The following is a 72,089-nucleotide window of genomic DNA, read 5'->3' as shown; positions in this document are numbered from 1 at the left end:
TTGAGCTGTTTTTGGGACATGTCATTCATTTTTTCACATTTTTGCCTTACTATAGCCTTGCTTTTTGGGTCATGTTTTCCACATGCCGTTTTTTGTTCTTTTTGGCCATTTTTGCAACTTTCTTTGCTATGGCGTGTCTCAGCACGCTATTTTATGCAGTTTTCAACTGTTTTGAGCTGTTTTTGGGACATGCCATTTTTTCACATTTTTGCCTTACTATAGCCTTGCTTTTTTGGTCATTTTTTCCACATGCCGCTTTTTTGTTCTTTTTGGCCATTTTGCAACTTTCTTTGCTATGGCGTGTCTCAGCACGCTTATTTTATGCAGTTTTCAGCTGTTTTGAGCTGTTTTTGGGACATACCATTTTTTCACATTTTGCCTTACTATAGCCTTGCTTTTTGGGTCATTTTTCCACATGCCGTTTTATGGTGTTTTGGCCATTTTGCAACTTTCTTTGCTATGGCGTGTCTCAGCATCGCTATTTTATGCAGTTTTCAACTGTTTTGAGCTGTTTTTGGGACATGTCATTTTTCACATTTTTGCCTTACTATAGCCTTGCTTTTTTGGTCATTTTTTCCACATGCCGTTTTTGTTCTTTTTTGGCCATTTTTGCAACTTTCTTTGCTATATGGCGTGTCTCAGCACGCTTATTTTATGCAGTTTTCAGCTGTTTTGAGCTGTTTTTGGGACATGCCATTTTTTTGGCATTTTCGCCTTACTATAGCCTTGCTTTTTGGGTCACTTTTCCAAAGGACGTTTTATGGTGTTTTTGGCTATTTTTGCAACATTCTTTGCTATGGCGTGTCTCGGCACGCTATTTTATGCTGTTTTCAGCTGTTTAGAGCTGTTTTTGGACATGCCATTTTTTCACATTTTTGCCTTACTATAGCCTTGCTTTTTGGGTCATTTTTTCCACATGCCGCTTTATGGTGTTTTGGCCATTTTGCAACTTTCTTTGCTACTGCGTGTCTAAGCACGCTATTTTATGCAGTTTTCAGCTGTTTTGAGCTGTTTTTGGGACATGCCATTTTTTCACATTTTTGCCTTACTATAGCCTTGCTTTTTGGGTCATTTTTCCACATGCCGTTTTTGTTCTTTTTGGCCATTTTTGCAACTTTCTTTGCTATGGCGTGTCTCAGCACGCTATTTTATGCAGTTTTCAGCTGTTTTGAGCTGGTTTTGGGACATACCATTTTTTCACATTTTTGCCTTACTATAGCCTTGCTTTTTGGGTCATTTTTTCCACATGCCGTTTTATGGTGTTTTTGGCCATTTTTGCAACTTTCTTTGCTATGGCGTGTCTCAGCACGCTATTTTATGCAGTTTTCAACTGTTTTGAGCTGTTTTTGGGACGTGCCATTTTTTCACATTTTTGCCTTACTATAGCCTTGCTTTTTGGGTCATTTTTTCCACATGCCGCTTTTTTGTTCTTTTTTGGCCATTTTGCAACTTTCTTTGCTATGGCGTGTCTCAGCACGCTATTTTATGCAGTTTTCAGCTGTTTTGAGCTGTTTTTGGGACATGCCATTTTTTTCACATTTTGCCTTACTATAGCCTTGCTTTTTGGGTCATTTTTTCCACATGCCGTTTTTTTGTTCTTTTTGGCCATTTTGCAACTTTCTTTGCTATATGGCGTGGCTTAGCACGCTATTTTATGCAGTTTTCAGCTGTTTTGAGCTGTTTTTGGGACATGCCATTTTTCACATTTTTGCCTTACTATAGCCTTGCTTTTTGGGTCATTTTTTCCACATGCCGTTTTATGGTGTTTTGGCCCATTTTTGCAACTTTCTTTGCTATGGCGTGTCTCAGCACGCTATTTAATGCAGTTTTCAACTGTTTTGAGCTGTTTTTGGGACATGTCATTTTTTCACATTTTTGCCTTACTATAGCCTTGCTTTTTGGGTCATTTTTTCCACATGCCGTTTTTTGTTCTTTTTGGCCATTTTTGCAACTTTCTTTTGCTATATGGCGTGTCTCAGCACGCTTATTTTATGCAGTTTTCAGCTGTTTTGAGCTGTTTTTGGGACATGCCATTTTTCACATTTTGCCTTACTATAGCCTTGCTTTTTGGGTCATTTTTCCACATGCCGTTTTTGTTCTTTTTGGCCATTTTTGCAACTTTCTTTGCTATGGCGTGTCTCAGCACGCTTATTTTATGCAGTTTTCAACTGTTTTAAGCTGTTTTTGGGACATGCCATTTTTTCACATTTTTGCCTTACTATAGCCTTGCTTTTTGGGTCATTTTTTCCACATGCCGTTTTATGGTGTTTTGGGCCATTTTTGCAACTTTCTTTGCTATGGCGTGTCTCAGCACGCTATTTTATGCAGTTTTCAACTATTTTGAGCTGTTTTTGGGACATGCCATTTTTTCACATTTTTGCCTTACTATAGCCTTGCTTTTTGGGTCATTTTTTCCACATGCCGTTTTTTGTTCTTTTTGGCCATTTTTGCAACTTTCTTTGCTATGGCGTGTCTCAGCACGCTATTTTATGCAGTTTTCAGCTGTTTTGAGCTGTTTTTGGGACATGCCATTTTTTCACATTTTTGCCTTACTATAGCCTTGCTTTTTGGGTCATTTTTTCCACATGCCGTTTTATGGTGTTTTGGGCCATTTTTGCAACTTTCTTTGCTATGGCGTGTCTCAGCATCGCTATTTTATGCAGTTTTCAACTGTTTTGAGCTGTTTTGGGACATGCCATTTTTCACATTTTGCCTTACTATAGCCTTGCTTTTTGGGTCATTTTTTCCACATGCCGTTTTTGGTGTTTTTGGCCATTTTTGCAACTTTCTTTGCTATGGCGTGTCTCAGCACGCTATTTTATGCAGTTTTCAGCTGTTTTGAGCTGTTTTTGGGACATGTCATTTTTTCACATTTTTGCCTTACTATAGCCTTGCTTTTTGGGTCATTTTTTCCACATGCCGTTTTTTGTTCTTTTTGGCCATTTTTGCAACTTTCTTTGCTATGGCGTGTCTTAGCACGCTATTTTATGCAGTTTTCAGCTGTTTTGAGCTGTTTTTGGGACATGCCATTTTTTCACATTTTTGCCTTACTATAGCCTTGCTTTTTGGGTCATTTTTTCCACATGCCGTTTTATGGTGTTTTAGGTCCATTTTTGCAACTTTCTTTGCTATGGCGTGTCTCAGCACGCTATTTTATGCAGTTTTCAACTGTTTTAAGCTGTTTTTGGGACATGCCATTTTTTCACATTTTTGCCTTACTATAGCCTTGCTTTTTGGGTCATTTTTTCCACATGCCGCTTTTTTGTTCTTTTGGCCATTTTGCAACTTTCTTTGCTATGGCGTGTCTCAGCACGCTTATTTTATGCAGTTTTCAGCTGTTTTGAGCTGTTTTTGGGACATGCCATTTTTTCACATTTTGCCTTACTATAGCCTTGCTTTTTGGGTCATTTTTCCACATGCTGCTTTGTTCTTTTTGGCCATTTTGCAACTTTCTTTGCTATATGGCGTGTCTCATGCAGCTATTTTATGCAGTTTTCAGCTGTTTTGAGCTGTTTTTGGGACATACCATTTTTTCACATTTTTGCCTTACTATAGCCTTGCTTTTTGGGTCATTTTTTCCACATGCCGTTTTATGGTGTTTTGGCCCATTTTTGCAACATTCTTTGCTATGGCGTGTCTCAGCACGCTATTTTATGCAGTTTTCAACTATTTTGAGCTATTTTTGGGACATGTCATTTTTTGGCATTTTTGCCTTAGTATAGCCTTGCTTTGTGGGTCATTTTTTCCACATGCCGTTTGTTATTTTTGGCCATTTTTGCAACATTCTTTGCTATGGCGTGTCTTATGCCGCTTATTTTATGCAGTTTTCAGCTGTTTTGAGCTGTTTTTGGGACATGCCATTTTTTCACATTTTGCCTTACTATAGCCTTGCTTTTTTGGGTCATTTTTCCACATGCCGCTTTATGGTGTTTTGGGCCATTTTGCAACTTTCTTTGCTATGGCGTGTCTCAGCATCGCTATTTTATGCAGTTTTCAACTGTTTTAAGCTGTTTTGGGACATGCCATTTTTCACATTTTTGCCTTACTATAGCCTTGCTTTTTGGGTCATTTTTCCACATGCCGTTTTTTGTTCTTTTTGGCCATTTTTGCAACTTTCTTTGCTATGGCGTGTCTCAGCACGCTATTTTATGCAGTTTTCAGCTGTTTTGAGCTGTTTTTGGGACATGCCATTTTTTCACATTTTTGCCTTACTATAGCCTTGCTTTTTGGCTCATTTTTTCCACATGCCGTTTTATGGTGTTTTGGCCCATTTTTGCAACTTTCTTTGCTATGGCGTGTCTCAGCACGCTATTTAATGGAGTTTTTAACTGTTTTGAGCTGTTTTGGGACATGCCATTTTTCACATTTTTGCCTTACTATAGCCTTGCTTTTTGGGTCATTTTTTCCACATGCCGTTTTATGGTGTTTTTGGCCATTTTTGCAACTTTCTTTGCTATGGCGTGTCTCAGCACGCTATTTTATGCAGTTTTCAGCTGTTTTGAGCTGTTTTTGGGACATGCCATTTTTTCACATTTTTGCCTTACTATAGCCTTGCTTTTTTGGTCATTTTTTCCACATGCCGTTTTTTGTTCTTTTTGGCCATTTTTGCAACTTTCTTTGCTATGGCGTGTCTTATGCACGCTTATTTTATGCAGTTTTCAGCTGTTTTGAGCTGTTTTTGGGACATGCCATTTTTCACATTTTTGCCTTACTATAGCCTTGCTTTTTGGCTCATTTTTTCCACATGCCGTTTTATGGTGTTTTGGGCCATTTTTGCAACTTTCTTTGCTATGGCGTGTCTCAGCATGCTATTTTATGCAGTTTTCAACTGTTTTAAGCTGTTTTTGGGACATGTCATTTTTTCACATTTTTGCCTTACTATAGCCTTGCTTTTTGGGTCATTTTTTCCACATGCCGTTTTTTGTTCTTTTTGGCCATTTTTTCAACTTTTTTTGCTATGGCGTGTCTCAGCACGCTTATTTTATGCAGTTTTCAGCTGTTTTGAGCTGTTTTGGGACATGCCATTTTTCACATTTTTGCCTTACTATAGCCTTGCTTTTTGGGTCATTTTTTCCACATGCCGTTTTTTGTTCTTTTTGGCCATTTTTGCAACTTTCTTTGCTATGGCGTGTCTCAGCACGCTATTTTATGCAGTTTTCAGCTGTTTTGAGCTGTTTTTGGGACATACCATTTTTTCACATTTTTGCCTTACTATAGCCTTGCTTTTTGGCTCATTTTTTCCACATGCCGTTTTATGGTGTTTTGGCCATTTTGCAACTTTCTTTGCTATGGCGTGTCTCAGCATCGCTAGTTTTTGCAGTTTTCAACTGTTTTGAGCTGTTTTTGGGACATGTCATTTTTTCACATTTTTGCCTTACTATAGCCTTGCTTTTTGGGTCATTTTTTCCACATGCCGTTTTTTGTTCTTTTTGGCCATTTTTGCAACTTTCTTTGCTATGGCGTGTCTTAGCACGCTATTTTATGCAGTTTTCAGCTGTTTTGAGCTGTTTTTGGGACATGCCATTTTTTCACATTTTTGCCTTACTATAGCCTTGCTTTTTGGCTCATTTTTCCACATGCCGTTTTATGGTGTTTTTGGCCATTTTGCAACTTTCTTTTGCTATGGCGTGTCTCAGCATCGCTTATTTTATGCAGTTTTCAACTGTTTTGAGCTGTTTTTGGGACATGTCATTCATTTTTCACATTTTTGCCTTACTATAGCCTTTGCTTTTTGGGTCATTTTTTCCACATGCCGTTTTATGGTGTTTTTGGCCATTTTGCAACTTTCTTTGCTATGGCGTGTCTCAGCACGCTTATTTTATGCAGTTTTCAACTGTTTTGAGCTGTTTTTAGGACATGCCATTTTTTCACATTTTGCCTTACTATAGCCTTGCTTTTTGGTCATTTTTCCACATGCCGTTTTTGTTCTTTTTTGGCCATTTTGCAACTTTCTTTGCTATGGCGTGTCTCAGCACGCTATTTTATGCAGTTTTCAACTGTTTTGAGCTGTTTTTTGGGACATGCCATTCATTTTTTCACATTTTTGCCTTACTATAGCCTTGCTTTTTGGGTCATTTTTTCCACATGCTGTTTTTTGTTCTTTTTGGCCATTTTTGCAACTTTCTTTGCTATGGCGTGTCTCAGCACGCTATTTTATGCAGTTTTCAGCTGTTTTGAGCTGTTTTTGGGACATGCCATTTTTTCACATTTTTGCCTTACTATAGCCTTGCTTTTTGGCTCATTTTTTCCACATGCCGTTTTATGGTGTTTTTGGCCATTTTTGCAACTTTCTTTGCTATGGCGTGTCTCAGCACGCTATTTTATGCAGTTTTCAGCTGTTTTGAGCTGTTTTTGGGACATGCCATTTTTCACATTTTTGCCTTACTATAGCCTTGCTTTTTGGGTCATTTTTCCACATGCCGTTTTTTTGTTCTTTTTGGCCATTTTGCAACTTTCTTTGCTATGGCGTGTCTCAGCACGCTATTTTATGCAGTTTTCAGCTGTTTTGAGCTGTTTTGGGACATACCATTTTTTCACATTTTTGCCTTACTATAGCCTTTGCTTTTTGGGTCATTTTTTCCACATGCCGTTTATGGTGTTTTGGGCCATTTTGCAACTTTCTTTGCTATATGGCGTGTCTTATGCACGCTTATTTTATGCAGTTTTCAGCTGTTTTGAGCTGTTTTTGGGACATGCCTTTTTTCACATTTTTGCCTTACTATAGCCTTGCTTTTTGGCTCATTTTTTCCACATGCCGTTTTATGGTGTTTTGGGCCATTTTTGCAACTTTCTTTGCTATGGCGTGTCTCAGCACGCTATTTTATGCAGTTTTCAACTGTTTTGAGCTGTTTTTGGGACATGTCATTTTTTCGCATTTTGCCTTACTATAGCCTTGCTTTTTGGGTCATTTTTTCCACATGCCGTTTTTTGTTCTTTTTGGCCATTTTTGCAACTTTCTTTGCTACTGCGTGTCTAAGCACGCTATTTCATGCAGTTTTCAGCTGTTTTGAGCTGTTTTTGGGACATGCCATTTTTTCACATTTTTGCCTTACTATAGCCTTGCTTTTTGGGTCATTTTTTCCACATGCCGTTTTTTTTTCTTTTTGGCCATTTTGCAACTTTCTTTGCTATTATGTGTCTCAGCACGCTATTTTATGCAGTTTTCAGCTGTTTTGAGCTGTTTTTGGGACATGCCATTTTTTCACATTTTGCCTTACTATAGCCTTGCTTTTTGGGTCATTTTTTCCACATGCCGTTTTATGGTGTTTTGGGACATTTTTGCAACATTCTTTGCTATGGCGTGTCTCAGCACGCTAGTTTATGCAGTTTTCAACTGTTTTGAGCTGTTTTTGGGACATGTCATTTTTTCACATTTTTGCCTTACTATAGCCTTGCTTTTTTGGTCATTTTTTCCACATGCCGTTTTTTGTTCTTTTTGGCCATTTTTGCAACTTTCTTTGCTATGGCGTGTCTCAGCACGCTATTTCATGCAGTTTTCAGCTGTTTTAAGCTGTTTTTGGGACATGCCATTTTTTCACATTTTTGCCTTACTATAGCCTTGCTTTTTTGGGTCATTTTTTCCACATGCCGTTTTTTGTTCTTTTGGCCATTTTGCAACTTTCTTTGCTATTGTGTCTTAGCACGCTATTTTATGCAGTTTTCAGCTGTTTTGAGCTGTTTTTGGGACATGCCATTTTTTCACATTTTTGCCTTACTATAGCCTTGCTTTTTGGGTCATTTTTTCCACATGCCGTTTTATGGTGTTTTGGGCCATTTTGCAACATTCTTTGCTATGGCGTGTCTCAGCATCGCTTATTTTATGCAGTTTTCAACTGTTTTGAGCTGTTTTGGGACATGTCATTTTTTCACATTTTGCCTTACTATAGCCTTGCTTTTTGGGTCATTTTTTCCACATGCCGTTTTTTGTTCTTTTTGGCCATTTTTGCAACTTTCTTTGCTATTGCGTGTCTCAGCACGCTATTTTATGCAGTTTTCAGCTGTTTTGAGCTGTTTTTGGGACATGCCATTTTTTCACATTTTTGCCTTACTATAGCCTTGCTTTTTGGGTCATTTTTTCCACATGCCGTTTTTTGTTCTTTTTGGCCATTTTTGCAACTTTCTTTGCTATGGCGTGTCTCAGCACGCTATTTTATGCAGTTTTCAGCTGTTTTGAGCTGTTTTTGGGACATGCCATTTTTCACATTTTGCCTTACTATAGCCTTGCTTTTTGGGTCATTTTTTCCACATGCCGTTTTATGGTGTTTTGGGCCATTTTTGCAACATTCTTTGCTATGGCGTGTCTCAGCACGCTAGTTTATGCAGTTTTCAACTGTTTTGAGCTGTTTTTGGGACATGTCATTTTTTCACATTTTTGCCTTACTATAGCCTTGCTTTTTGGGTCATTTTTTCCACATGCCGTTTTTTGCTCTTTTTGGCCATTTTTGCAATTTTCTTTGCTATGGCGTGTCTTAGCACGCTATTTTATGCAGTTTTCAGCTGTTTTGAGCTATTTTTGGGACATGCCATTTTTTCACATTTTTGCCTTACTATAGCCTTGCTTTTTGGGTCATTTTTTCCACATGCCGTTTTTTGTTCTTTTTGGCCATTTTTGCAACTTTCTTTGCTATTGCGTGTCTTACCACGCTTATTTTATGCAGTTTTCAGCTGTTTTGAGCTGTTTTTGGGACATGCCATTTTTCACATTTTGCCTTACTATAGCCTTGCTTTTTGGCTCATTTTTTCCACATGCCGTTTTTATTCTTTTTTGGCTGTTTTTGCAACTTTCTTTGCTATGGCGTGTCTCAGCACGCTTATTTTATGCAGTTTTCTGCTGTTTTGTGCTGTTTTTGGGACACGCCTTTTTTCTCCACATTTTTGCCTTACTATAGCCTTGCTTTTTGGGTCATTTTTTCCACATGCCGTTTTTGTTCTTTTTGGCCATTTTGCAACTTTTCTTTGCTATGGCGTGTCTTATACGCTATTTTATGCAGTTTTCAGCTGTTTTGAGCTGTTTTTTGGGACATGCCTTTTTTCACATTTTTGCCTTACTATAGCCTTGCTTTTTGGCTCATTTTTTCCACATGCCGTTTTATGGTGTTTTGGGCCATTTTTGCAACATTCTTTGCTATGGCGTGTCTCAGCACGCTAGTCTATGCAGTTTTCAACTGTTTTGAGCTGTTTTTGGGACATGTCATTTTTTCACATTTTGCCTTACTATAGCCTTGCTTTTTGGGTCATTTTTTTCACATTCCGTTTTTTGTTCTTTTTGGCCATTTTGCAACTTTCTTTGCTATTATGCGTGTCTAACACGCTATTTCATGCAGTTTTCAGCTGTTTTGAGCTGTTTTTGGGACATGCCATTTTTTCACATTTTTGCCTTACTATAGCCTTGCTTTTTGGGTCATTTTTTCCACATGCCGTTTTTTGTTCTTTTTGGCCATTTTGCAACTTTCTTTGCTATGGCGTGTCTTAGCATGCTATTTTATGCAGTTTTCAGCTGTTTTGAGCTGTTTTTGGGACATGTCATTTTTCACATTTTTGCCTTACTATTGCCTTGCTTTTTGGGTCATTTTTCCACATGCCGTTTTATGGTGTTTTGGACATTTTGCAACTTTCTTTGCTATGGCGTGTCTCAGCATCGCTTATTTTATGCAGTTTTCAACTGTTTTGAGCTGTTTTTGGGACATGTCATTCATTTTCACATTTTTGCCTTACTATAGCCTTGCTTTTTGGGTCATTTTTCCACATGCCGTTTTTTGTTCTTTTTGGCCATTTTTGCAACTTTCTTTGCTATGGCGTGTCTTAGCACGCTATTTTATGCAGTTTTCAGCTGTTTTAGGCTGTTTTTGGGACATGCCATTTTTTCACATTTTTGCCTTACTATAGCCTTGCTTTTTGGGTCATTTTTTCCGCATGCCGTTTTATGGTGTTTTGGGCCATTTGTGCAACTTTCTTTGCTATGGCGTGTCTTAGCACACTATTTTATGCAGTTTTCAACTGTTTTGAGCTGTTTTTGGGACATGCCATTTTTTCACATTTTTGCCTTACTATAGCCTTGCTTTTTGGCTCATTTTTTCCGCATGCCGTTTTTATGGTGTTTTGGGCCATTTTTGCAACATTCTTTGCTATGGCGTGTCTCAGTACGCTATTTTATGCAGTTTTCAGCTGTTTTGAGCTGTTTTTGGGACATGTCATTCATTTTTTCACATTTTTGCCTTACTATAGCCTTGCTTTTTGGGTCATGTTTTCCACATGCCGTTTTTTGTTCTTTTGGCCATTTTGCAACTTTCTTTGCTATGGCGTGTCTCAGCACGCTTATTTTATGCAGTTTTCAGCGGTTTTGAGCTGTTTTTGGGACATGCCATTTTTTCACATTTTCGCCTTACTATAGCCTTGCTTTTTGGGTCATTTTTTCCACATGCCGTTTTTTGTTCTTTTTGGCCATTTTTGCAACATTCCTTGCTATGGTGTGTCTCAGCACGCTATTTTATGCAGTTTTCAGCTGTTTTGAGCTGTTTTTGGGACATGCCATTTTTTCACATTTTTGCCTTACTATAGCCTTGCTTTTTGGGTCATTTTTTCCACATGCCGTTTTTTGTTCTTTTGGGCCATTTTTGCAACTTTCTTTGCTATGGCGTGTCTTAGCACGCTATTTTATTCAGTTTTCAGCTGTTTTGAGCTGTTTTTGGGACATGCCATTTTTTCACATTTTTGCCTTACTATAGCCTTGCTTTTTGGCTCATTTTTTCCACATGCCGTTTTATGGTGTTTTGGGCCATTTTTGCAACATTCTTTGCTATGGCGTGTCTCAGCACGCTAGTCTATGCAGTTTTCAACTGTTTTGAGCTGTTTTTGGGACATGTCATTTTTTCGCATTTTGCCTTACTATAGCCTTGCTTTTTGGGTCATTTTTTCCACATGCCGTTTTTTGTTCTTTTTGGCCATTTTTGCAACTTTCTTTGCTATTGCGTGTCTAAGCACGCTATTTCATGCAGTTTTCAGCTGTTTTGAGCTGTTTTTGGGACATGCCATTTTTTCACATTTTTGCCTTACTATAGCCTTGCTTTTTGGGTCATTTTTTCCACATGCCGTTTTTTGTTCTTTTTGGCCATTTTTGCAACTTTCTTTGCTATTGCGTGTCTCAGCACGCTATTTAATGCAGTTTTCAGCTGTTTTGAGCTGTTTTTGGGACATGCCATTTTTTCACATTTTTGCCTTACTATAGCCTTGCTTTTTGGGTCATTTTTTCCACATGCCGTTTTATGGTGTTTTGGGTCATTTTTGCAACATTCTTTGCTATGGCGTGTCTCAGAACGCTAGTTTATGCAGTTTTCAACTGTTTTGAGCTGTTTTTGGGACATGTCATTTTTTCACATTTTTGCCTTACTATAGCCTTGCTTTTTGGGTCATTTTTTCCACATGCCGTTTTTTGCTCTTTTTGGCCATTTTTGCAATTTTCTTTGCTATGGCGTGTCTTAGCACGCTATTTTATGCAGTTTTCAGCTGTTTTGAGCTATTTTTGGGACATGCCATTTTTTCACATTTTTGCCTTACTATAGCCTTGCTTTTTGGGTCATTTTTTCCACATGCCGTTTTTTGTTCTTTTTGGCCATTTTTGCAACTTTCTTTGCTATGGCATGTCTTACCACGCTATTTTATGCAGTTTTCAGCGGTTTTGAGCTGTTTTTGGGACATGCCATTTTTTCACATTTTCGCCTTACTATAGCCTTGCTTTTTGGGTCATTTTTCCACATGCCGTTTTATGGTTCTTTTTGGGCCATTTTGCAACTTTCTTTTCTATGGCGTGTCTCAGCACGCTATTTTATGCAGTTTTCAGCTGTTTTGAGCTGTTTTTGGGACATGTCATTCATTTTTTCACATTTTTGCCTTACTATAGCCTTGCTTTTTGGGTCATTTTTTCCACATGCCGTTTTTTGTTATTTTTGGCCATTTTTGCAACATTCTTTGCTATGGCGTGTCTTAGCACGCTAGTTTATGCAGTTTTCAACTGTTTTGAGCTGTTTTTGGGACATGTCATTTTTTCACATTTTTGCCTTTATAGCCTTGCTTTTTGGGTCATTTTTTTCACATGCCGTTTTTTGTTCTTTTTGGCCATTTTTGCAGTTTTCTTTGCTATGGCGTGTCTTAGCACGCTATTTTATGCAGTTTTCAGCTGTTTTGAGCTGTTTTTGGGACATGCCATTTTTTCACATTTTTGCCTTACTATAGCCTTGCTTTTTGGGTCATTTTTTCCACATGCCGTTTTTTGTTCTTTTTGGCCATTTTTGCAACTTTCTTTGCTATGGCGTGTCTTAGCACGCTATTTTATGCAGTTTTCAGCTGTTTTAGGCTGTTTTTGGGACATGCCATTTTTTCACTTTTTTTCCTTACTATAGCCTTGCTTTTTGGGGCATTTTTCCACATGCCGCTTTTATGGTGTTTTTGGGCCATTTTTGCAACATTCTTTGCTATGGCGTGTCTCAGCACGCTAGTTTATGCAGTTTTCAACTGTTTTGAGCTGTTTTTGGGACATGTCATTTTTTCACATTTTTGCCTTACTATAGCCTTGCTTTTTGGGTCATTTTTTCCACATGCCGTTTTTTGTTCTTTTTGGCCATTTTTGCAACTTTCTTTGCTATGGCGTGTCTTAGCATGCTATTTTATGCAGTTTTCAGCTGTTTTGAGCTGTTTTTGGGACATGCCATTTTTTCACATTTTTGCCTTACTATTGCCTTGCTTTTTGGGTCATTTTTTCCACATGCCGTTTTATGGTGTTTTGGGACATTTTTGCAACTTTCTTTGCTATGGCGTGTCTCAGCACGCTATTTTATGCAGTTTTCAACTGTTTTGTGCTATTTTTGGGACATGCCATTCATTTTTTCACTTTTTTGCCTTACTACAGCCTTGCTTTTTGGGTCATTTTTTCCACATGCCATTTTATGGTGTTTTGGGCCATTTTTGCAACTTTCTTTGCTATGGCGTGTCTTAGCACCCTATTTTATGCAGTTTTCAGCTGTTTTGAGCTGTTTTTGGGACATGCCTTTTTTCTCCACATTTTTGCCTTACTATAGCCTTGCTTTTTGGGTCATTTTTTCCACATGCCGTTTTATGGTGTTTTGGGCCATTTTTGCAACTTTCTTTGCTATGGCGTGTCTTAGCACACTATTTTATGCAGTTTTCAGTTGTTTTGAGCTGTTTTTGGGACATGCCATTTTTTCACATTTTTGCCTTACTATAGCCTTGCTTTTTGGGTCATTTTTTTCACATGCCGTTTTATGGTGTTTTGGGCCATTTTTGCAACATTCTTTGCTATGGTGTGTCTTATCACGCTAGTTTATGCAGTTTTCAACTGTTTTGAGCTGTTTTTGGGACATGTCATTCATTTTTTCACATTTTTGCCTTACTATAGCCTTGCTTTTTGGGTCATGTTTTCCACATGCCGTTTTTTGTTCTTTTTGGCCATTTTTGCAACTTTCTTTGCTATGGCGTGTCTTAGCATGCTATTTTATGCAGTTTTCAACTGTTTTGAGCTGTTTTTGGGACATGTCATTTTTTCACATTTTTGCCTTACTATAGCCTTGCTTTTTTGGTCATTTTTTCCACATGCTGTTTTTTGTTCTTTTTGGCCATTTTTGCAACTTTCTTTGCTATGGCGTGTCTCAGCACGCTATTTTATGCAGTTTTCAACTGTTTTGTGCTATTTTTGGGACATGCCATTCATTTTTTCACTTTTTTGCCTTACTATAGCCTTGCTTTTTGGGTCATTTTTTCCACATGCCATTTTATGGTGTTTTGGGCCATTTTTGCAACTTTCTTTGCTATGGCGTGTCTTAGCACGCTATTTTATGCAGTTTTCAGCTGTTTTGAGCTGTTTTTGGGACATGCCTTTTTTCTCCACATTTTTGCCTTACTATAGCCTTGCTTTTTGGGTCATTTTTTTCACATGCCGTTTTATGGTGTTTTGGGCCATTTTTGCAACATTCTTTGCTATGGCGTGTCTTATCACGCTAGTTTATGCAGTTTTCAACTGTTTTGAGCTGTTTTTGGGACATGCCATTCATTTTTTCACATTTTTGCCTTACTATAGCCTTGCTTTTTGGGTCATTTTTTCCACATGCCGTTTTTTGTTCTTTTTGGCCATTTTTGTAACTTTCTTTGCTATGGCATGTCTTATCACGCTAGTTTATGCAGTTTTCAGCTGTTTTGAGCTGTTTTTGGGACATGCCATTCATTTTTTCACATTTTTGCCTTACTATAGCTTTGCTTTTTGGGTCATTTTTTCCACATGCCGTTTTTTGTGTTTTTTGGGCCATTTTTGCAACTTTCTTTGCTATGGCGTGTCTCAGCACGCTATTTTATGCAGTTTTCAACTGTTTTGAGCTGTTTTTGGGACATGTCATTCATTTTTTCACATTTTTGCCTTACTATAGCCTTGCTTTTTGGGTCATGTTTTCCACATGCCGTTTTTTGTTCTTTTTGGCCATTTTTGCAACTTTCTTTGCTATGGCGTGTCTCAGCATGCTATTTTATGCAGTTTTGAACTGTTTTGAGTTGTTTTTGGGACATGCCAATTTTTCACATTTTTGCCTTACTATAGCCTTGCTTTTTGGGTCATTTTTTCCACATGCCGTTTTTTGTTCTTTTTGGCCATTTTTGCAACATTCTTTGCTATGGTGTGTCTCAGCACGCTATTTTATGCAGTTTTCAGCTGTTTTGAGCTGTTTTTGGGACATGCCATTTTTTCACATTTTTGCCTTACTATAGCCTTGCTTTTTGGGTCATTTTTTCCACATGCCGTTTTTTGTTCTTTTTGGCCATTTTTGCAACTTTCTTTGCTATGGCGTGTCTTAGCACGCTATTTTATGCAGTTTTCAGCTGTTTTGAGCTGTTTTTGGGACATGTCATTCATGTTTTCACATTTTTGTCTCACTATAGCCTTGCTTTTTGAGTCTTTTTTTCCACATGCCGTTTTAAGGTGTTTTGGGCCATTTTTGCAACTTTCTTTGCTATGGCGTGTCTTAGCACGCTATTTTTTTGTAGTTTTCAGCTGTTTTGAGCTGTTGTTGTGACATGCCATTTTTTCGCATTTTTGCCTTACTATAGCCTTGCTTTTTGGGTCATTTTTTCCACATGCCGTTTTATGGTGTTTTGGGCCATTTTTGCAACAGTCTTTGCTATGGCGTGTCTCAGCACGCTATTTTATGCAGTCTTTAGCTGTTTTTGGGACATGTCATTTTTTCGCATTTTTGCCTTACTATAGCCTTGCTTTGTGGGTCATTTTTTCCACATGCCGTTTTATGGTGTTTTGGGCCATTTATGCAACAGTCTTTGCTATGGCATGTCTTATCACGCTAGTTTATGCAGTTTTCAACTGTTTTGAGCTGTTTTTGGGACGTCATTCATTTTTTCACATTTTTGCCTTACTATAGCCTTGCTTTTTGGGTCATGTTTTCCACATGCCGTTTTTTGTTCTTTTTGGCCATTTTTGCAACTTTCTTTGCTATGGCGTGTCTTAGCACGCTATTTTATGCAGTTTTCAGCTGTTTTGAGCTGTTTTTGGGACATGTCATTCATGTTTTCACATTTTTGCCTCACTATAGCCTTGCTTTTTGAGTCTTTTTTTTCCACATGCCGTTTTAAGGTGTTTTGGGCCATTTTTGCACCTTTCTTTGCTATGGCGTGTCTTAGCACGCTATTTTTTTGTAGTTTTCAGCTGTTTTGAGCTGTTGTTGGGACATGCCATTTTTTCACATTTTTGCCTTACTATAGCCTTGCTTTTTGGGTCATTTTTTCCACATGCCGTTTTTTGTTCTTTTTGGCTGTTTTTGCAACTTTCTTTGCTATGGCGTGTCTCAGCACAGTATTTCATGCAGTTTTTAACTGTTTTGAGCTGTTTTTGGGACATGTCATTTTTTCACATTTTCGTCTTACTATAGCCTTGCTTTTTGGGTCATTTTTTCCACATGCCGTTTTTTGTTCTTCTTGGCCATTTTTGCAACTTTCTTTTGCTATGGCGTATCTTAGCACGCTATTTTATGCAGTTTTCAGCTGTTTTGAGCTGTTTTTGGGACATGTCATTCATTTTTTCACATTTTCGCCTTACTATAGCCTTGCTTTTTGGGTCATTTTTTCCATATGCCGTTTTATGGTGTTTTGGGCCATTTTTGCAACTTTCTTTGCTATGGCGTGTCTTATCACGCTATTTTATGCAGTTTTCAACTGTTTTGAGCTGTTTTTGGGACATGTCATTCATTTTTTCACATTTTTGCCTTACTATAGCCTTGCTTTTTGGGTCATTTTTTCTACATGCCGTTTTTTGTTCTTTTTGGCCATTTTTGCAACTTTCTTTGCTATGGCGTGTCTTATCACGCTATTTTATGCAGTTTTCAACTGTTTTGAGCTGTTTTTGGGACATGTCATTCATTTTTTCACATTTTTGCCTTACTATAGCCTTGCTTTTTGGGTCATTTTTTCCACATGCCTTTTTCTGGTGTTTTTGGCCATTTTTTTCAACATTCTATGCGATTGCATGTCTCAGCACGCTATTTTTAGCAGTTTTCAGTTGTTTTTGGGACATTGTTTTTTACATTTTTCAGCATACTATAGCATGGCAATTTTGGGTCGTTTTTTTCGCCACAATATATTTAATCAATATCACACTCAAGGTCATGTGTTGTGCTGAACACAACACCTCAAGTGTGATATTGCTTTTATACAACAGTTCTATAAGCGTGTTTTATTTGTTTTTTGTAACAGGCAACAAAAGATTATGATTCGTTTGTTTAATTAATTCAATTTAATAATTATTTTTTCTGGCTGGAAGTGAAAGCCGTTGCCTAGCAACACATACACATTTTCCTGCATGCTGCTTGCTAATCAGTGTTAGCTAGGTCTTCATGTTATGCACAGACCAGCTGCTTATTAGCATGAACATTTGTCTCTGTTTGTTCAGTGAAATAAGAGTCTGTTAAGACACTTTGGCAGCCTGTGAGATTCAGATGAGTTAATTTGATCTGACAGTTTTTCGCTGCAGCGTGTGTCCACTCACTGCTGTGATCTCCGTCACATCGAGTCCCGTATCAGACAGCGTGTGTGTGTATCGGTGCCTCTCAGGCTGTGGATAGTGTCAGACAAGTGTGTCCCTGTCTCACTGCACATCTTTGTAACATCTGTGACAGCTGGTTTACTCCCTGTGAACGGCGGATTACCAAAACCCGTCCGTCACAGCTGCTCCCTCCTGGGTTCCCTCATAACGTTTGGTAACTCCAGTACAGTCAGCTCAAGACACACTTCAAAATTGCAGTCCTTGCTCGCCCCCACTCCTCTCGCTCTCCTGTCTTCTTCTCTCCTCCCTCAACCTGACCAACTGACAGCTACGTGAACAGCGCCAACTAGCTGTTTGAACCTATGCTTACACCATACCATAAACATATCCCACTTTCACTCTTACACTAATTAACGGATTCTGAACAACTGTGAAGCGGAGTGATACACACAGTGTTGAAAGTTAACAGCCCCAGTAATGTTGTAGTCATGGAATACCTCTCTACCAATCAAACTGCTTGGTTGGAACTAACTGTTGTATAATATAATTCTATGCTATCATGTGTCTCAGCACGCTATTTTTTGTGTTTTTCAGCAGTTTTTTTGAACATGACATATTTTGACATTTTTTCCATATGGCTTTTTCGGCCGTTATTTTGACATGCTGCATTATGATGTTTTTGGACGTTTGTTCAACATTTTATGCTATGATGTGTCTCGACTTGTTATTTTAATTGGTTTTCAGCTGTTTTTGGGTTATGTCATATTTTGACATTTTTTGCCATACTATAGTTTGGCATTTTTGGTCATTTTTTGGACATGCTACATTATGATGTTTTTGGACGTTTTTCATCATTCTATACAATGACGTGTCTTTGACATGCTATTTTAATTTGTTTTCAGCTGTTTTTAGACATTTTTCGACATACTATACTATGACTGTCACAAACACTGTACCACAGGCTTGGACCCAAATGCAGACACAGACACTGTGTGGGACGAATAAACTATCAGTCCTTTAATAGCCAAAAAAAAGATGTTGGCACCAAAATCTAAACAGGTAGTAATAGGCAAAGGTACAAAATTGTTTGGCAAAGGGCAGAGTGTAAAAACAGAAAAAAGGTCAAACTCTCAAAAAGGCTCACAATACCCACACAAGGATGGCTAAGACACTGACAGAAGATCAAGACAGAAGGAAGGGAGCACAGACACTATATACTAAAGGGGGAGGGGAGACAGTTAGACACAGGTGCAACACATCAGGGCTGGGCAGGTAATAGGACAGGGGGGAAACACAGTGGCAGGAAGTGCAGGAACGGGACAAGATGTGAGTGTACAAAAAAAAAAGATCATCAGGATGTCAAGCTATATTATGAGGTTTTGGCCCTTTTTTTGGCATTCTATAGTATGATGTGTTTCGACAAACTATTTTATGTGGTTTTCAGCTATTTTTTGGGACATTTCATATTTTGAAATTTTTCACCTTACTGTAGTATGGCGTTCTGGTCGTTTTTTTGACATGCTATTTTATTACGTTTTGGGCTGTTTTTCGACAATCTATATTATGACGTGTCTCGACATGTTTTAATATTTTAATTGGTTTTCAGCTGTTTTTTGGACATGTCATATTTTGACATTTTTCGACATACTAAACTACTAATCTATGACGTTACGGGTCATTTACGTTATATTATTATGTTTCTGGCTGTTTTTCTGACACTTTACTATGACGTGTTTCGTATTTTGACATTTTACTTTTTCGACACGCTATATTATGATGATAAACCTAACTGTTGAACACAGCAGTCAAATAATGGCAAAAAGGGAATAAATGTAATGGAAATTGCCTCATCAAGAGTCTGGTCTAATTTGGCTGCTCTGTTCAACAGGTAGGTACCTTTTCAGTTTTAAAAACATGTTACCCAACTGTCCTAAATTGATGTCGTTGGCCTGAATGAACTGCCAAGATACACATATGTCCATGCAGCTGTGGCTAGAGGGGGACACGGTTCGTTCACTTTGGTTGAAACAGATCGATACCTACATGATCACGCACCACCATTGTATGCTGTGTTCATGTACATATGAACCTGCTTTACTCTACAGAAGCTGTCAGACCTCCAAGCCTACCAACTCTGTCCCTACTCAGCTGAATAATATTCCTGTGACTCTTGTTTGATTTATCTTCTCTATTAAAATACTTTATCCTGAAACTTGGTTGTATTCTAACTCTTCTTTCTACAACTGTGGCACATGTATGGCTCATAGTTGCCAGGAGTCGGGTTGGATCTGCCTCTGCCGCGCCCCGGGGTTTGATTTGCAAATCTGTTGAACATGGTCTGCCGTGCATCTTACAGCTTTCTTTTTCTGCTCTGCTTCTTCTGCTCCTCATGTCTGTGTAACTCATCCTCAGCATGTTCAGCATGCTGTAGGATATCTGCAAGCGGGTAGGTTTTCCAGGTCACACAGGATCTCTTCACCATTTTTGCAAGTTCAGGTTCCATTCGGCTCAGGAAATATTCTTTAAGGTTGACTTCGTAAGGCTGTAGAGGCAGTGTGCCCATGGCATCAGGTCTGCTAAGGCCACTGTGAATATCAAAGGCTGAAGTCAGGCATGCCAGGAACGAGCTGCATGTTTCCTGGGAGCCTTGCGTCATAGAGGTGATAGATGACAAGTTCAGTCTTTGGGGAAACTGCCTTTTTGACTTTGGCAACAAGAGCGTTCACTGCACCTCCAAAGTCCAGACTACTAGTGTGTCCATATTCTGGATCTCCCAGACAGTATGTCATTCTCTCAGGTGTGAACACATTTACAGAGATTGTCTTTGGGATGGAGATGTGGTTCATTGCTTCAGCGACATTTGCTTTCGACCAGGGCCTGAGTACCAGGATTGGCCCCTGTGTCCCTGCCACCTCTAACACTGGCGTAGTGTGGACTGGAGTAGGAGGGGTTTTCATTGTATCTCACATCTGGGTCAACCTCCATTGGGCTTGGGCACAGGTCGACACAGGAGAGAAGGTCGAGGGGTCAGCACCAGCCTTGTTGTCATATGGCGAAGCAGCACCTTGCACTGGCTGAGGTAGTTGCTGCATGGCATACGGTGGGGGAGCAACGGGAGGAGCGGAGTCAAGGTCAAAGTCCATCGGTCTCCTCAGTACCTCAGTGAGACAAGGATAGTGTTTTAGCAGGTTTGTCAACCTTCTGTAGGTCTTGAACTTTTGATTTCTGTCCTTCCCTTTTCACTGGCTCATCTTTCCACATCCTAAATGCCTTCCAGTCTGCTTTAAATGGCTCACTCTTGTTCCTAGCTGTATTGGACAGGGCCGCATGCTGCGCTACACTGCTCTCTTCCTGTTGCCTTAGTTAGCTTTTTAGATGTTTTAATTGATTTTCACAGAAACTCCCATTTTGTGGAAACCCCAATTCAACCCATTTTTGCATCTGATTCAAACAGCCAAGATAACGTTCTGACATGAACTTGCATTGTAGTGACAGAGCCTTGGTATCAGGTTTTTCGTACATCTTCCTCTTACTGAGGACTTTTCCCATCTCTAGTCTTTTCTGTTTACTCTGTTGAATAAAGTCTGGTCCGATAAATTGCCAGGATTTACCAGATACAACAAACTTGAGAAAATACTACAGAAATAACTGACATGTCTTTCAACAACTCTCAACAGTGGTGAGATGTTATCCCTTGCTTTAACAACCTTTAACTATGACTCTGTTTGCTTTAAAATAGTTTTATTTTCTCACCGCATGGTTTCTTTATCCTGTCGATTGGATCAGCAAACCTGGCTCTGCTGGCTGGCAGCTTCTCACCCTCTGGAAGGAATCACCTATTTCAGTGGGGCCCTCTCTCAGTCCAACAGAGTCCAGAATATGTGTCCAATCCCATCCTTGTTGCCAAATTTGTGGTGGAATTACTAAAACAATCCCCTTGGTGAAAAAAAAAGAAGAGTTAGAATAAAAACAGATTTCAGGACTAAGTATTTTAATAGAGAAGATAAATCAAACAAGAGTCACAGGAATATTATTCAGCTGAGTAGGGACAGAGTTGGTACACCAAGTGTCGGCTCAGAAGTCTGACAGCTTCTGCAGAGTACAGCAGGTTCATATGTACATGAACACAGCATACAATGGTGGTGCGTGATCACGTAGATATCGATCTGTTTCAGCCAAAGTGAACAAACCGTGTCCCCCTCTAGCCACAGCTGCATGGACATATGTGTATCTTGGCAGTTCATTCAGGCCAACGACATTAATTTAGGAAAGTTCGGGAACATATTTAAAACTGTGAAAAGGTACCTACCTGTTGAACACATGTCAGACTCTTAATATGACAATTTCCATCCCAGTTTTCAGCTGTTTTTTTGAATATGCCGAATTTTGATATTTTTCTCCATATAATAGTATGACTTTCCGGCTGTCTTTTTCAACATGCTATATTAATGATGTTTTTGGATGTTTTTCAACACGCTATACTATGATATGTCTGGGCGTGCTATTTCATGTGGTTTTCAGCTGTTTTTTGGTCATGTCATATATTGATATTTTTCACCATACTATAACATTTGTTTGTGGGGTCCATGTGAGTCCCATGCAGACTACCGTATGGGTTTCACACAAGATTACAATGGGTGTTGGGCAAGGCCCAACTGGGCAAAATACACAAGATCAATCTCCGTTCCAGCTTTAAATTCTATGCGGGTACTACATGGCGATTACATGTATCGAAATACGTGTTGTACTTGGGATTGTACATGGGTCCCATATTGGCCCCATGCCCATTGCCCATATGGGTTTCATGCAGGATTACAATGGGTCTTACATGAGGCCCAACTGGGAAACATATTGAAGACCCATCTCAGTCCCAGCTTAAAGTTCTATGTGGGTTCTACATGGGGGCTACGTGTGTTGAAATACGGGTTGTACTTGGGATTGTACATACTGGCACCATATCAATTGCCTTTATTGGTTTCATGCAGGGTTATACTGGGTGTTAGCTGGGGTCCAACTGGGTCACATACTCACATACGCAAGACACAATTTTTTTTTTTTTAATTCTCAATAAAATCATACAAATTTTTAAATTTCGTTTATCCCCTTTTGACCGTGAAAAAAAAAGTGTAACCAGTGTTTGCTACTATAAAGGAAAATACTAGAAAAAAACAGTAAATGGTAACTGTAGCGTTTGGACTAGATCAGAAGAACTAAGGAATGACAGGAGTCAAGAAGAGGGCAACCCCAGTGAAATTGAGCACAGGACACTGCTGTATATTTTAACAGATTGTATTGAACAAACAAGGAGGTATTTAACAGTTTGGGTCCCAAGGAAAGTACAAATCCACAAATGTACAGTATGTACAAAATCAGTTTCCAGGATCAATTGAAATTAATTAACTAAAATAACAAACTGTGCCTACAAACTGTGCCAACTGTACAAACTGGCTATGTTGTCTCCCTGTGACAATCACAGTTCCAGCTCGTGATCCGCCTTGGAATCAGGATGAAGCAAGGAGGGTATGCTGTCGTGGGAATGGTGTGCGTGTGTGTACAGTTCAGTCCTACTGCACTTGAAGAAAGGGTGGCATACAAGAGTGTTCCTCAGTTTGCAGCCTTTTACTGCTGGCTGGTGGTTTGTTTTTTTCTTGGGGGGGGGGGTGGGGGCAAAAGCCCAAAGTCCAAAAGCGCAAAAACCAAAAAGCCAAAAAAGCCAAAAAAAAAATTTTCAACTTCACTGGGGTTATTACTCCTGTGAAAAAAAATAAGGGGTGTGGTGCTTGACCATCAAAGCGGGAAAAATACACTCCTCCCTTGAATCACTTCTACTGTTTTAACTGTCCAGATCTACTATTTTCCTCAAGTGTTGACAAAGTTCACTACAGGCCTTCTGTAGTCACCCTCACATCTTTCCTTGATGTTTTCTGTGGAGAAGACGGAAAAGTGGAAAGGAGATTATTTGAACTTTTTGACCGCAGCCAAACACTCTCTACCACTCTAAATAGAGAGCATTTGCAGTCCCTACTGTGCAATCAAGTCAGTTTTATTTTTAAAGCCCATTAAAACAAAACATGGTTTGCCTCAGAGGGCTTTACAGCATACAACATCTCTCAGCCCTTAGACCCTCACATCACCTAAGGAAAAACTCCTAAAAAGAACCCCTTTAACGGGGGAAGAAAAAGGAAGAAACCTCAGGAAGAGCGGCAGAGGATGGTGAGGGATCCCTCTTCCAGGACGGACAAGCGTGCAATAGATGTCGTCACAGTCTTATCAGATCCAGATTAAATGAAACAAAAGCTAATAAAAGTCTAGAGACTCTCCCCTAGAGGGTAGATAGATAGATTGATACATTAATTCTTTATTGTCTGTCTCAAGTAAAAACAGAAATTCATCATTAAAACAAATGAATTTCTGTAACCTGTGCCATTTACTGCCTTTTATTCAAGGCCAGGTAACAGGGACAACAGGCGGAGCAGAGCACTCCAGACGTCCCTCTCCCCAGCAACACTTTCGTCCTTCATAGCCCCCTGAATACCCGAGTTTTTGCTTTGGCGACTGCCTCAGCTGCAGCCCTTCAGGCTAACCAGTGCAGTCTAGGAAAACACCTCTCTGTTGGGTTTCCACCAGCAGATGTGTAGGTTGCTGTCAGACGCCTGACAGCTTCCCGCACCCAACTGGTGACTATCCGCAGTACCTAAAACAAAGTATTTGTTTTGGTAGTTGAGGCTGCTTGCAAAGACAGGCACCGGCGACCTTCGGACCACAGCTTTTAGCAGCCGCTTTCACAATGGAGGTACTGAACATGGACCACTTGGATTCCATGTCCACATCCTCCCTCTGGATGCATGGGATATAGCCCCTCAGGAGGAATCAGCACACCCAGGGCACCCTCCCCTTCATGCTGCCCAGCTGCCCAGCCCTGATTCCGAGCCTGCAGGCCACTGGCCCACTGGGTGGTGACAGCATTTTACTTATTCAGGGTAAGCCCGACTGGGCCCTATGGCCCTTCAGCTAATCACAAAAGATACTGCAGAAGTAGAGAAGCGTCTTTCAACCTACCGTTGAAGCTGACGCTGCAGATGTAATTGAGCAGTTTCCTCCCTCCTGTCAGGTCCATCTCGGGGCAGATGCTGGAGTTTTTAGGACACAGGTCCCTCTGCATGTTGTGGAGAGCGTGGGCCATGGCACACATCACATCAATCACAAACTGGACCTTCGCCTCCTGTTTGTACTGGTAATCAATGCCGATATGCTCCTGACCTGAGAGACACACACAGAGAGGACAGACAGAGGTTTTATTTATAGGGAAAATTCACTTTTCCTCATTCCTATGGAGCCCCCCAACCCCCCAGACAAAATATTGACAAAAAGTTGATACTGAGAAAGGAGTGGAAATAAATTGTCATATAAAAAAAATAAATAAATGAATAATAGTGACATGAAGATTGTCATCGACTTCTGGAAAACCTCCCACTCAGCCTGCCTGGCTCTGAGGGCTCACTTGTTGAGACGGTAAGGTGCTACAACTAGCCAAGAACAGCGACTGACACCCTGAACTTTTACTGTTTTTTTTTTTAATTAAAAAAAAAAACAGTAAAAGTTCAAACAAAAATGTAATTATACCTTCAGTAAACAAGTATCTAAACAAATGGCGGCCCATGTGTTTACCGAAACAAAAGACAGCAGTGTGCCCAAGGAGTTTTACATGAAGAATTTGGAGCTCGGTCAGAAGTTTGATTTAAAGGCAGTCTTGTAATTCTAACATGAGGTTTGTGCTTTTTGTTTTTCAGTCAATTTTCTTTTAGAAAAATATCACAAAATTTGTTATCAACTCCCAAGAAACTTCAGAAACTGTCAATTTTTCAACTATTTTTCCTGCTCAGTTTATAAGACACATCATGCTTCATCAACATCAACGGGCCATGCATTCACACATTAGACTGTAATGTCTTTTTTATTTTTTTCCAGTATTTTGTTTGCATTGCGATGAATGTTTGATATCAAAGTGATGGTCAACAGGCTGTGGAAATAGTTTTTATCTTTCAACTTTTGAGCATGTAAGGTTATAATAATTTCCCCCTCTACTGCAAAACACTGGCATTCAATGCTAATCTACAGACAAACAGTAAAAGTTTTGCACTGACTTTCGATAGCTTTTAGAAATATCTAAAAAGTCCTAAGATATTTACTGTTTCAGTGACCTGATGTAATTTTGACAATAACAGGTATTTTAAATTGTTAAATGAAAAAAAAAAATCCAACTTCCATTAGATATTCAGAATCAGAAATACTTTACTGATCCCCAGGGGGGAAATTGTGGCTCGTTACTGTCGCTCTGATGCCAGCATAGAGAACAATAGCAAGAAGAAATATGAACAAGCACAAGCATGTAAAAATATAAATGTAAATATAAAAATACAGTAGTATACAGTTGGTACAATATGTAAATATTTACAAAACAAATAATAAATGTATAAATATTGTGTGTATCGAGTATTTTTTTTTCTCAGCAAACACATAGCAAAAACAGAAACAATGCAAAAAAACTAAAAACCCCAAAACAAAAAGCTGCATATTCAGTCAACACAAAACAACATAACATTTGGGGCAAAAATCAAGTTGAATCACTTATAACCCATATGATGTGAGAAGCAGCTGACCCTCAGGGATTTTCCCAATATCTAATATGGCCCCCAATTAAAAAAGTTTGGGCACCCCTGTCAGAGACTGAAACAGGAGGAAACAACTCATATCAGCTTAATTCTGTCCATACACTGGTACCTGCTGATATTTAGGCAGCACAATTGCTGAAAGGCTATTTTAGAATCATGGCAGGTGTTTTGGGTTTTACCAAATTACTCAAAACCTCAGTGCAATAAAGGATTTAAAAAATAAGAGCTGCATCTAGCAGGGCTTGCAACCAAGGACTGAAGGCAAATAAGTATACAGTTTCATATCCGAAGATGTCAGAGGCCCAAAAGTTACAACCATACAGCCATAAAGCTCAAACAATCAAAACACACCACGACAACATCAACAACAACCAGCTTTGAAAGTGACATTGTTAACCCTTAGGGACCACTTAAATATCACGCGCACTTATATCGCTTTGAGCACAAAAGGCGCTTTTAAAAATCAAGCTTTAAAAAATATTATACATTAATATTATTTTCTAATTTTATTAAGTTTATTATTTTTTTTACCAACATCAATTCTAATCATAAATATCAAATATTCATTACTTTTCATATTTTTTTTTTTTTAAATGCCAGGTTTTTGTCACTATTTTTTAATAAGGAAAAAATCAAACACAAAAACTGAATTACTTTTAAATGTCCCATATGCAAAGTAGCTTTTTTTTGTTTTTCTTTTTATCACAGCCTGGAATATGTCAATAATTTGCAGGAACATTTACTGTGTCTAAAATACACTGTGTAAACAAAATGTGTAAACTGCAATTATAAAATATAAAATATGAGGAGTATTAAAATGCAATAAAAGGAGGCGTGTCCTGACCAGCCAGTGTAGTTATATGATCCAGCACTGATTTTGATTCTATTGGTCACATGACCTGGAAGCTGTCAAAATTTTGAAAATAACATTGACCTTGTGTCAAAGTAATTTGTTGATGGTCCCCGAGTGAAAACCCTGCGTTGCGTAGGAGAGCTGGCTGCCCTGTACAGCCGTTCAAAGCGACGCTGCTGGATCGGAGCGAACGTCTGTCAAATATCCAACCTAAAACTAACCACCGCGGTGATTATTTTTTTAATAACCTACATGCAGAGTAGCTTTTCTTGTTGTTGTTTTTCAGCACAGCCTGGAATATGTCAGTGATTTGCAGCAACATTTATTGTGACAGTACACCTAGTGGAAATAGCATGTATTTTGTCCATGTGCAAAACATGGTTAAAAAGACCTTATCAGGTGGAAAATAGTAAAAAAAAAAAAAAAAAATTCAAGGCAAAGGCCCAGAATGACACTCAGAAGTAATGCAATGCAATGTTTTTATGCTTTAATGGCTGTGATTTCAAAAATTGCAGATGAATGGGTTTCAAATGTTTGTTTGTTTTGCACTTATGGGTATGATTTTTAACCATTTTGTTTACACAGTGTAATTTAGACGTTTGGAGCTGAGCTGGAAATACCAAGATTATACAAACGTACATAATCTTCCCAAAATGTAACCAAAATGCATAAACAAAGCCAAAATTATCAAAAAAAAATGAAGAATGACAAGCGCATTACATGCACAGAGCAGTCCCTAAGGGATTGACACAATACCCAAGCAGACACAGCGGTCTGAAACACAAGCACCAACAAACACCAACATCTATAACAAGCCTTTATCTAGACAAATAATTAATATGACACAACTTACCAACGATGTTTTCATCCGGCGGCTATTAGCTTTAATCCATTCCAGCAAAAATGACACCAAGTCCACTGGAGCCCGTGTGAAATGTCCACAATGTCCAATGTTTGAACACAAAAACTCAAAAAAAAAAAAATATTCCCCAAACTGTCCATGGCGATGTCCTCTTCTCTCTGCTTTAGCGCACTTCAAAGCGTCCAACTTGAACTTTTTCGTCATGTTAGCTAACACACGGCTAACGTTAGCTAGCTTACCTGCTACATAAAACACATCCAACCGCGCTTCAAGTTCCCCTGACACGACCCGGACTGACGTCGGTGATGATAATTTTGCCTCCGTTAGATTTTAAATCGACTTTGGACATTAATTTTTGGCGTTTTTACCGAGTAGCAGCACCGAAGCAAACGGACAAAACCAGAATCAGGTCAGGCCTTTGAGATTTGAAAACTTCCGTTGGTCGCGTCGACACGTCACAAGGGGGCGGGGCCCGTTTAAGAGGGTACTCCCGCGCTGGAATAAGCCAAAAGTTAAGGAAGCATGGATCTATTCAGGAACTTTGAGATATTTTAAGTTTAAGAACTAAACAATAAATATATGTTCAGTCAGACTTTGAGTCACTCGGAGAAAATGCATGAAGTGTTCGTCCCACATGATATGTTCAAGGACCGTTGGAAATTTGAAAATTTAACGATATTTTCTTGTTTTTACAGTCTCTGGCTTTTATAAATGGTATAATTTTGGCGAGTTTAAAAATGTTGCGCGGGTCCGCAGGTTTGGAAAACATGACCTTAGAAAAATATCCAAAACATTAAAAAAAAAAAAAAAATCACTAAAAATTGTGATGGAAATCAAATTGCTATTTTTTTAAATCACAAAAAAGAAAGAAAAATATAAATATATGTATATAATGTTTAAACAAAAAATATCAAAACAATTTCAAGAAAAAAGATTGCCAGTTTCTTTTTTAAAAATTCCAAATCTCTATACATTTCAAAGGGGAAAAAAACTTCCCATAAATTTTATATATTGAAAATATCATAGTATTTCATGTCCACAAAACTGTTCGAAAAGCCATGGTAAAGCATGTCAAAATATAGTTATCTTTCAAGTTGAGGCTTGTGGTCCTTCCAGAAAAAAAGAAAATTTCCTGTTTGGACCTCAACAGTTAATACATTTCGCCAACCATGGATATGTTACATCTGTACATTTCATTCAAATTATATCGACATCTCAAAATTCACATAGTTCTGATTTCAAGTATATGAGCTGAGTTTCTCCTAATTAACAGGGGGACAGGTGTGACGCCTATGAGAACAGCAAAAGTGGGTATTCTAAACAAGATGTTGGGGCATTTGTGGGGTTAAAGCGGGTATTTGTTAAAAAAAAAAAAAAAAAAAAGATGTGAGGATATTTCTCACCCGTTTGAGCTCTCCAAGCCGAGTATTTTTCAACGAGACATTGGGACATTCATGGTATTTTTTAACAAGAAGTTGGGACAACAGCGCTATTTGTGGAGACAAAGCCAGGTATGATTCAATGAGATGTTAGAATATATGCAGCAGTGTTTGTTGCGACCAAACTTTGTATTTTTTTCTACATTTCCAGTCTTATTTGTGGCAACAAAACTGGGGTGAATTTAACAGCTGTGTTTATTGCAACCAAACAGAGTAATTTTCAATGAGATGTTCGAACACTTCCACTGGATTTATGGGCACCAAATATGTTTTTTTTTCATTGGCACGAAATATTTTCAGCAGTGTTGTGGCTGGAAATTATTGGAAAAAATATTTGCTTATTGTGACATCAAATAGCTCTTTGTTGCTGCAATGCAGAGTTAGAAAAAAACACTGCCATATGATTTACAATGCATAACTGAACTTTGACAGCAGTTAAAGCAGACATGGTGTCTACTGTGCCTTTAGAGATGGTAAGTAGCAATCTAGACATTATGCAAGTTGTAGTGAAAGGAATAAAAATGACCAAACCTTTAAAACAGAGAGCACAAGGTTTGGTTTCTTTGGAAAAAGTCTGAAGTTCAAAAGTGCCCCAAAGCCAGAATCCTCCTCTGTTAATGATTGCTAGAAAACTGAATCTAACTGCGTCAAAGTTCTTCAAAGAGTCGACTGATGCTGAGGATACATGACTGGATTTCATGTGACCAAGTGTGTGCCAAGTGTCTCATTCAACACCGACGGCAATATAGATTTGAAACTGAATTTGGAAAGGTGGACACACAGTTTGAGTGTGAGAGTCCCTGTTGTATTGTTATCTGTTTGTTTATTAATATTTTTTTATTCATTTATTTATTTATTCAGTAATTTTTCTCTTTGTTTTGTTTTTATATAGCCTTTGCACCCTCCTACTAATTAATTTTTCTTTTGAAAAATTAAGTCGAACTCAACTTGAATTGGAGCAATAGGGTCAGGAGGAGAAATCAGTAATTTACTTTAAAAAAAATAAAAATGTTATTATCAAAAACCTACCAAAAAATGAGTAAACTCACCAAGTATTCCTTTCTCGCGTCTTTTTGTTTGTTGTTAACACTTCCCACACACTCACACTTGAGCATCCATGAGGCTGTACTTGTGACTAAAAGCAAAATAATCACTTGCTCATGTGCTTTCGTCGAATCATGATGGTAGGGAATGATCTTGGTGTATGGACATGATTTTTTTTTTGCTGCCCTTAAGATAAAAATGATTCAGCTCAAGTTTTCTTTAAGCAGCCTTTGTTCAGAAGCAGGAGCTCCACGCCCTTCAAAGAAGCTTTATAGTGGGAAAACCTCCTGATGCTTTGTCTCTTTGACTCCACACTCCTGATGCATTCCAGTGGTCAGGCATGTGACTGCTGATAGCTTAAGTACAGTTAAGGGGAGTCTGTATTCCACCACAAAGACAAAGCTATGGAGTGTGTTCTTATGTGTTGTACTTATTAATGTTAAACCTATTAATGAATAAGCTGTGTGCATATCATAACTTAAGAGACAGATAAACAAGTGTAACTTCCTCTCCTCAATGAATTTGAAAAATTACCATTTGTTGACAGCATTTTTTTTGAGTCCTTTCATTACTGATAAATCTTTCTTAACAGTTATACTTGAATCTCACAAATGTATTGTGTGTTGAGCATAGTCAGTTTGTTTGCTTACATGTTATGTATAAGTATATGATTTCACTGTAAATGCATGAAAATAAAACAGTTGAGCCTTGTTTTAATTATAATAATTAAAAATCAAATCCTAGGGACACATTAAAATGTTCTTGTAAATCTTGCTTTTGGGCCATTACAAAAAAAGTGGCAGTTTAAAAATCAGTGTCTGAGTCCAAACTACCTTTAAAGTATCAGATAAACATGAGAGTCCGTGCACAGAGCTGACATAAACATGGCCTCATGAGAAAACTCATGTGTGACCGCTGAGTCTTTTACACAACAAGCCCTGTGAGGTTCACTGCACTCAACAGGATTAGTGAGCAGAATTCCTGGAAGGAGTCGGATGGAATGTCTCTATAGAAATTATTTCACATTTATATCAGTAAAAAAAAAAAAAAAGTCAGCAAGCATGTTAGAGAAAGGGAAATCATTGCTCAGGCCCAGGGTGTATGTGATCCTAATGAATTTGACTTAATTGTTGCTTATCACAGTCATGGCATGACATGTTATGGAAAATTGTATGTTTTGCGTGCGAAAAGCAGAATCAAAAATCAAATTAAAGACAAGATAAGATCAAATGTTGTCAAATGAAAATAAGATTTAGATTTAGCCAAAAAAAAAAAGAGGAAAAATTAAAATACGAGGAAATTACATAAATAAGCACCATGAACACAAGCTCTGTGGTGCATATAAAGATATACATGGTGCAGGTCAAACGTCAGTGGAATTTAAAATGTATTCCTTATATTTTAGCATTTTCATGTTAAATATTAGCAGCTGAATTTCATCATTATGTTTAAAAATACTGACAATTAGAACAGAGCCAGGAATTTAAGTAAACATAGTTTACTAACATTAATAAGTAAGAAGAGGTGTAGATTGAAACCCAGAACCTTGCTAACAGAAAAACATTGCACGTAAAATAACAAGACATCCTCCACTGATGGAGAATAAAAACAAGATTCCATCCACTGACCACATTTGCTGTAGTATTTTAACATTTCTGTACACGAAGATTAGCTAAGGAGCGATGTATCATTTGGCAATGATGCCACTGTTAGTCACAGCAAGTCTGCAGAATTTGACTGCTACACCACAATATTATAATACAGGGTGTGAATCCCAAATCAAGCTTTTCACACAATAATCCTGTTAAAATGTAAAAAAAAAAAAAAAGAAAAGAAAAACAATCCCTGTGAAACCTACACCCCTGTAGGAAAGTAAGTCAAACTTATTTGTGTAACATTTTTCACAGACATAGCGTGCTTTAGTGCTTTAAAGAGGTATTAAACAATAAACAAACAACGTACAAGAAAGAAATCATAAAAGATGAAGTTACTACCTGAGTCGTGTATTTAAAAAGAGCAAAACATAATGAGAACACACAATATATAAATAAAATGAAGACCTACAGGTTACCTCAGTCATATTAAAAGATACTGCTTCAAAATGTTGTTTTTTATTATTTAATCATTTTGACCTTCTAAGATTAATTTATTATTATTATCATTATTATTATTATCATTATCATTATCATTATTATTATCATTATTATTATTATTATTATTATTATTATCATCATCATTATTATTATTATTATTATTATTATTATTATTATTATTATTATTATACCAATAACACTGAATTAAAGAGTCGTCTGATGGACCCTTAATGAAATAATAATCATCATCATCATCATAATAATAATAGTAAAACTGCAGTGTGTTGCATAAATGTCCATGCAATGTTAAATTATCTGAACACAGTTTTTCTTATTTTCTCAGATACTTTTGCTTGAAACTTTTAAACTGATTATTGGGAATTTCCCTCACCCAAAACTGACTTCTTCAAAAATTGTGTAAATAAACAAAATCCATTATTCCTACTGAAACACAGGATGGTGCCAGAGAGCCATGAAGAAACAAGCTACCACATATAATAGCATAACAGATATGTTTGTGTGAGTAACAATTATTTTCAATGAAAGAGAGATGAGTCTACACAAAAGATATATATAATAACTGTTACCTTCTGCTGATAAATTTAAGATATTACTAGAATAACTGTCAACATATTTTTTCAATTATCTAAGAATGTTTTGAGGTGACGTCATGGAAATATTTATAACAAAAAACAAAGGAACAGTGGAAAGCACAGATTTTGGATTTGCATATCACTTAGTCGTAATAAAACTCATCTCACCTATTCACTGTCTTTTCATATGGAGTTCCTCTTCTGAGGTTCAATATAAGGATGTGCATAATAGTCCATAATGCATCTTTGAAGAGGGACAAATGAAACCATTCTGTTAATAGTCTTTCAAAGAGAATCACAGACGGAGGCGTTTATTCATTTGAAATTATCTACTTGTTACCATGTGGATGGAGAAATGCATCCATTTTCTTGGATGCTTTGTGAATATTGCACTTAACACCTAACCCACTCTGCATACTTTTTACAGGAATATGTCCTAAATAGGAGAAGGCCTTTTAAATTTTTAATCGAGCCCACTTCAGTTGCATTTACAGACAACGGAGCTCAGGGTCTTAGACACTGGTGAAAAACAGCCGATTTGCATGTTTTTCCTTGTTTTTATTTGGTGCTATTTCATTAATGATGTGTAATGTGAGGAGCCACTCGACAGCCTCTGGAGGGTCCTTGGGTTTCTTCTCAATATTCATATTACTTTTTTAAAATGACTATATACAGAATCGAATGTGTTTCCACACTTGCACATAAACTAAACTTTAAAAGAAAAAAATGAATAGACAAGAGGTCATGTAATGTTATGGTTCACTTCTAACGTAGAATGTTATGTGTACACAAATAAAATTATTATAAATCAAACTGATAAAACAATATAGTCATTTTCAAAATAAAAGCTTCCTGAGTTAATTAGCTTGAAAACATGCCATGTGGTCACTTGTAAATTATATAATGTCATATAATACTTTTATGACAGCTTTCTCTAACTAACTGATTAGTTAAAGAAATACCATGGCCATAGCCATGGAGTCACCTCACTGTAACAGTACATACAGTCAAGTTGCTCTGACAAATTACTAAAATGTGATGGTGGCTGTAGTTGCCAGTATCCTACCATTGTTTTACAGTGATCACTACTGTTTATAACATTATAAGTATATTACAGTTTTGTTTTTTGTTTTTTTTATAGTATTCTACCATAGAAAGTTTACAGTGTAAAATTGGCTCCAAGAAGCATTAGGATTAACAGTGGTTTACTGTATTTTTGAAAGACTGCACATTACTGGTTGGCAGTATTTTTACAACTTGTTACAGTGAATGTTTAAAATTATTTCAAAACTGAGATAAAACTCTGCATTTCAAAATGTCCTGGCATGCCTATTTAATTTCCACATTTGTCTCCACTTTTAAAAATTATTCTATTCCATTTTAAAACATTAAATTGCACTTTGTCTGGTATTAAACATACAAGAAATAAATCATAGAAGATGAAGTGACAAACTGAGCCATGTATTTTTAAAAGAAGTGCAAACTAAAAACACAATAAATAATTGTGATGAATATTGTGGAAAAAAACAATTCAAGATGAAAATACAAACTGTGTAACTCTCAAAAGTTGTCTGAAAGATTTGTTTTTCTCTTTTATGTGCATGATTAAACCACAAATTTCAAGCAGATGGTTTTTAAAGAAATGCGTTATACAAATATTACCAGTAGTTGTGGTAGCATGTCTCCTTCAGCTTCACTCTGACAGTATATTGTGGTGTGTGAGGAGGAGTGATCCTGTGTACACAGAGGGGGAGATGCAGTGTCTGCAGACAATAGCAGGGGGGCAGTGTTGCTGTTTCTGGTGGCCCCGGTTCACTGCAATGACTGGTCCTAACAGTTTGCATTTCCTTCAGGATGCTCCAAGAAATATGCCATGAAATAGTCTAGGATTGGACATCTTTGTACTTTAACTGTCACCATTTCAAATCTCAACCATGCCAAGCGGTGACTGACAGTATATACAGTGGGCTGGGTGGTATGCAGCCGTATGAAATGACTAGCCTGCATAGAGTTTTAATCCTCTTTAAGACTCCTATCCATCTCCAAATTAATATCTAGGGGCCACATATCCTTCTGCACTAGTTTGTACTTGTATAACCCACTTCTCTGGCAAAGTGATCAAATTATCCGCTGGAAAATAAGATTAATAGTTATGCTGCAAACACGCTGGAGGTCAATTTATTGGGAGATTCCAATGATATACTCATTACACTATAAAGCCAATTCAAGGACAGGCAGCATGAAGAACTGTGTTGTAGATTAATATCCATTAAAGGTCAACACGCGTTCAAATTGACGAAGATGCTATCCGTTTTCATCCGTATGAAGTGCACAGTATATGGGAAACCTATAATGCTCATTACATGCGTTTAAATGAGTCTGTCCTAATTACTAATCAGTCTCTTGTACCATTAGAGATGGAAATTAGAAATACAAAACAGACCCTTGGGCATTATTCACTCAGAATATATTAGTTTCCTTTAATACTAGTGTTTGAAAATGAAAACCTTGATCTTTTAAAATATGTTAAAATGTTATTTCAAAGTCTCACTTTGTGTAACACTTTAAGAACTATTGTTTGTGACTATAACAGAGTAGTGTGATAGAATTTTGTCCATAAACAACAACAAAAACTTAACATCTGGCTTTTAAAAAAACAAAACTATACTGTTTATTTTGCTATGCCCCAATCAGAATATTGGCTAGACCCTTCAGTGATTCTTTCTTCAGTGATTCCCGCCCACCTCCCTGGCAGCTTACCGATTTACATTTGAGCATAATGCAAGCATTAGAGGAGGCACAAGGCAGCCCTGATAAGTTACAAAGTGCTCCAGGGGTAAACCTCGTAAGAGAGGGTTTGGAGTTATTTACAGCGTTCAAATCCTTCAAAAATTCATGTCTGGAGGATGAGATTGGTTTTGCAGTTGATGCTTTGCACACAAAGCAAACACAATGCATACGGAGGGTGTTTAGCCGTAAATGACCAGATGACATTAATTCTAATTGACTGATCTCATCCCATGCTTAGGACCAGTGTGTATGATACTGCTCGGGACACAAGGGTCCTGTCAAGGCACAATGTTACACACAAAGCAACAAAACAGAAACACTAAGATTGGCTTAAGGAACGAGGAACACAGAGGACTAAAAATGATTTTTAAATGCAATTTAATTTTCAATGAAGCAATACTTAAGTTGTATGGCATTTTCTATTCAAAGATATGTTTTGATTGTGCAATTCTCATAATAAGAGTGCTCAGAAATTGCAAAGGCATTACAAAGGAGGTTAAAGGCAATGGAATTCCTTCTTATCACAAATGCTTTCTGTACAGTTGTTCCATTTGAAATGCATTTAATTGCAAATAGAAAAGAAGAGAGAGAAAGCCAACAATGCGCGGGTCTGAAGCATTTTTCTCGTCTGCTTTGAGTGAGCGTATTCAAATCTAAGCGGGCAGACAATGAAGGAAAGGAATCGTGCTCTGAATAGCCTCTCTCTCTCTCTCTCTCTCTCTCCTTTTCATTCCCAGGCCAATTCACAGCCTTCCTCTCCTCTGCTGTTAGGGGCGGGCTTTCCACTCACAGCTCAAACTTCCTCTGTAGAACAACACATGCACCTGATAGCAGTAGCCGCACACATGTAGTCACTATTCATCGTGTCACCCTGAGAGACCTGCGTGGGGTCTTTTGTAAATATGACTCCATATATGAGTCCAGAGCTGTTCAGCCACTTGTTTGACAAGGATGCCATTCCTTGCTCCCGTCAGCCTCTGCCAGGCCCTTCCTCTAAAGCCATGGCCAAGCCTTGACCCGGGATCCCTCTCCCCACTCGTTCCACTGAGGGGAGGAGCATCTGGGGATCATGGGGCACAAAGTGCTTGAAGCCTGTGTCTTTGTTGGGGCAAGCAGGGAGAGAGCACCCCCAGCAGATATGCTGACAGTCTCATGGGAGCAAGAGAAGAAGTTGAAGCAAGAAAGTGCACCCTTCAAACTTTCCAGTGCAGTGCTAGGAATTCTATTTTTTCTCAACAAAGATTTATACATATTTATACAAGCCCAAATACTGATAGGAAGGTGGTAGAAAAAAATCTTGGAATTGCAGAGGTAAACTATATGTAAATGCCATAAAGTAATAGACTTGTAGTGCAAATCACACCATTTTATCTTTAATTTTGCTTTCGTACCCTCCCCACTCCCCCCCCATCCTCTTTCCTCTGGCTTAAAGGTGCATCAGAGATATGCATTTAAGCATATTCAGAACACGGGGCGTGAAATTAAATGTGTGGCAGAGTGAGAAAAATATACAGACGCTGGAGATGCCTTAAAAATAGTCATTTATGCAGATGGAGAGGAGTGAAATCATTTGCAATGGGATGACCCTCTCTCCAAGCATTTCTCCCCTCACTGTTCTTTCCTAATCTTGCACTGTATCTTCATTTTTCATTGAACTCGCCAGTTTGCTGCTAAGCAGCCTTGTAGATAAGGCAAAGTGCTAAAAGGAGACGACAGAAGGAGCTCAGTGGGCCCGTTTCTATTGCACTTTCACCCAAGGCAATGGGCAGAATTTAACGGATTCCTTCCAACATATGTTTTTGCCAGATAAGTAAACAGTGTGTGTCGGAAATGAAAAAAAAGCATTTGCAATTTAATGACATTACAGCTCCCAGCTTAGCCCGCCGTGCTGCGAGGCGAGGAGCAGAGAAAGGGGAGAGCGGAAGAATGGAACCGGGTGTCATCAATGTTTTTTTTTTCTTTTCCCTTGCAAGAAGCAGCACTGAATTCTTCTTATTCTTTTCAAACCCCTTCCCTTCTCCATCCCTTCCTGCTATTTTGTTCTCTTGCCCATAGTTTCCTCGCCTTTGTCGGAATGAAATTATCTATTATTTTATTCAGAAAACTTGCCATCCCCTGCCATTCTACCCTCTCCAACATCTGATTCTCTCAGATTTTCTGAGCTAAAAAAAACACATCTACCCTGGCCATGGGTGCTCTCTCTCTCTTTCTCCCTCTCCCTCTCTCCTCCACCCTCCTTACCCTCCTTTGTCTGGCTTCATCAAAGTGCAATAGATGCTTGGCACAATAAAGAATAGCAAGCCTCCATGTTGTCATAACGTTCAGAGCTAATGTGAGGACCAGCAGTAGGTGATGAGTTGGAGAGAGAATCGCCTCAGAGTCTAAATTTCAGTGGCAGTAAACGATCCATCCATCCTATGTGAAACTCAGTGATTTTCCTCTTTTCTCCCTGCCGGCTGTCAGGCAGCTGCCTTATTATAGAAGGCTAATTGTGCAGGAAAGCAGATTATGAGAGTGGTAGGATGTACTCCTTGACCATGTGCTAATGTGATGACAAGTTTGGGGACCCTCTAAGCAAAAGGCGTCGCACGCCAGGGCACTTTTGGCACTGGCTATAATCTGCCTTTGGTATTAACTCAGCAAACCGGCTTGTTTGAGTATGGATCAATCGCTCGCTCATTATTTTTACAAGAAAGCTTTATATTCAAGGCGCTTTCCTGGTGTTGATCTCTCATTAACCATGCTATGTAAATGCACTGGCAATCCCTGTGTAAGGGATACGTCACCCCAGGGCCCAGGCTTGCAGAAGCATGTTAAGGAGAAGAAGGGGCAGGAAATTTGGGTCAGTTGCCTTCGCCAAAACTTGAATTTCAGGTTTTGCTTAAAGCCCCCTGCTCAGCTTTTCTCTTTTAATGTGTTTTTGTTTGGTGATGTTATGTTTTAAATGTCAGCCCCGGAGCTGTCCAGCAATTTAGGAGGCACAAAAAGCCCTGTCTCAGTATCGCTTCCAAGTGTTCATGTTACCTCTGTAATCGCTGCTGGCTGCAACATTACACACACTCCATTCACTCATGGTCTTTTATCACCTCTGAGTGTATTGACTGTACAGGTAAAAGGTTAGATAGGGTCAGAACCAGGTGATAATATTACAGGACAAACAGAAACGCCTGATTTGCCGCATTGAGTGGTGATACGTAGTTATTAGCCACCTGCCACTAAACTAACTTATTTATCTGAGCAGAAAGGACCTGACATGTGACACTGAATCTTAAATCTACATGAATTGAATTAGCTGTCAGGATGCATTGTGCATCAAATTAAGAGGGAAATATTTCAACTTGTTTACTCATTTCTTACATGCATATACAAACATCCAACAATCCATGGTGCTCCGACATCTGTTTGCCTGACAAGAGATCATGATGCACGTGGTATGAGAAATAGAGGATTCTGCCATATTTGGCTTCAATGTGCGCTGGCACGGTGAATGACGCAACAGGAAAATGAACCTGACAGCAGCAGGCAACGGCTCGGCATTTCCTTTGCGCCCTACATACATAAATCTCTTATTATTGCTGTGTTAGCTATGTGTATTTTTACACCTGTCTGCACTAATATCAAAGTGCAGAGGTCTGCTTTTAGACATTCAAGTTCATTTGTGTCTCCTGTGAGAGTTTGTATGGGTGCCATCCCTTTGCTGCTATTCCCAGGTTTCATTCCTTTTTGAAAGGGACTGTCAAAGGGCACTGTTCCACTTGACCTATTTTATTTTGCACACAAACAACTTCAGTGTGCTTGCATTAAAAGTGCTGAAAGTTCCAGACTTTTCCATACATCTGTCACATTATTATTATACCAGGAGTCTTCAATATTTTTCAGGCCAAGGACCATTTATCATCTGGATCTTCAACAGAGGGTCTGCAACCCCCAGTGCAGGGATGGCCAAGCTACTGCCAGTGGGCTCACTGGAGTCAGCTGCCAATGTTTAAATTAAATGGCCAGCGGCACATTTTTAAAACTAAACTAGAATATGGCTTGAGAATATTACTAATGATTCCACTGTACCTCTTACAGTCTAGTTTAAACACAATGTCGCTGTCATCTTGAACAACTACGACTGGCAAGTCCTGCCATTGCACTTATAATTTGAACACCAGATATCACTTCACAGACAATAATTGATTGCTAGTTACCTGAGTACACCTGGTGGTGGATCTGAAAAGATGGAGGTGAGAGAATTAAATTTTGGCACACCAGTTAATTTAACAAATGTTAAACTGTTTAGTAGTGTTGTGTAGTCATTTTGATTTGAAATATGAATTTTCTATGGTAAATAAGATTTTCTGGTCTCAAAACTGATTTTCAGCCTGTAAAACTGGTTGAAAATTATGCATTTGCTGTTGTTATGCCTGTGTCTCCTTTTAATTTTCTGCATTGCCCACAATCAAAAACATTTGGCCACACCTGCCCTAGAGTTACTATACAGGGGGGCTGCGAAACTACTGCTTGATCATTTTATTTAAATGATAATTTAAGGTTGTCTGATTTTTTGTTTGTTTGGTTGTTTGTTTAAAAAATAAAACATGTAACACAGATTTACAAAAAATCCAACATATTATTACTGAAGATAAATTGTGCTATTAATTAGGGGGTTTCAAAACCTCTAGAGTGTCCTCTGAGTTCCTGCAGGGGTGGCTGAAAATTTAAGTTTTTTTTTGTTGTTTTTTCCAAAAATTAAAATGTGTTTGTAAAAAACACATAAACATGAACCTAATTAGCAAATATAAGTTTGCTTATTCATGAAACCCATTTAATTAACAGTACCCAACATTAATGATGATGAACTGTTACCAATTCGTCCTTGTGCAATCATGGGAGTTAGCTAATGATAAATCACTGTGCGGCACCTTTTCTTGTTTTTACTGTTCAGCACTCATCCATAACTTTGAGGTGAACTAATTCCAAGTGTACAAACATTTTTGTGAGCCACAACAGATCGTTTTGCATCTTTTGGCATAGACTTACTGTCTACCTCAGAAACCACCAGTGAGGAGGTAATGCAACTAGCCATGCTAAAATTGCCTCTGACCTCTCATCTACAGAAAAGCACAAACAAGAGAGGGCATTAAAATATCCAGAGAATAATATCACCTCTGTTTTATACAATATATGTAGTTGTGGTCCCTGTTATGTCTCTCTTTCATCTAAAGGGTCCTTGATCTGAAAAACATTGAAGACCCCTGCCTTAGCTAAGAATAATGCTGGCAATTGGCCAGTATGGTTCAGCAGAATGTTAGCTCACTAGTTCACACCCCTGTTATGGATAGGGGCCGCACAGTAAAAAAGAAAAAAGTGCCGCCATATACTGTCAAAATATTGGACTACCATGACATCACCCACTGGTTTATGGACTCCAGTTTTGAAGCTTCAAGTTTGGCATTTTGGCCATTGCCATCTCGATGTTTTTGGAGCCAGAAGTGATATTATAGGCCTATATACATGTATATATACTGTACATATCCTATTTGGACGCAAGGTTGGACCTGTAAAGGAGTGAGGGGTGGATCTGACTGAGAAGCCGAGGATACAATCAACAAACGGCCTTTCAGTCAAAGCAGTCTCACCTTTTGTTAATTATATGTAACTTTAAGCCCAAAATGTAAATGAGTGAGTTATAGAAAAATTCAGCCCTCGTGCAGATGTCATGAATGTTGAAATTAGCCATAAGGACCAAAACCTTTTTTTGTCCCTGGCTGTAAAAATGGATATTTCTGCTGTAAAGTTGAGCATTTTAGCATGAATATCTATAGGGATGGATGACTTTGTGAGCCAGCCTCAAGTGGCCGTTTAAAGAACTGCAGTTTTGGCACTTTATGTTGGCTTCATGTTTCAGCCCTGGAGGTTGCTGCTTGGGTGCCGCTCAGTGATTTAGTGTTAGCTAGCTCACATGATTGCACAAGGACGCATGGCTAACAGTCTGCTTACCATTAAATGGGTTTAATAAACAGGCTGATTTATCTTTGCATATAATGAGTTGGGTTCATGTTGTTGTGTATTTTCAGGTACATTTTAATTTTTGAAAAACAAAAATTAAATTGTCAAAAATAATTTTACACCTCCCTTTTTTTTACAGATGCCCTGACTCAGGATTTATAGCATACTAATAATTCTATTGGTAACTTGGGCAGCTATTTGCTTTGCAGAAGAAGAGGCTGAATACAACCATGTATCTTACATGTGGAACAATAAAGGGAAAAATGTAGAGAGGAGGACCTCTCAGTGGCTCAAAATAGAGAGACAGAGAGAGACAGAGATGTCTCTCTGTCTGCAGGTACTTCAGCAGCTTCTAGCCTTGTAACATTTTTGTTAGCAGCACAGTGAGAGTGAAGGCCAGACTTTTGATTGCTTTTCCTGTTTCACATCCCTTTATAGATCCATTTTCTTCCCACACACAAGCAAACAAAGAAAGTATAAATACAATGTTCAAAAGCCATTACCTTCAATGTAACCCTTTTTGTGGTAACAAAGAACATTGAACATTTTCACTACACAATATAACCTGGAACAGCATGATGATGTGGCTAAAGAGTACAAGATGCCTGACGGACCCCTGCATGTGATGTGTGGTAGGACCATTCATAATAGATTTGTTCTGAGGACCTTCACATTACTTCACAATTAAGGTATGAAGTCATGCTCCTTCATCAGTATAACTAATGGTACGTTTCATGAACCATCCATGTTCTGAGATTAAAGACGTGTTGGATTTTCTGCTGAATATGATAAGGTGCCCGTACAAATTATTGCTTTGCTGTCATCGAGGTATATGCACTTGCATTCTTTATATCGTCATTACCGAGGCATCTATATGGTTGTTCCAGTGCATTACACCATGGCTGCAGAACTGTGTGTGTGAAGGAAAGCAGCAAGACATGAGATAAATGTCAGCTCTATTAAACACTACTACACCTGATGCTTTAAAAATCAATAACGTAAACAGCTACAGAGAAATCACTGTCTGCAAACAGACAAACATGGGTGTAGATTTGGGGTGGGGGGACAGGGGATACATCCGTCTTAATATTTAGAAAATGTGCATCTGTCCCCACCAATTAACCCTTAAAACCCTGTGTAAATTGGCTTGAGTTCTTTCAAAAACATGGAATAAAGGGCAATGAGCAACATGGTAAGAAATGTTCCACAAACTGACAGAAATGAGTGAATTTAGCAAATTATTTTGAAAAAGTTGAAATTGTCTATGGAAAAAACTATATCTGTAATTATCACACACAGAGATTTTAAATTATGTTACAAATGTATTCGAATTTTTAAGCACTTTTCCAGTTTGTTTCCTTGTTTGGGTTGTTTTTTTTTACTTTTGTTTTTGTTGTGTTTTTGTACCATTTTCATGCTGTTTTCTTGTGGTTTTTAGTAAATTATTGCTCATTTTTGGGTCGTCTCTTCTTTTGTTACCTTCTTGCCGTGTTTTTAAAAGAAATCAAGCCAATTTGCGCAGGTTTCAAAGGGTTAAAATATGAGGTAGCAGGGGACTTTTACTTTGAAAAAAATAAACATTTACACCATATATTGTAGAGGAAAAAAAGGCATAAATTGGTGCATAAAAATTCACCATAATGCAGGAAATTATTTGTTTGGTGCGCAAAATTTTTCTGCTGAAGGACCCCCCCTCGTATGTGTCCCCCTGATGTTGAAACGAAACCTCCGTCCTTGCTAACAGAAAAGCACTGCACGCAGAATGACAAGCCGCCCTCCACTGACAGAGACCAAATCCGAGTTTCCATCCACTGAGCCCATTCTCCATAGTATTCCAACATTTCCGTACACAAAGATTAGCTATGGATCGACATATCATTTGGCAATGATCTATTTTGCCACTGTTAATTACAACAAGTCTACAGAATTTGACTGCTAAACCACGATATCACAATACAGGGTGTGAATCCCAAATCAAGCTTTGCACACCATAATCCTGTTAAAATGTAATAAATAATCCCTGTGAATTAATGTTGGCAATATTTCATTTTAATAAGTTCTTGAAAAAAAATTTGAGAGAGAGAGGGGGAAATTGATGGCATTACAGTTCACTTTAAGTGTGGTTGTGAGTGTGCAGGAGGAAATCATTCCTTCTCATTAAAGGTGCAATCTTCGAGCCCCCCAGATCTTTGTTGTAATAACTGGGGAAAATAATCTCTTTTATTGATAGGCACATGTAGCAGAGAGTATGCCAACTGACAGGTACTTATCTTTCGCCTGTGTCCTGTGTTATAGAAAGATATAATTCTTTGTGACTGCTCCTCGGGGCATCAGCTCTTCAACTTCATTATTTCTACTTATGATAGATATATTTTTTTCCTTGAAAACCTGAGAATTAATACGAGAGCCAGCAATCTCTGCCAGCGGTCATTTGGAAATGGAACAAAAAATGTCATGTCAGTTTTAAGAACATTTTTTAAGGCTGCTCACTGACATTATTCTAATTTATTGATGGATTCATAGAGTAATCCTATGCCTCATGTTTTGGGTTATTAACTTAATGATTTCAGTGACTACCTAGCAGCTATAGGATCTTTTGAAAAAGTCTAATCGCATCAAAAATTCAATTGTGTCACCTAAAACATCTGTGCTCCTTTATGTCCCACAAGTGCAAATATGTGTGCTTGTCTATGGTATTCTCATATATTTCAAACCAGCCTTTGTAATGTCTAAACATGGCTTGCAAAATATTGCTCCTTCCTATAATACCGAATACAAATGTAAACTTATTAGTGCAGTGAGTTACTTTAGACAGCAGTGGGAGCTTTAGAGTCTCCTTTTCACTTATCACATTTCCCTCTGTTTTAAATCTGACTCGGATGAAACACCCTCATGTTGGTCTTTGTAACACCCCTCAAAAATGCTTTTGTCTTGTGTGTGCAGGAAGACTACAGATTATTGTGTTTACATATATATTTCAAAATATACATTGTCCATTAACTTCAACAGTCTGATGAAAAAAAATGTGTTTTGACATTGACTTCACTTTGTTTTGGGGGTGGGGGGGTCCAGAGATCCCACTGCTATGTATATGTCAAAAAGTAATATTAAAGATTGCTCAATCCTTTTTTTAAATTATTATTATTAATGCTTTTATTTACTTCTGACCCATTAAAACCATGTGGAAAAATATCAAAAACCATATCTCTTCCTTTTGTCGAAAACAAGGATTGAACTTTTGATGAGGAGAAAACAATACAGAAATTGTATCATTTTATGTAATATATGTGTAATGTATTAAGGATTTCTTCTGAAGAAAAAAACAGGGATTGTTGCACTTGGTCAAAAAAATAGGTGTTGGTGACCATTTAAAAAAAATATATCTTGTGCTCTTCACAGATATGTCATCACATAGAAACAAAAACAATTACTTTTACTTTGTGTGGAAGGTAATGGTATAGGTCGGCAGTCTGAAAAGCATCCGAGGCGCTCTGATTGCAAGTAAAAATCCTTTCTTAATACATGGACGCAGGGGTGTAGCATAAAAAACTCTGTCCTGTACAGAAGCAAGTCTCTGCAGGCCCCCTCGCCCTTCCTAACTTGATCCATGTCAGTTTAACACACCTTTTAAATTTTTTTAATTTATTTTTTACATTAGTTTGCCTTCTTTTTCTTTTCTCAGAACCCCGTTTTCTGTTTCTCGGGTAAAAACATGACAGTCTGCGTTGGTGCTCCAGCAACATAAGCAGTCACTCGGCTCTAGCTGCATTTCGAGACAAATCCTAGGGCAGGGGTGCATTAAAGTATTTGTGTCTTAAAGGGGTGAGAGGGCCCTCAGAGAACTTTCACTATTTTTTTTTTTTTATAAAAAGTTCAGTCTTTATATTGATTTATTAAGCCACGTTTGATTTAGTAATGACACTAACTAATTAGAAATAAAACTGCAAACAAAACCAAACTCTTCATGCCAGGCTTTGTGAGCCCCCCCTCCCATTGGGGCCCTGGTTAATCAGTCCCACCCAAATAAGACGCCCCTGCATGGATGACCAGTGTGTTGATACTCTGATGAAGACGGTTTCAGTCAAAATGTGTTGGTCATCGTGTATTAAGATTTTGGGTTTTTTTTTACTTACAATCAAAGTGCCTCGTACTGACAACTTATATCATGGGCTTCTACATTAAGTAAGCTAAACAGTCATTTATGCTTACACATATTTCTTTTGTTTGCCAAAAAGTCACTGACATACAGAAAAATGTACAGTATGTTATCCTACATAGCAATTTATATTTGCAGTTATGCCAAAACTCGCTGTGAGACCTCATATGAACAAACTGTTAAAAATCTGCAAAAACAGAAATATAGACTACTGTATTAATATATGTAAAAGGCTACTGACGGGTGTTCATGAACGCACATATTTAGGATTTTGTAGAGAGATTTCTGCACAAAAAGAACAGATATAGAGCACATTTTACAGCTGAGACTACGACGAGAATTAATATCTTCATTTTTGTTGCAGACTTTTGAAACATGTCATCTCAAAAAAAAAAATGTCAGAAAATTAGGGAAAAATATGACAAGCTGATGAAGCAATATGTTTTTGTTTTTTTTCTTTCAATAGATTTAAATCATATGCAGTGTCCAAAAACAGCTTATTCTCACATCAGCACTGCATGTTTCCACGCCGAGAGTGAGATTTCATCAGCTACGATCAGCGTCTAAATATTAAAGACATTTTCTACTGATACAAGAAGTGTTCTTAAATGCATTTAACATGGCGTGATAAATAACAGCAGGGCTATGATATTGCTGCTATCACTCGGGGATGCCAAACAATCTGGTAGACAACTATAAGGGCAGTTCACTCGTCTCACCTGCAAAACTCATGATTATACCTCAACCCCCAACCCATCACCCCCCTGCCTCCACCCACCTGCCCCCAACCTAATTCAAGCGTTGCCTCTCTGAACTCCAGCAGGGGTCCATCGACTTATTGCATTATGTACTCTTAAACAAACTTGGACTTCTTAAAAGCAGAGTCAGACTTCAGAGGCTGTGTGGCATGTTTATAGGGATGGACTGTACAGTACACAGAGATTTCTCATTTCTCCCGGTGACCTTGGGCACAGTGACATGTACGGTTTTGAGGCTTTGATTTGCCACGTCGAGGGGTTGCGGAAAAGGTGCAATGCAAGATAATTTTGGCATTTTTTCCCTCCTGGGAGCATAGAGAAGTAAGAAATACAGCACTTCATACTCTGGAGATTACAGGTAATATGGCACACAGCCTTCATAAACATTCTTGACCCAACCTGATGATGGAGATATTGCTTCAGGAGAGACTTTTCACACTTTGATTTGCCTAAAATGAGATGGAGAAGTCAGTGATCAAGACTCTTTGAGGTTCCTCACAGAGAAGCCAGCAACTGGTTTTATATCTCCCAGCGTTACACACAGCACATACACACACACACGCACACACTATGACAACCAGGTGAGCTAGAACTCCTGCAAACAAATAGAGGAAAATATCCTCAAAGAGATGATATTAATGTATTATTCATGCCAGGAAAAAAAAAAGATCCATCTCAAGCCATTGAAGCCAGGTGATAATCCACATGCTTGTAGGGCAGCCCTGGGCGAATTAGGGATGAGGAAACCATTGTACGTCCCTCTAAGGTCAACATGGTTGAACCGGTGATACATATGTATGTTAATTTGCCTAATCTCACTTCTACAAATGTCTTACAGGCACATAAAGGGTTTAACACTAAAACATAATGATATCAGGGCATCAGATGGGGGGCTTATGAAAACATGAGGCGGCCAAATCTTCTGTAGAAGTCTTTTTATCAGCTGTCAGTGTAGCTAAATACCAAGGCAAGTGTTGCCAGAATTTAAATGTTCTTATTATAATATGAACTAACTTTCTAAATTATTATTATCTGCATTATATCTTAAAACACACATGGCGTTTGAATGAGTGTGTTAAATTTAAAATATTTTATCCTCAGCCTGCTCTGCATATTGTACCTTAAAATAATATAAGTAAAGGTTTAATTAACACTGTTATCATTTCTGAACTGAACTTCCTGTTTGTCCTAAATTTAACAGACACCAGTGTAACTAATATTAATACACAGGCTGCTTCTGAGTCTTTATCTCACATAAACACTCACTAAAGATATAACTCTACGAAATGCCACTGAAAAAAGGCATTCTAACTAACACATGACTGCTCCTACAGAAGCTGACTAGCTTTGTTTCAGGGTGTTAAATTGAATAAAGTCGTCTCTTAAAGTCTTCTTTTCGCTGCTTGAGTTTATCTGCCAAGCGTTCACATTGTTCAGCACCTTCACAGCTTTTAAACATCAGGGCCAAATGCTTATCACATTGTAGCCATTTACACCCATCATCTATTTAACCAAACTTATTCTCACTATCTAGTTAGTTAGGTTGAGAATATTTAGTTAAGTGGACCACACGTACATTAATTTGAAATATGTTGTGCCTTAATTATAAAAACCTATTTAGTTATTATTCAGTTATTTAATTTGAGATGAGTAAAGAAAGTTGAACTCAAAGGGTGAAACCCAAAGTCATTAGGGTAATAATTTAATTTAGTTTTTTTTAACAATATTTTTTTTTAAATGATCTTATCCTTATAATAAAAAAACATATCTTACACTACCTCTGATTTACTGAGGATCTTGGACTAAAGATTGAAAAACATTTATAAGAAAAAGTTTTCCCCCACTTATTTCCATAGTTGCATCTCCACCTTTCCCATTCAGTCCCCGTCTTAGACAGAAAAAAAAAACATAGGCTATCTATTCAAAAGGCATTTAGTCCATTTCTTTCTTGGCCGGTAAACCTATTCATCAATTGTTCTGGCTTGTAGATTGCATTCTAATGCTAATCTAGCGTGTTAAATATCTTTTTGTTCCCCTTTCACCGTTTTGTCATTCAGTTTATCCAGTTTTGGCCACCCATTTTATTTATTTATGCGCCTGCTTCTATTCATGCGCTCATGTATTTTTTATTATGTTGTTTCACTGTCATGCAGTGTCAACTCACTCTATTCAATGTGGGCTACTTGAAGGGCTTGGAGGGACAAAGCGTGTACACATTGCAGTGCTATTCACTCCGGCCAGCTGGATCGGCTGAAAAAAACCTTGTGAAAAGAAATCCTCCACAACGGACACAGAAGAAGTGCACAATGCTAACAGTTTTCCAAATACCACTGATTGCTTTCATCACAATGAGGGAAAGCAGCCGCTTTTGCTGAGCTCCACTTCAACAAACAACACTCTCACAAAACCTCCCAACCCACGTTTTGTTCCCAGACAAAACCTCCTCGACCGTCTAAACGCTCCCAGAGCAGAAAAAAAAGTTCTTTCAGCTTTCTTCTCTTTTTCCTTAAGAAAAAAGAATATAATAAAAAAGGCCAGAGAAAGAGAAAGAAATGGCCACTGAACTCGTAATGCAAGTTCTTTTTACAGACATGACGACCTTCTGTGTTTTGATCACACAGCTCTGGCTTGCCCTATTTTTGTCCCTCAGAAAAACAAAATCACACATTATTCAGTTTTGTGGCATAAAAAAAATAACAGTAAAAAAATTCAATACAAAATAAAACTGCACACGCTTGGCCTCAAAGTCTGTTAAATTCTTCTGTTAAAAATAATATTTTTTTAAAAATTGCTTTTTTTTTCCTCCACACTGTAAATGAAACACGAGGTCACTTTGCGCGTTATTTTCGGGGCCAAGAAGGAAGTTCCGTGGAGAGAAGTGATCGGGGTGTCACAATGGAGAACATAGTGGTGAAAGGGTTTAATTAACCGTGACGGAGATAATTATCCCTGGACTGTCCAAATTAGTTTTGCATAATCGCTCTGATCCTTATGAATTAATCTCTCGGTGTAACCTAGGAGGGGCAGTTTTCTTGAACAACATACATTACACGTTAGAGATCTGATATGACTTCAAATATGATGCGGTCAATAACACACACACACCTGCCACACACACACACGAAAGCATATAGGGCAGGTGATCAGCTTTTTAATTCATATTAAATGTGTTTTTTTTTTGCGCACACACACTCAGCTCAGGTTTAAGCCTCAAAGACGAGCTTGTTCTGCAGCCTAAAGGCACCCTCTCTCTTTTTTTCTGTCCCTGCATGGGAAAAGACAAGCTCAGAGTACCACACAGTTTTATCTTCCCTCCTATTCACGATTAAAATTGTGATAAATAAGGTTTTGGCTCCTGATTACAATGGGCTGATTTAGATTCCCCCCCAGTAATGCCATTGAAAACGCGGACAAAAGCGGCCTTTGGAGGATACCTTACACTTCACCTGGACTGAGGAGCAGGAAGAAAAAAAAAGAAAAAGAAAAGATAACAATCTTGTTCATCTCATCAAGAACTACAGCCGCTATTCCCTTCCGTTTAATCCGAATACGCTTTATTGTAGTCCTTTTGCTCAACAAGTGAACAGTAGCAATAGGTTGAAGTACATAACGGAGGTTAAAGAAAAACACAAAACATACAAATTCCATAAGAGTTAGTTAAAAATGTTTTTTTTCTGCTGCACATGATACGAGGAGTGGGGGGTGAGGGATGCATAAACTTCCACCTGCGTTTAATTTTTTGGAGGGGAGGGAAAAAAAGGGTTTGAGGAATCAAACCACCTTCAAAATAAATTACATCCTCTACGTTTCATGTGCAAATATTACAGAACTAGTCTTGTCCTTTTTAAAATTGTCTGGGGGTCACCATAGATTCCACTAAACAATAAATATTACAGACATCTATAAAACGGTTTAAAAACTCAAAATATACACCGCATCTCAAGTGAAATGCCTGGCCCCTATCTCAAACACTAAGCCTATAACGGCAAATAAACTAGAGTCATTTTTATCTGTACACATTTACAGTCATTCAAGAAGGGGAGAAATGTTGTGATAAATCCTCCTTGATCCATGAATTACCAACCCATTAGCCTTCAACTGATCTGAGAGGATTAATATGCTCGTTGAATATGCTGCCCTTGATTCCAACAGGTTAGTCTATGCAGGTGCAACTTGCAAAAAGATAGAAATACCTTTTTCAAAATGGGGTTTTCACAAATTGCTCTGTGCATTTGTGCCATCCTTTTAGTCCTTCGCCTCTGGGCTGTGAGAGGTGATGGCTGCGTAATAATAGATTAGAGAGTTCTCTAAATAAGCATTACCTTAGATAAAGGCATTTATCAATATACATACACATGTGATATCTGAGACGACGAGCACTTCATCACATGTACAAGTTTGTGCATGCATAATAAAACTCTTGCATGAATAGCTTTTTTTTGTTTGTTTGTTTTTGTTTTTCACAGTTTCTCAGAAGTCCACAGCGGGCCTTATCATAACGCTGCAGCGTATGCAGGGTACGGTTCAAGTTGAGGTTTTCCCATCCCGGGGAGCAGGATGTATGCTAAGGGCGGCTGGAGTCCTGCTGAGGGCCAGCCCGTACAGTTACAAGGGATCATGTAGCCTGGGTTTCCCGGGGACGGGTGTGAGTGAGTGTGGGTGTGCGTCCCGCCGCTGACGCTGCCAGTCCCGGTGAAAGCCGTGGCGCCTCCCGGTGGGTAGCCCAGCGGGGACGCGTAAGGAAACGAAGGTGGGGAGAGCTCAGTCATCTTGGATCCCAGGTCGAAAAAGGAATATGGGTTCGCAGACATGGACGGGTTGAAGAATACCCTGGCTGCTGCGGCCGCCGCAGCCGCTGCAGCCTTATCAGGGTTCCCAATGATGGACTCGGAAAGTGCTCCAGCGGAAAGCCCGTTAACTTTGAGCGCGTCGTGCTCCCCGAGATTGTAGGGCACCGGGAAAGAAAACTTATCTTTCTTCATCAGAGTCTTGGGCTTCCGCCTCGGTCTGTATTTATAGTCTGGGTGTTCCTTCATGTGCATCGCTCGCAGTCGTTTGGCTTCGTCGATGAATGGCCTTTTCTCAGACTCGGTGAGAAGTTTCCACTCCGCTCCTAATCTCTTGCTGATCTCGGAGTTGTGCATTTTCGGGTTCTCCTGAGCCATTTTTCTGCGCTGGGCTCTGGACCAAACCATGAAAGCATTCATCGGGCGTTTGACGTGATCCATTGGTTTAGACATGTTGGCACAAACTCTAGCTGGAAAAATAATAATAATAATACCATGAAAAATAAGCTCAAGTAGAACTAACTTCAAAAACAAAAACAAGGAGCTTATCATTAAAAAAAAAGTTAACAATACATTTTGATGCAGCTCATGTATTGGCTACTTACTTAAGACTTCAGTTCTTCATCCCACCGATGGATATCTTCAGTAAAGTACAAGTGGCAGCCTCCTTATGAATGCTCTACTTATGTTTTCTGCTTCATGGTGGCATCCGCCACTGATACGCCTTTAGCAAAGAAGAGTAGAAGAAGAAAAAATCCGCTGTCTTGTTTTCCTCTTGTCGCCTGAGACTGTCAACCACCACTCAGCAGCAGCAGCAGCGTTTACGCAAGTGGATGAGAACTCCCGCTTGCCCCATGTGAAATACAGGATTGTGTGGCAGGTAGTGAAAGTGCCACTGGCGCATGCGCAATGGACACCGAGCGCGCAGACGGACTTGATTTTTTGAAGAAAAAAAAAAAACCCACCCTGTTTGAAACGCATCTCCTATTATATATCTTTATTTATTATGTGAGAGTGTGTTTGTCCTCGGTGCTGTTGCGACTCATTAGTTTCATATTCTGAACCACATATTAATTCCAATGATCAGAATTGTTCGGCTGAATTAAAGTAATTAAACTTAAAAAAAAACAAAAAAAAAAAACTTACGGATACACCTGAGATACCTGAGGGTGGCAGCATGTATGAGCCTCTCACCGAGACACATTTCTGCAGCAGACAGGTGCATGTTGAATCAAACATTTGAGGAAGAAGAAGAAGCAGAAGAAGAAAAAGAAGAAAAAAGCGCGCTCCCTCTCTCTTTTATTTACATTTATCTTTACACGCCTAATCGCCTCTTCCTCCCTGTCCCATTTGTTTAATTGACAATCAAATCAGCTTGGTGTCACTCAACTTTCTCACCTTTCATCCTCACCCTTGTGTCTCCCTTCCCCTTCCCTTCCCCATGGGTGGCACTGCCATTGAAAAAGTAGTGTGTTAGACGACAAGAGAGGTAAAGAATGTCTTCTTTAATTTTCTGATATTGTGGCATTTTGTCGTAAATACGCAAATGCCGAGGAGGTCTCAAGTGTTTCTAATCGCGCTTGGTGAAAATTAATTACTTTCCTGAAATCCCCCTTTTCACTTTCACTTCAAAGGACTTTCCCAAGGGCAGCGAATCGACAACTGAAATTAGGTTGTCGAATATTCAACTAAGCAATTACAGTTATCTGCGGGACTTGTTGAGTAAATTGTAGGTTTAAGTGGTTTGTTCTCGCACCTTCTCCGTTGTACATAATTATATATGTACAAAAAAGGGGAAATAGAGAAGGAGTGTATCGAATAATATTATAAATGAGGAATTAGGCTGTAGGTCGAGCGTTTAAATTAGGATATAAATGGGTGTCAAATTCAATTCACTGTGCTGTTGTTCTTTTTTAACGGTTTAGCCTAATCTAAGGACAGTTTACACAATTTATAGTGTGGAATTATTATTTGTATTATTATTAAATAAAAACATTGGACAAATAATTGCTTTTATTATTGAGAGGGTGAAAGAGAAGTGATCCCAAAGCACAATTTCCAAGAGCGCACCTTTGATTAAATTTTCTGTTAACAAGGATTGTTTTATTGAACCGTGGTAAAATTAAAAAATAATAATAATTGAAAAATAAAAAAAATCTCACTGAGGGATCGCTCTTTTGTCTCAAGTAGGAAACCTGACAAGGTGAGGATGATCCGCGCCAAGAGAGGACCAGCTGAGAGACAAACCTGCTGCCTAAACTGAGTCGCAGCATCTCTCAACACCGGTGCGCCCCTTTTGTCGGCTTGTCATTCACCTCGATAACATTACAGCAATGAAGCGCTCCACTCACTCCGCACGAGCACATAGCCTCTCGTGACACAAACGGGCAAAAAATTGCTATGAATTATATGAATAAGTTACTGTGGAAAGTTCTTATCGCGGAGTTGACGGTTTCAGATGTGTGCAAATCAGTGCTTTTCACATGGCAGCCTGCAGATTATCATTTTTTTATTCCTCTCTACACTTTTATTTAATTTTATTATGTTATTTGGGGTTTAGAAACGTAAAGAAATACCTGTCCTCATTGCTTAAATCGTGTTTTTTTTAATAACATGTGTTGGAGGATTTTCAGATGATGCCAGGGCCTAGTTGAGCCTGTATTAACGGGAGCAGTCATGCAACATGTTTTCCACTCATCAAAATGTCAAAATTCGTTGTATCTGTTTCACAAAACATCTCATTATTTTTGCAGACTGAGAGAACATTAATTTACTCAATTTAGTAATTTAATGACAATCAGATAAAAAGGGGGAAAAAAACAATCCAGTTTGTGTTTTTCTTCCCCCTCTCTTTTTTTTCTAACCTCAGCCTGAGTCCTGGAAATAACACTTAAATAATTCAAGATGAGTTAGTGAGAGTGGGAGAATTACCTGCCGATAAAGCCCGGGTCCAGCCTCTGAGACGGAGCCAGCACTCCCACCTCACAGCACACTGATGATAAGACTGAATAGAAAAATATCATGCAAATAGAAGGCAGACAGCAGCAACAACAAGCCCATGGGGACATATTCCTACCCGGAGAGATCGCACACAGTTCACTCTAAAGTGCTAAAGCCATCACTCTGAAATAGGAGCCCCTGGAGGTGCAGGAATCTTCATGATAGCACCAAACAGTTTATTCTGCTCAACACTCCACTAACTCTGAGAAAGCAACAACAAATTATGAAGAGAGTTGATGAGGATCCCTGGATAATCCCAGTTTGCATAAAAAAAGTCCTCATCTATAAAGATAATTGTTGGATGTATACCTCCTTTTTTGTTTACTGTTATTCTCCCAAGTTGAAGGTGGAGGGAGGGGAGTCTTTAAATAAATTGATTTCAAGGGAACACAAGCTGACCTCTTGCTATCAGATGGCTTTTCTTTGACTGGTAAAAAAAAAAAGAAAAAAAAAAAAAAGCGAGCAGGGTAAACAACAATATCTTCTGTTTGCCACTTCAAACCCCACAGAGTGGGGAGTATTTACAGCCACATGAAAGTTTGCTCATTATCGGGGAGGTTTGAAGAAAAGGAGAGGGAGGGGTCCTGATTGTGTACCTGATGTGGTTTCTTTCTGCTTGTCTGATCACAGCTCTGCCTGAATCTTCCCCTTCCCTTTTTAGCTGCTACCATGCAGCAGGCCGGGGCCAAGGCAGAATGCACCTCACAGGAAAAAGGTAGTCATTTTCATCCGAGGATTTTTCATAGGAGCACGGCAATTGCTCCACTTTTTACAGCTGATTTTCAGATTAAGGATTCAGATAAATAGCACAAATCTGGGCCAAAATATTTCATTAGTTTTGCTAGAAACCCATTTAAAACCATGTTATTACTGGGGCTTTAAGGAGGGAGAAATATGATATTGTTTTAAATATAATTACTGTGTATTTTCAGTTAAGTCATTTCATCATACAACCTACTTTTATTAATCATTTGATGAGATAAATTGTGGAAGATTAAGACAAAGGTATTCATATCACCGAGGGTGTAGGTTGCTTTTCGGCATTGGAGGGACACCAAATTTTCCCCGAGCTTATTCCTAAAAAAATTGAAAAAGTAGCATATCTTTAGTCTTCAAAGAGGAACAAAGAGAGGACAAAATACTCACATTTTACGTGTTTTTTTTGGCTCACATCACCAAATAAATACGTGAAATGTTAGTATTTTGTCCTCCTTGACTTGAAGACTTGAGATACTTTTTCTGTTTTTTGGAATAAACTCACTGGATTTTGGGTTTATCACTCCACTGAGAATTGTTGAAGTGCAACCTCTTTCTCTAAATGCACTTAATTTTCTGCATTCTAGTGAATTTTATTTTTTATGCACCAATTCGTGCATTTTCTGCATCGATTTGTGACCTTTTTTATTTTGTCGAAGTAAAAGTCCTCTGCTACTTTTAATGTTTTTATTAGGAGATACAAGTGCAGATCTTCTAATTATTAAGAAGAACTTCTCCCCTGAAATCTACACCTATGCATGTCGCATACATTTTTAAACACAAAATCTAAAAATTGTAATCAAGCAAAGCAAACATGTCACATACACACACCGAGGGATGACAGCATTCCCTGCGTGACGTGGAGAGTATTGAAAGTCAATTTGTCACTATCACACACCATTAGCTGCAGAATCTTATCTTAAGTGAGCTTTTGATTAAGTGCTAATGACAAACAGTTTAGCCTTGTAAGGAATCCAATTGATTACTATTTAAAGACGATTGCATTTAGATTAAAAGTCATTTTGTCTAATGAGGTTTCTTTTACATCTTTCCACAATACATAGAAAATATGCTTAAGCGCAGAGCAACATAATGATCGGATTGGTAAAGAGACAATGCCGACTTCAGCATCACTTCTAATGAGTCACACACAAGGTCTGAATAAATGCATAATTAATGTGAATAAAGTTGAGATTTTTTTGTGGTGTAAATATGTGACCTATTTTAAACGTTGTGTTCTCAAAATATATTCAATAAGTGCCAAATTAGTTGTGCAGTTCTTTTAATCATTCTAATTATACAGTCTTTATTGCTCCTTAGGGCAGACTTTCGTGTCTTTGTCTCAGTGGGAATTATTTTGGTGAAGAACCAAAATATTTACTCAACCACAACCTAAATATTACGCATATCAAGAGGAATTGAGAAATAATCCTCTCATAGAGCACAGTATTAACTTAATCACATTAGTGGAAATACTATTGATAGTGGTCATGATCCCCAGTGAGGGAATCTGTAATTCACAATAAAACTGCCATACAAGATAGAACACACTGCAGTGTGTGTATTAAAGACTGGGGAGTGGAACAGGCAAATGGCCCTGAGGATTTGAGTGCGTGTGTGTGTGTGTGTGTGTGCTTGAATGATGGTAAAGAGGGAGGAAAGAGGAGTGATTGTCAGTTCAATCTTCGAGGACCTGAACTGACAGATACAACAAACTTTGAAAGCACATTATGGGAGGAGAATGGCTACACAGAAGGATGTGGAGTCCGCAAGGTTGATAAGACCTTCATCTTTAAACCGCCGCTTGTCAAAGTATTATACGTAATCTCACACTGCAGAATATCTCCACACCCTGAGGGGCAAACAAAATAGTAGCGGCAATCAAACGACTTCCCCGATCATTAAAAAAAAAAAAAACAACTATCCTACCCTTTGTGAAAAGTCAGATTTTTGAACTCTGATTGCTGCTACCTCCCACAGGGTGTATGTTTAGCTTCCACATATTCTGTCGCACAGCCCTGTGGTTCAAATCCACAGATACTTGTTTCCCCTCCAGGCACCGAGATGACTTTTCCCATGATAGACTATTTTGAACCATTTAGCGGATACATTATCGCTGGCCTTTCTTTCTCATTATATTCCCCTTATCGCCACAGCATCGCTGCAAAGCCCCAAATAGAGAGTTGTAATTACCCAGACTGCCACCTGATAGCGGCCCCTCTATCAGCTTTATCACTCCAGGTCCTGCTAACTCATCATAGGGACAGAGGGAAGAAAAGGCCCTGCTTGTGGCACATCCCGCCACAGATAGCTCATCTCTCAGATACATTTATAGTTCCAGTTGGGATCAGAGAAAACTGATGCACCAAGGCAATTTTTTTATCCACCCTTTCCCTTCAACCCCACAAAGACTGCTCTCTCTCAGTCCTCTCCTAGTCTCTCGCTCTTTATGTGAAAGCTGAATTGAGGCCGCCTCGCAAACAAAAAGTGATCCAATCTCCTTGAACCTGTGGCATTGCAGCAACATGCTGTTTGGGGCTTTCATAGCGTGCCATCGTCCTTCAGAGCAGAGTTAAAAAAAAAAAAAAATCCAGAGGGTGACCTGTTCATCTTTAACATTGCATACAACATCAAACGCACTTGTTTAAAAGTTGACAGTTTAGTGCTCCCAGCTTATTAACCACCTTTGACCCGTATTGCATGTTTCCCTGATGTTATGAATAGCAGCTGAAGAAGTGAATCTGTGGATTTGTGTTTGCCTGGGTTGAATGAACAGAAGGTGAAAACACTATAAAAGTGAGGGGTCAAGATTTATTCAAATTAACAGCCTTTTCAATGCACAGGTCTGTAAAAATGAAAAGTAAAAGTTAAATATGATCAAATCAAATTGCAAAACTGTTAAAGTATTCTGGGGTCTGCTATGGAAGATGACCTTCTGTGGTCTATTTTGGCTTTTGTGTAAATCATCATCTATTGTCTGTTTTAGACCTCACAGTCTAGCCGAAAGTGATTTATGAAAAACAGGCTAAATAAAATTACACCAAAGAAAGGGGTGATAATTTAATTAAGCCTGCACAAGAACACTGGCCTTGGCAGAGGGACCAAACGATGTTGTGAAGGAATATGTCTTTCAGCGAACGCTACAGTACTTATCACAACGGTGTGTGTTGAATTTTGGTGGACTCCTATTGAAATGACAAGTCTTATTGATTTATCTCAAGTATCTTAAAAACACACAGGGGTCCAAAATGTTAACGTGTTATTCCTGTCTTTGTCTTGCTTACTTTTAATCACCTGTTAATGTCAGCATAAAGACAATGGATCGAGCTATAAAAGTTCTTTAAAAATAATTGCACCACTCCAGTTGATTATTTTTTAAGTATATAATTATCTGACAATTCAGGGTGCGTGTCTGCATTTGCATGACACATTCACAACCATGCATCTCTTCCTGTCGCGTATTGTGCATGTCGCCGTGCTTCTCTCTATCACTTGTAACAATGAAAGGGCCTTTGTGCGTCAACTCATCAGTATGTCAAAGAAGCAGCCTGAGTGACTGTGACCTCCATCAAATGGGAAAATTGTGGGGATGCATTGGAACTCTATGGTTCCCATGGCCTGAGCGCCTTCTGACAGAGGCACTCTAACACAGCCTGAAAGGACAAATCAATCCTATTTGAGGAGATTAAGTGACCAAGATAATAACCATGTCATTGAGAGAGGGAGAGGAGAAAAAGAAGCCCCACTTTTCATAGGAATGAAATAAGTGAATTCCTGCAGATGGCTCATTGTTGCGGGTGCATGTCACACATCGCTCTAGGTGAGCCCTTTATAGCGGTGTTGTCTAACATACTGCCGGGACAAAACATGTGGCTGTTCCAAACTTGACTTCATTATACACATAAAACAGGAAAAGATGAGTGATATTTGCGCCACATTTTTGTAACCGAGCACATGTGTGAATGTGTACACGTGTTTCCTGAGCACCGGCTTGAATGACAATATGATCAATGGGAGGGCAAGTGTCCTGTCAGCACGTCCTGTTCGGGGGTGGGTGGGGAGAGGGAGGGTGGTGACAGTGGCTGTCTCAGGTGATCTCATTATTTGATGGACACAGCAGTGGAGAAGCCGCGTTCACACTAGCCCCCTCTCTCTCGTGTTGCTCGCGTAATCAGGCCATTACTCATGCAGAGCAGCGGGGGCACTTATAGGAATTATTGATCATATTTTGACAGAGTATTCTCCCCTCTCCATAATCAGCAATGCATTACTGCCACGATTCTGTGAACACAGCACACGCGACGCCATCATTAGACGCTATTGCAGACGAGTTACAATTATCAGCATTCCAAAGCAGGCAGCCTGTGTTTGTGTGTTAAGATGTTTGCCTAATGATTTTAACTAATCTGTTTATTTCCAATGTTTATCTAAACAGCCTGTGAGGGGAGGGATAGTTAAGCAAGAAGCACGGCTTTTCAAAATCAAAGACTTCAAAGCGCTAATCGCCTGCGTGAAGATTAATGAATTACTCTTAGGAATGCTCCTCAGTTTTTACTCGTGCAGTTTTTTTTTTTTTGTTGTTGTTGTTTTATGTTTAGCTAAAGTCAATCCCCGTGCAGAGCTACACTCTGAATAGATAGCCAACCCAAAGGCCAGGACCCCTTTATGAGTCAGATCATCGTCCCATGGGACGTTTGCTAAAGATGCTGTGACACGCTTAAAGAGCAAAGCTCCAGCGGCCCCCCCTCCCTCAGCCTGAGGGGTGCTTGCATTTGGCAGCAGAAGCCAAAAGTATCTCCTCTGTCCAAATTAAGCCTTGGCAAGGGTCAAGTGAAATCAATATGTTAATCCATAAATTGTCCAGGGTGATAATTACAAAGAGGAACTGTAATTACAAAAGACATTAATTTACTTCTTAGATTTTGTGCCAGGGGAGAGTTTCACCCTGCCTCAATTCATCTGGAGGCAAACAATTCACGGAGGAAGCGTCCCTTTTTTTAAAGCAGTGGTCGATTCTTTTAAGGAACAGTAGGTGCACACAAGCTCTCGGTCAAAGCACCTTTGGATATGCTATAAGGGATTGTTTGAAGGTCTTCGAACCCCTGTGTAGTCAGCTCCAGGGTTCTTACATTGATCAGTCAGCGATGACAAAGGTTTCACAAAATACACACTTGTTCTCCTCGACAATGTGTCTTGCACATTTGCATAATAATAATATAAAAAATCTATACGGGCTGTTAAGGGATAAAACCTTGATGTCCTCGGCTAAAGACACATGGAGTGCCACACAAAAGCCACAGTGCTATAATAGGGCGACAACCTGTATACATTTTGATCTTTTTCTTCCCAGCCACTTTGAGGCATGGCACAAACATTGCACAGGCATTCTTTTCTAAACCCCAGGTTGCAGCTGGTCTGCCACTCGCTGTGCACTGCCAAGTGCAAGAAATGGGTCTCTTTTATCAGGATGGAGCAAATCTGGGCTAATGTGTCTGGTAGAGAGTGTCCCAGGGAGCCTCGCTCTCCCATTCTTTGGCCATTCTTTCCACTTTTCTCCTCTCCTGCACTTGGGATAATTGCAGTTTAATTGGGTGACAAGAAATGAAAACTGTGTCCACATTATCTAGGATTATCTCTTTTTCCTCCAGCCTGCCATCAATTCAAAGAAGCCCATTTATCAGCACAGGGAAGCTGATGCTTGGTCAGCGGAGGAGAGGCTTTGAGCACCAGTTAGCAAAATGAAGAGAGAAAGGGGCTGGGAGCGATGGGAGGGGGGCTGACAGCTAAGAAAAATACTCTTTGTATCTTATCGCAACCATACATTCATCTTCGAGATGCATATCTTTTGTGTACTCTAAATCAATAAGAGTACAATACTATTCTAAAGAATGAATTCTCCCCAAAAAGAAATATACATTTAAAAAATATCAGTTCTGCCGCTCAGTCCTCCAACTCAAATTCAACAGCAATACTTTGCAGCTTTGAATACTTGAGTTTAATTATCCTGAACCATTTCACTAAAATCTCCAACACATCACATCACTTTAGCAACCTGGACAAAGCGTGTTAATGAATACCAATAAGTTTCCCAGCATTGTGGCTTGGATGTGCTTTATAGCCGGCTTCATTCATTTCCTCAGCATTCTTGAATTCTGCACGGCAAGGTTATAAACATTGAGTCATACTCAGTCCAGCCGCAGCTCACCTTCCTTTTTGTTTGAGCTGTACTCAACCTTAAAAGCCTCTTTCAGGATGCATGAATGCACTTCATTTTCTCTCGGAGAACTTTGCTCTGATAGCAGAAAAAAAGGAAGGTTGTTTAGAGAAGGAAGGAGAGACAATGAGGGAAAAAATGAAAGCTTTCAGATTCCATTATGAGCATTGCCCTCTATTCTTTTCAGCTGTTTATACTGTACATTTTCTTCACAATAATTCCCCTTTGCCTTAATATGCCTCACAGTCGCTCGAACACTATTCTAAATGGGCCTTGCATCAGGGTTATGGTAATACAGTAAATACTAGAAAGATGATAGAGAGCCATTCTGGGGGAGGATCAGGGTAAAAGGAGCAGATCAGAAAACGGTTTCATTAATACTTTGCTAGCCTCTGCACAGAAGTAGATGAAAGAAAAGAGACCTTGCCAATGCACTACATACGTTCCTATTCAGTCTCAGGTGCAACATTTAAGATGGCCTGATCATTTGGTGGAAAGAGCAGGCTTTGTGTAGCACTAAAGCATGAAAATCTGCTGTACAATGACCGAGCTGGAGTGCCTTCCACTCTGAATGCAACAGGGGACCTACTCTAAACACAATACGTTTGAAGGTTACAGGATGTATTGTCTGCTCTTTGGAGTGTATGAATGTGTGTCTCTGTGTGTGTGCATATGCATGGGCTGCACATAGGGGTTAGATAAAATACAATGTATATAATAGTGTCATAAATAATACAAAAAAATCTCATAATTTAAACTTCATCTTGCTAAGTGTGTGGAAAAATTTGAAGTAACAACTTTAAAATTATAAACACTGACGTAAAGTTAGGTCATATTAGCATGAATGCTTGTTTGTCTTATTTGTCAAACCCCAATCATTGCTATTGTTGGCTTTGTGGTGATTTTACATGCTGCTCTCTTCAAGTATTAATCAAATAAGCAGATTTTGACCAGCGCTTTCTGGGCAGAGGATTTGGGCTTTGTTATTGATGTGCAGGCTTTGAAAAACAAAGTGCTACATGCTAGTGTAGAACATACAGACAATGTATAAAACAATGAAAGTGGCCACTGTGGCGTCACCTATTGACACATACATACATACAAACATACATATATACACACACACACACACACACACACACATATATATATACACACACACACTCACGTACACTTGTTTATTTCTGTTCTGTTACATTTTAACATGGGGTTTTATAAGGATTTCCTCGCTTTTGGAGTCAGCCTCAAGTGGCCATTTGAGGTTCTGCAGTTTTTGGCACACGGTGTTGGCCTAATATTTCAGCCATGGAGGTTGCTCTTTCATTCTGCAAACTGAGTTTTAACTTAACATAACTGACCTTATAGCTTGTCTCCACATTTATGGGTATATTTGAAAAGTTAGCTTTTTCTATGGATTTTTGGCCTTTTGTTGCCGCCAAATGCTGACATTGTGTACAATAGTGGACACAGTCAAAATTGTGCTGGCTCCACCATGCTTACAGGGCTTTTTGCATGTTTCCAGAAAGAATAAGCAGTTACTCTTCCACTGTAGGGAGAGGATCAGAAATGTCCTAATGCAGCAGCAACCTCCAAGGCTGAAAAATGAAGCCAACACGGAAGTGCCAAAAACTGTTATAATCTGAGTGGCCACGTGAGGCTGGCTCCAATAGCCGCTTAATCCCGCATTGACCACCATTTAAAATGCCCAACTTTTACAGCACAAACATCTTAACAGCCAGGTACAAAAAAACGGTTTGGTTCTCTATAGCTAATTTCCATTCTCAATAAAACTTTACAGGGGTCCATTTTTTAAAAATAATTTATTAAGGCTTAAATTACGCATATTTAAGGTTGGGCTGCACTGAGTGCAAAACTGTCTGCCAAAAGTGTCCCTGCTTCTCTGTCAGATCTGCCCCTCACTCATTCACAGCTCCTCCCTCTTGCCCAAATATGGTCACTTCTGGCTCAAAAAAACTAAGATAGCGACGACGAAAAACAAACAAAACAAGCTTCAAAACAAGAATTCACTAACGCAATTGGTGCTGTCATGGTAGCAACATCTATTATTTTTACAGTCTGTGGTCAGAATGCACTACAGTCACTGTGGCCAAGTAGCCTTTCGGTAACAGCTTTTCTAAGGGCTCTGATCAGCCAACATCATCTTTGCGTAGATTAAGGGTTACGGTTATATTGCCACCTGTAGGGTGGCATGCTTGTAGCTGCAAATCAGTTGTGTTTTGCATTTCCATTTGGATGGGGATTTAAAAAACAACAAAAAAAACAGTGCTTGTGTGGATGGGATTTTTAAGAATGAAGGAGGGATTTTTTTTCCCCAAAATATCCTTGTCCCTGTGGACGAGGGTTAAGTGACTTCAAGGCTCAAGTACCTATTAAGCAGGTGTTCTGCAATACTTCGTCTAACCCCTCCATATTAAAAAATGTGCATGTCATGCTGTCTTCTGTATTCTATTTTAGAATTTAAAATATTATTTCTGCATGAATGACTGAAGATACATCCAAGATCTTCTGGTCACAATTAAAAAAAAACCCTGATATTCACACACTGGTTGTTTTAGGCTAAAATCTCATTTAAACCTCACCTAGCAAACAGAGATATGATCAATTCGTCTGAAAGATACTGAGAGGTGAATTACAGAAGTTTTCTTTTTACTGAATCAGCCAGACATACCAAAGGAAATATGCGTTGACAATAAATGGTAATGCCTCTTTGCTTACTCTGTTGTGACCAATTGTAGACACAGTGTAAGTTCTGTGATTACTTCCATAAGGTTTTAATGAATATTAAGTGCCTTTTCATAGCTGTGATTATAATAGTTGGCTTATAGCAGTGGGACTGATACCTGCATCAGAATCAAGGCTGTGCAGGAATATGTCTGCGGTGAATGGCTGCCACATTTATCCAGGCAGTGTTAATCATTTTTACGCAGGGCAGCAGTATAAAATTGCTAAAGGAGAATTGCTTCAGCCTGGTCAGTGCAGGGAGCAGTTTGTCTAATCAGAGTGCAAATAAGGTTTGATCACTGTCCAGCTTAATCTGGCCCACAAGCAGCATTTACAGCACTAAATCAAGCGTCGGGGAAGCTGCAGGTGCTGCCTCACAGACAGGCCTCCCCCTGGGGGCCCTGTGCTGGGGAATAAACAGCAAATAAATGGCAGTGCTGGGAGAGCGATGAGCTGATTAACTCACTGCAGGGCAGTTTCTCATTATCCCCTTAACCCAGACGGAGACCTACCCAATCTTACACCCTGTCTCACTTACAGTAAGGCGCTGTCCTGCGTCAGCCTGGCTGACATTGTCTGGGTTATACTTTCAGTGAGATAGAGTCTGTATAGATGATGTATAAAAAGTGAGAATATGTGTGTGTGTGTGTGTGTGTGTGTGTGTATGTGTGGATATTCTGGTGTGTGTGTGTGTGTGCTGTGTGGTCCATCTCTGGGGAGACTGCTAATGTGTCAGCTCCATGGCTCATTTCTTTCAATTACAGCGGCTGGACTAGTAGAGCCCACCAGCGGTCCACTGACAGCTCCATATGGGTCCCTTCAGTGCTTATCACGGGCCACTCGTGGATAATTCATTTACCCTTCATTGAATATGACATATTGCCATCAACAAAAGCAGTTATATATCACACAATTCACACATTGTTAATTAAGAGCAGGTTATCGTGACAGTCATTTTGGATGCAAAATTATTCTATTCAAACTGAGGTGGGATTATTTATCGGAGCTGCAGAAGAGCTTTTTACAATTTACCACAAAACAGAAAAAAAACATAATGGGATTTTTGAAATAATGACTTTCCAATATAAAGTTTACTTAAGTGAAAACTGTATTTAAATAAATAAAAAGTCACTTTTTGATTGTTTCTGGTGCTCGAGAGAAAAATGTGATTTTTCTATTGTAAAATGTTGATTTGGCATGTCACCTGAATATAAAGCATCTGCAGAAATACTTTGAAATGAGCTGCACTGTTTCTCCATTGTGCCTCCCCCTGTGGTTTCAAAGCGAATTAATTAACATGATACAGAAATAGGTAGAATGCAAATGTTGGAGCCCTCACTTTATGCCTGGGTATCCTTTTGTTCCCCTTTATTGTACCAAATTATTTAATTGGGTCTCTCTGATTGTGCACAGACACAGGAAGGAACACAGGCCATTGTTAGCTTCCATACAAGCCACAATACAGTATCAAATTCAATTCCCATCAAAACGGCAGGCTGCTGTAGAGCCCACAGCGGCCCCGGAGATTAATGAAGATCTGCATCAAGGCAAAGCGCTGGTCTGAGATGGGAGATTTCTCCCAAATAAAAGACCCCTTCACCAAGAACAAAGGGGGCCCTGAAAAGCAACGGGATGTTCTGAGAGGATGAAATAAATCAAAACAAAGACAAGAGTTTGGCGTGGGGAGGGGGAAAGCGCTGAAAAAAAAGGATTTTTTTTCTTGTCATTTGATTTACTTAATTCAGTCAACAAGTTGAAATACTCGATACACGCCTGATGTCTCTGTGGGAGATTAAATAAATACTTATTTACATGCATAAGCAGAAAATTCAAATCTACAAATGAAGGGAATAATTTCAGAATTATTTCAGCGTACAATCATTCCTCTACAATCACATTTTGGTTTTTAAATGGCATTGTGTAGGTTTGAATGGGTTGTGAAGAAAAACATGTTACTCACTGCCTTAAAAAAAAAAAAAAACAAGTCACGGTTCACCTTGATTGCTGTGTGTTCATCAAAGCGTGAGGGACTAACAGAGGAGTGAAAGCATTGACTGACAGGGTCTGAAGTGAATTAATACACAGCCTTTCTCTGTTTTGTTCTTTCAAATAACAGTCATCTGAGGAGAGACACACTTCAACTGTATTCAGAGTGTGTGAATGGATTTCTTCTCTTCACTCGCTTTGTATAAACTGCAACAACTGGATGACTTGTTCTCTGAATGCGGCGTGTCGACAGGTGGGCTCTTTCAACTCAACTTAGCACAACACTTGTTTTGTTTTTGCCTGATAGATTCCAGGCTCCATGTTAAACTCTCGTCATCTTTTCAGACGTTTGACAACCACAAAAGAAAAAACATATTCAATTTATATTTCCTAACAAATCTGATCTTTATCTGCACTATATGCACTCAAAGCACTTTTAAGCAAACAGCTCTTATAAAATCCTGAATGGATACATATGTAAATTTTATAATAACTGCTGCAGCATTTCACGAGTACGCTATTCCAAAAGAGACTGAAAAACAGCGACAAAGGACAGATTTTAAGTTTTTGGTCAGTGCCACCTAAACGCTGCACTCCACTCTTTCACATTCTGCACATGGTGTGTCCCAGCCAGCCATATTTACTTCATTTCCCCCGATTCATAGATGCTGCTCGCTGGACCAGAACATTCCAGCTGCCACCTCAACATCTCATTATTTTTTTGAAATATCAAGCTTGTATCTTCTTGATAAATAATTCGCAGTAGTATAATGTATCGGACTAAAACATATTTTCAGGGGGGCATGGAGGTTAAAGTGCCAATCTCACCTTTTTAATTTTTTTTCGCCCTGAAGACAGAGATTTCCATATATAGAGTGACCATGGTTTGTGTTGAACATGAGCAATCGGGATGAAGCGCACAGCGACACATATTGCTGTCAGAGATTGGAAATGAGGCCTGCTAACCTGTAGGCAGCCTCCCCAGACCAATCAGCTTTACACATTGCCAATGCATTTGCCGCCTCTAAAAAGAATTGTGACTGTGAAGTTTTTATCGCAGTAGTTGACAAACATTACTCTTTAATGCAGTTTTGTAGAAATGCATTCTTATCCCTCTTGGAAAGCATTTATCTACTTGAAACCTGCAAAATGGTTGCCACAGGGAAGGATTTCTTTTAATAGACTACAATAGGCTCAGTATGGGACACATTCTGATTTCTGTGATAGATAGGGGGCCCAGCCATATATTCATGGGAAATTGTTTATCTTCAAGCAGGAGGAGTGAAAGGCCATTTTACAATAGCATTTCAACTTTCATCTGAAACGATTATTTTGACTCATATAAATTGTTCTGTAGAATTTCAGACAGGTGCTTTTCATAAAAAATATCAATCTGCAAAAGGAGATGTCACAAAACATGAATACAAACCACCCTGAGAGAAGAAAAAAACGCGTGTGTATGTATAGATATAGCACTGACACATACACATACGAATATATATACACATATATGTATACACACATAGATACATATATATAAATACACACACACACACACACGTATATATACACATATATGTATACATATGTGTGTGTGTGTATATATAATATAGAAATATAGTATAGAAACTTTTCTGATATGTTTAAATTGACGTCTCATGTAAAAATCTCAACAGATTAAAAATGCAGTAGAGAAAAAGCCCTCTGTGGGAGGCAAATGTCCCACGACGTCTGCTATTCAGACGGCGCTACATTGTACTGCTGTGCTGTCTCTCAGGCCTTCGTGCGGCTGAGGCTTTTTTTTTCTGTGGGGTCCTTGTGATGCTCGGGCAAGGCCTTTCCCTGGCCTGTCTCTGTAACAGAAGCTAGCAACCAGGCAACACAATGTAAGAGCAGGGCCTGAAGACGTGGGTGGGGGGGGCTTGCGCACTCTTAACGGCACTCTCAGGAAGCGGGGACAATAAATCAATAGACTGTCCCTCTCCAGTAGGGGCCAAATGTAAACAAATTGAAAGGGACGGAGAACAAAACAGATTGGTGACTGAAACAGACATACTCAATAGGGGCGCTGCTACAAATGAAATGCCTTTGTGGTTGTTTCCTTCCAGCCTTCACCATGATGTGTGCCATTCAGGGCAACATGACATGCGATAGCAAGTGTGACCAACTTCAAATTTTGACTCAAAAACAACAGGTGCAAAGAACGCTTCAGAAAACCTTATAGGTAGCTTATTCTAACATCAGTACATGCATCAAAAAGAACATCTGCAATGCAATGAGAGATGCATTCAGCGTTGGAGGTACTTTAATTTGTCAGCGCACTTCTCAGAGACCTGTGCAGACGACAAGCCCCAGCAACATCTTACACCGTATAACATACAGCGCTCAAGGGCACAAGCACAGAACTCTGTGCATGTCAGAGCTGCATGCCACAAGTTAAATTAATGAATCTTTAAAAGGTTTAGGTTTTTTTAATGAGAGAATCTGTTGTAGCTTTTTATCAAACCTCTTCATATTTCACTGAGGTGGAATGGTGCACCACATTTGCGAGGCAGAACTAATGCTATATAAATCTCAAGTAATAAGCAGGCCCTGGGGACATCATCTAAATGAAGATTTTACACCAATTTAAACCTGCCTGCAATTTGATTCCTGCCTTAAGTGCATTTGTTTAACAGGTGCTGGAGATGCAAGCATTTCCCTCCAAAGTGTCGCTATGTCTCCTTTATTAATTTCTGGATTGCAAGTGGGCGGGGGAGTATGAAGAGAAAGGGGAGTTGACAAACACTAATCAAAGGTTCAGAGTGGGCTGATTCTACCATAGAACCAATGTACTTTTGCTTCATTTGCAAACTAATGATTTTAAACCCCCACAATCTGTTTGAGGTCAGCTCCTGTGTATTTTGGATACGCTTGGCTATTAGCATCACTGAAAGCTTCAGATGTGTCAAGCCTGCTCCCCCTCCAGTGATAGTCACCTACTTTAATTTCCCTGCAGGCCTCAGAGGGGGATGAATTCAACTAAAATCACAAGCTGTTTTGTTGGCAATCCTTTGTGGCCTATAATGAATCTAATGAATATAAAGAGAGGAGAAGGGAGGGAGGTGGAGGGGGGAGAAAGGGATGGAGGCGAATACATTTCAACCACGCTGTGTTGCTTTTACTTGACGATTTGTGACCCTCAACAATGGGACAATGGCGAGTGTTTTTGTACCCTTAATTTGCCTTTGTGTTTCAGCTTCATCTCTTTCACCGCAGAGCATTGAAAGTCGTCAGTTGGAGAATAACTGCTGACTCCACGGTCTGTCAGACAAAGGGGAGGTTTTAAGATGTATCCCTAACTATCAGCCAGCCAGAGGAGCAGAAAGGGAAAGGGGCTCAAAGACAACAACAGGCAAGTCAAAAGGTAGAATTAGCCAGGGTTCCCAAACAGGGCCTGGAGCACTTCCTCTCTCGTCCAACAGTGTTTCCACCTCTTAAAAGCTGCTGTGCATTTGTATTCGTCCTCAGAGAGGTGTTTGGCACATGAATTAAAGTGGCTCATCTGATAAGAGCAGAGGCTAGTGAAGCTAGAGGCCCAGTGGAGCTGTGGCGCTGCTGTTAAAGCTGGCATGTTTCTGATTTCACACGCCCCTCAGGTGGCGGGATCGTATTAACAGCGTTGTTCTCCAAACCCACATTCAGGTTAGGACTTAAAGTTACACCCCCTTCCCACCAAAATTAGCCCATGCATGTGCTTTTTATAAACATGGGTAAACCTGCAAAATATAGGTTATACGCTGTTTTACCAATGCCAGTAGAGCAGAGCCGTACACACAGCTCAGACGAGTGTGCCTTTTGTGTGTGTGTGTTTAAGTGCTGCTTAGGAGGAGACGAACAGTAATTAGTGGCAGCATGTCATTGCATCTTGCCAGTTAAGAAGCTGAAATTTGCACGTTCAATGCCAAACGGAGCCAAAAGCTCATTTGAACCGGGTGTGAATGCCGATTGTACACATTCTCATTGTGTTAAAAAGCCAGAAGTTAGCGGGTGTTGGCAGGTTTTTGTGCAATGGGAATAAGGCTTTAGATAGACTTTTCTTAACACTTGCATGTACTCAACAGGCAAAAAAAGCCCAAAATGACCACAGCTCAACTAATGCAACACTAAACATTTAAGCACATGAACTTTTAAGTGCTGTAGTGAACGCCGGATAGATGATAAAAAAAAAAGTTCTGTGTCACTGGTCCATGCCGGTATGCTCCCCAGTCCCTGTAATGATTTCTATTCATAAACATGCAGTGTGCTATCCTCCACCTGGCAGCTGCCTCTGTGCATATGAGATTACTATTATGCATCTTCCAATCCCAAGGATAAACATCTCTCCACTTTTGAAGTTTGCAAGCATGAGGCATATTTTAGTGCCATACGACTTAAGCATCCCTTCAGGTATCACTTGCAATCTTTTCTCATTCTATATACATTGTTCAACTTTAATGGGTATCTAATTTGTGTTATCAGCTTACAGGGCAGTAAGTAATAATTTGCATGGCTGCCCTAAGCAAATATGCTTCCATAAGCATCCCCATAGTATAGACACTAGAATGGATTAACCTCCATATTGGCTATGCCCCGACGGTCAATGCTTTTTTAGAAACAAGTAGAACAGATAGTTTAGTTTGGTGGCACTGTAAAAAAAAAAAGAAAAAAATGACTACAAAACCCTTCTACCTTCAGATGCTATGCTGGATATAATCCTTGAACCCAACGGTGAAATGACATCTGCATTTTGAGCAATGTCAATGATGGTTAAGACCCCGTGCACATGAGTTTGTACTTGAATTATTCCTTTTCCTCTGATGACAGACAACATGTCATAAGTGGCCCTTTTTCCTTCTTGTAAATCCAGTTACCCTTTAACCTTACTCACCATAAGAACGCCTGGATGTTGTATGCGTGGCCTTTCTTTGCTCTTATCTAAGAATCTGTCTTTGTAGGTATTCAACTTATTTTTTCCTGTCTTAAACAGGAAAAACGAAGCCAGGGCAGTGTGAAGGTCAGCATGAGTTTAGCATGTGAGCAGTAGAGGTGCTTGTAGTTCCAGTAGATTCACTTCTTAAGACACAGAAAAGCCTTTTGAATTTGTGCGACAGACTCTTTTCACCCTGACAAAGTCTTGCTAGTCCCTAACATGGACGACATCTCTCTCTCTCTCTCTATCTATCTGCAGTGAATTTTAAATGCAAGTTGCACTCCGATGCCAAACCCGTATCAACACTGATGAGGTTGGAGATCCTTGGTCCGGAATTTGAAATTACCCTGCACATGTGCACTGCGTGTTCGCAGCGGCACCACAGGGTAAACGGGGATACATCTAGCAGCTTGATATTCTACTGGCTTGCATCAGGCATGTGTGTTACGCTTGTTAGCTTAGTAGACAGTTAATTGCCATGGTGGGTGGTTAGAGTGCTAGGAGCCTGATCTTAGGAATATGTCATATTTGTTAATCGGACATGCAGATGCAAATAATGTGTGACAGACTGTGACCAACACTACCGGAACATAAATACTGTTAACTTCAGAAATGTTCTTGGCTCAGAAATATCACTGCATAAAGGCTATAAAGACAACCCACTGTTTATCTATTTATTTATTTTGTTTAGCTATTTCTGTTCACGGGCCAATGTGACAAAAGAAGTGTGAGGACAAAAAAAAAATCCTACTGGAATAGAAGCATGCCAGATTATGCTTTGTTGTAGGGTCTGTGTACTACTATCCCACGCTATAGTTGGGAATTGTTGGCCTGATTATTTTAGCACTAAGAATTCATGTAAAGTGAAACTGTGTGCAGCATGAATGGAAGTTGTGCAAAACCTAATTCATATTCCTAGAAGGATTTGTAATTTGCAAAACACATCAGACATCTGACAGGAGGGCACAGCCTCTTTAAAACGACGCTATTCAAACTTGCATACAGTTTGAAAAGCTCGTCCATAAAGATTGATTAAAGTTGTAAAGATTTTGCATCAAAAGGAGGGCTCTGATTAAAGCTCTCTCGCCATCGAGATGCTACTCTTTTGCATCCGTCCAGTAATATCTCCCTGAAATTGTTGTTAATGCAGAAATAATATCAATGCAAACTATATTAATAACCATGCTGCGAGAAGCCGGAGCAATGTCACTTAATCAATGAAAACAAATCATGCACACCTTGCTATGATTATCTGGAGGAGTGTGAATATTAATGTCTCGCTTGGAATCAATGTTGGGGTTGCATATATTGCCTCCTGTGTTTACTCATGGTTAAGACATTTCTTTCTTTTATAT

At 39.0% G+C, this 72,089-nt stretch overlaps 1 protein-coding gene and 1 pseudogene across 2 annotated transcripts; both read right to left on the bottom strand.

Annotated features, from left to right (window-relative positions):
• Positions 1 to 16,810: 16,810 nt before the first annotated feature.
• LOC148188513 (uncharacterized) lies at positions 16,811 to 24,248 on the bottom strand (annotated as a pseudogene). The gene is made up of 2 exons (XR_015777640.1): positions 24,104 to 24,248; positions 16,811 to 20,980 (listed from the first exon to the last, which is right to left on the bottom strand). The product of XR_015777640.1 is annotated as an uncharacterized LOC148188513 (transcript).
• A 25,582-nt stretch (positions 24,249 to 49,830) lies between these two features.
• sox21b (SRY-box transcription factor 21b) lies at positions 49,831 to 52,027 on the bottom strand. Its single transcript, XM_042495241.2, has 2 exons — positions 51,691 to 52,027; positions 49,831 to 51,555 (listed from the first exon to the last, which is right to left on the bottom strand). Exon 2 carries the CDS (start codon positions 51,536 to 51,538, stop codon positions 50,792 to 50,794), a length of 747 nt encoding a protein of 248 aa, XP_042351175.1. The 5' UTR covers positions 51,539 to 51,555; positions 51,691 to 52,027; the 3' UTR covers positions 49,831 to 50,791.
• Positions 52,028 to 72,089: the final 20,062 nt, after the last annotated feature.

Source organism: Plectropomus leopardus, chromosome 10 (genome assembly GCF_026936395.1).
Source record: "Plectropomus leopardus strain MGB_pleo_1.0 chromosome 10, ASM2693639v1, whole genome shotgun sequence".
In the NCBI taxonomy this organism is placed as follows: Eukaryota; Metazoa; Chordata; class Actinopteri; order Perciformes; family Serranidae; genus Plectropomus; species Plectropomus leopardus.
Note: the sequence above shows the minus strand (reverse complement) of the source record. Positions and strands in the feature narration are given on the sequence as shown.

Coding starts and splice junctions, on each gene's coding strand:
- sox21b (XM_042495241.2), bottom strand. CDS start 51,538: ATGTCTAAACCAATGGATCACGTCAAACGCCCGATGAATGCTTTCATG.